Below are 72,089 nucleotides of genomic sequence, written 5' to 3'. Positions count from 1 at the left end.
TAATCTGTGTGGTTTGAGTGGCCATGTGATGAAATAGAGGATAAGAGAGGGTATTCGAACATGACTTGTCTGATTTCTGTTGCCACCTCTCAAGCTAAGGGAGTGGTGATCAGTAGGCAGAGGAGTTGAAGGCCTGAGGCCAGCATTGTCCCTGACTACCTGACATTGCATCCTTTATTTCTTTAAAAATGTCCTTGTTGGGGCAGGCTTTCCAAATGCATATTATTTTTTAAAGCTCTAAAAATATGTAGAATGCAACCCATTTATTTCAAAACCTATAAAATCTACTCATGTGCTACAGGTGTGATAATACTGGCACAAAAGACAGAGTATGAAAAAAGTGCATGTCTTAATTCACCTCAAGGTTTGCACAGTTTGGAAAAGGAAATAAATTTGTTGTTAACATTACCTTTGACTTTAAATGTTGCTTTTAGCAGGCACTCACTAAAGCTTGAAGCTATGCCAGGCTTAGGTAGGCAGAGCAGGCCAAAAGGATCTGCCATTCCAGCATCTCCTGCATCTTCTAGGAGCACAGAGAAGCAAATCACATAGTCACAAAGTAGGAAAGGCAGGAAAACATGGCCAAATTCTTAGTACGGCAACTGTTTGCTGAGCTCTTGAGACTTGAAGTTGCACCTGCAGACAATTTGACAAAAAGAGTCACTTCTCTCCCTGTGGGTGTGGATGTAAGGGTGGCGTGGACATGGCCAAATGACTCACCCAAGCAGGGAGTTAAGGTATGTAACTGGTCTTTGGTTAAATTTGTTCACAATACTTTATATGAGTTTTCCTCTCCATGATTGGTGTGCCATCCTTAAGGATCACACTCATTCTTCCTCCACACTTCCTTTGCTGAAGTCATGCGTGACCTTCTTTTCTGGCAGGAAGGATAGGGCCTCTTCTAGACTTGTTTAGAACTACGTAGATAACTGCTAAAGACAGTTTTCAGCAAGTAATTTGCCTAGCTCCATATAAAACTACTCCCTGGCTTCTAGAGCTGTCACACTCCTCGTTGGCATAAGGTTATTTTAATTCTGTTAGGCAATGTTATGACAATGCCCCATTTAATTTAATTTGTTATCAGTGACAGGAATGTTTCAGGTTGGTTGCTGCCTGTGTTTAGTGGGATAACAGCCAGAACACGGGGAGCTGCTTTCTTCATGCTGCTCTAGCACTATCCCAGGATGTTTAGATAATGCAGAAAACAGGCTGCATATTAGTGTAGCTTTCTCTGAGGTGCAAGGAGTACTTTGAGAGAGTACAGGACATACTCTGGGAGTTGGGATGCCCTGCAGGTTTGTAAAGTGTTTGAAGAGTTTGTAGATCCCAGGCCTGGCTTGCACTGCATACAAAGCTGTGGTAAGACTGCTGTGTTGAACCTGCTTTCACCTTAGGGTTTTTACCTTGGAAGGACAGGAGGCTGTGCTCATTGCAATAGGACTGTGAACGGAATACAAGGTGGGGCAGGTTCATGACAGATCTTAACACAAGGTAGACCTGCCTGTTCTGATTATTTGGATTAGCATAGTCAGCATTTTCAAAATGTGTTCCTCTTGCTTATGCAGATGCAGAGATGTGAAATAGAAAGGGTGCATATTTATGAGTGATGACAAAACTTGCAGAAACAGTTCTTTCCATTTGCTTTAAAATTCAATAAATTAAAAAATAATCTGCCAGTGCTATTCATCTCTAAATTTCATTAGCCTTATTCCTAGAATGACTGTGCTCCTCTAGTAATAATGAGCCCATGTTTCTAATTGCTTGTTGTCACATCTCCACCTCTCTGCTTTACCTATCTCTGGTAAAGTTATAAAAGCTTACCCGGAAATGAAAAAACATTTTAATATTGAGATATGCATGTGATTCTACAAGGAAAATCAAAGTAGGGAGTGCTCTGTATGAGAATGATAATTGCAAATTGTGATTTTTAGCTCTTGATCTGTTTTGTGGCTGGAGCCATTTGTTGGAGCTTACACATGGCACGTTGGACTGCTTGCACTCTGAAATTCAGTCTCATGCCTGTGTTGCTACAAGTGACATCTGTTTTGGTAACCTGCAGCCTGTGTTCCTCATGAGTTTCAGTAATTGCTGTTGGCAACTAGCACAGCCAGCTTATGTCTAGGAGTAGATGGTCCTGCTGATTGCAATTTAGACAAGGCATGAATCAACAAGCAAGAAGCCACAAACAGTTGGAAGGAGTAAGCTAACTGATTCACTGATGTATAGTAAGGGTGTACTCAAAACAAATCACACAAACTTTTTTTTTGCATACAGATGACCCCTTGCTTAACGAAGACCTTCATTGTTCATTCTGGGGATAGGTCAAATGCTCTTTGGCTAAGAATGAGAGACACACCCATATGTTTTTTTTGGGCAATGGATGTACCCAGCAAGCTATGTATGTCCCTTACTTCAGTGGGAGGGACTCTTGCTCAGCCCATTACCTCTGGATCTGGTAATCCTTGCTTGAGTCCCAGCTGCTGCCACCCTGGTAAGACAATCTATTTAGGGCAAGCAGCAACTAAACAGTTACATATTTCGTCATGTTGTCCCCAAGGCAGTTCTGAAAGACACTTGCTTGAAGTGCACATCTTTCCCACATTGAGAGACCCCAGACTTTCAGCTGGAAATTCCTCTGATGATCCTCCAGTGCAGAGGATCACAAAGAAATGTTATACCATGTTTTTTAAGTCTGAAAGTTTAATTTAATGTTGACTGTAACTGTAAAGTAAAATTCTAATTCAGAGGAAGGTGTGTCAAATAATTTGTAATCCACATTTCCAAGACTACGTTTTGTATTTATCCATGTTATTCATATGGATATATGCAGAAAAAATGAAAAGTGTTTTGTGTTTGTTTGGTTTTTTTCCCTGGTTATTTATTTATTTATTTATTTAAATCCCTCTTGGGCTTAATTATTGTTATCTGGGAAAAATGTGCATTTTTCTTTGTAGTGAGTAATTTACAGAAATTGCCTGTTCGTCTCATTTTTCTCTTTTCCTAATTCCGGTGGTTGGTTACCTGAAAGATGTTCAATGAAAGGCCATTTTGTCTCCTGTGACCTCTTACAGTGGTCAGCTGCTGTTTCCTGGCAGTTTCATGGAATGAACTTTTTGAACATTTCTCCTCAAAATCTGCCATTTTGTTTCTCTTCTACTTCCACCCTTTCCTTCTTCTTTTCTGTCTAGCTCATCATCTAGTAAGGTGCTATATAATGCAATATACCATACCAAAGAGATTTTACTTACCATCTGAAGGTGCATGGTATTTTTCACAACAACGGAGATACCTTCATCAAAGCTGTAGGAGTTTGAAGGCTTCACAGAGTACATGGCTTTGCATACATGAGGAAAATGTTATTTGGCATCAGATGTGCAATGTAGAATGGTGTCGAGAACTAGGATTAAAGGCTTTGCCCTGCCATCTGTCAGGTTGTCATTTTCAATAAATAATATGTCACAAAGATGTTATTATGGGGTAGACATCAACATGCATCATCCTATGAAGGTATTGCTGAAGTAAAAAGAAAAAAAAAGGTGAAAGTAAAGAAAGATGCATGGTACTAAAAAAAAATAAATTGGATTTTTAATATTTTTTTTCCACAGTTGTGGAAGAGAAAAATGGCCAGAATCTGAGAACTTCTGAGGAAACCACATACTGGACCGTGAGAAACTAGAAGTCTCTTCTTGACCTAGTTACATATCATGCACGTGATAAGTGACCGTCATTCAAGACTGTCAGTATACTGGTGCAAGCTTTGGCCTTTAGGCTGTGTTTACACACACTCCTAGCTCTGATGGCCACAGTCAGGGGAAAACAGTCACTGCTTTGCAGATGGGAGGACAAAAGTGTTCCAGATACTCTTTCAATAGAGGGTTATTTCTTAGGGGAACTTATTCAGAAAAGTTGAAGCTACAGGCAAATTTATATTGGTGGGCTTTGGCCACTCCTTAAGTTACAGGCAAGTTTATATTTCTGGTTTTTCACAGAATCACAGAATCTTAGGGGTTGGAAGGGACCTCAAAAGATTATCCAGTCCAGGTGGGTTTTGAATGTCTCCAGAGAAGGAGACTTCACAACCTCTCTGGGCAGCCTGTTCCAGTGCTCTGTCACTCTCACAGTAAAGAAGTTTTATTCTGATGTTTATGTGGAACCTCCTATGTTCCAGTTTGTGCCTATTGCCCCAAGTCCTATCACTGGTCATCACTGAAAAAAGCCTGGCTCCATCCTCCAGACACTCACCCTTAACGTATTTGTAAACATTGATGGGGTCACCCCTCAGTCTCCTCCAAGCTAAAGACACCCAGCTCCCTCAGCCTTTCCTCATAAGGGAGTTGTTCCACTCCATCATTGCTGGCTCATGGTCATCCTCCTGTCCACCAGGACCCCCAGGTCCCTTTCTCCTACACTGCTCTCCAGCAGGTCAGCCCCCGACCTGTACTGGTACGTGGGGTTGTTCTTCCCCAAATGCAAGACTCTACTCTTGCCCTTGTTGAATTTCATCAAGTTTCTCCCTGCCCAACTCTCCAGCCTATCCAGGTCTCGCTGAATGGTAGCACAGTCTTCTGGTGTGTCACCCACACCTCCCAGTTTAGTGTCATCAGCAAACTTGCTGAGGGCACACACTGTTCCCTCGTCCAGGTCGTTGATGAATATATTGAATAGTACTGGTCCCAGTACTGACCCCTGAGGCACTCCACTAGTCACTGACCTCCAACTAGATTTTGCCCCATTGACCACAATGTTTTTAGCCGTGTGTTGGAAATTCCAAGATAAGCTCTGACCTGGAATTGATAAAGTCAATTTTTTTTGCTGTGAAAAATAGAAAAAATGCTGCAAAAGAAATGACTGAGACTGCTGTGGGCAATTCTTCTCAAACTGGTAAGCAGTCTGTGCAAGGCTGCTGAGGGTTTTTACCAAGATTTGACCCACTGTCCAAATGCCTCTGTCTCTCAGTAACATACAGGGTCTCGGATGATCTTTCAGTAATATTCTATGCTCCTTTCTACAGCTGGGTAAGATTATACCATTTTTACCGCAGATAATCACTTAGTGATGAGTCTCGTAAATGGTCAGTTGGACTTTTTGTGTCTGTGTTAACTCCAGTCAAGAGTCCGTCAGCAATACAAGGTACACTAATTGTGTGTCTGGCAAACTGGGCACTGAGGAGATTAAGCTTCTGAATACTGACTTTCTGGTTTGCAAACAACTTCAGCTAGAAAATGAACACCAAGACAATAGAAAGCCGGGCTCTGTGGTTCTCAAGAACTGAAGCAAGAATGGCAGAGATTTTCTAGGCTGTTTCTGTGAATGTAGGGGTCTGCATTCTCCTAAAACACTTTGTCTACCTACAGTTTTTTATGTGAAGTTTTTGTGCATACTCAGTCTATGAAAGCTATGCATGTCTCTTTCAGAATATTTTTTTAGTCCACTGTTTTCTGCTGCCAGGGCTAGCTTATATAACTTGCAGTATGATAAGGATCCCTTCAGACAACAGCAACCCAACCATGAAATCAAGATCTTTTTATCATGTTTCAAGGAAGCACTTGTTTTTTCTTTGTCATTGTATTGTGCTGTCCTTTTTCTTTTAGGGTCATTGGAGCTATGCAGTCATGAGTACAGTTGCATAATATAATATAGTCATTAATAAAATGGCTAAATTGTTGACCTTTTTGCTGCTGTCTCTGTCACCTCGTGTTCCATACAAGGAACAACTTTAGACCACCTGGGGCTAAATGAGACATTCTGGAAAACGTGGTGGTAGGTTTTCATGCCAAAAAATGCAGTGGACTCTGTAGCACGCTGCAGGTGAGTTACAAGGGGAAAAGTATTTCTCAGTACCTCCAGGTGCAAACCATAGATCAAGGTTTCCCACTAGTGTTTTTGATCAGGAGGGAAAATTATGATGTATGTTGTTTGGGTATTGTTGTTGGGTGTTTGTTTTTTTTTTGTTTGCTTGTTTGTTTTTGTTTGGTTTGGGGTTTTGTTTGTTTGTTTGTTTGTTTTTTGGTTGGTTGGTTTTGTGTTGGTTGGTTTGTTTGGGGATTTTTAGGGTTTTGGTTTTTTATTTTTTTTTTTGTTGTTGGTTTTGGTTTTGATTGTATGGGGTTTTTTTTAATAGAATAAAGGTTAAATAATTGTGGCTGTTAAGTTTTTCTTCCAGAAAATAATCCAGGGCATGAATAGGCCCCACATAAGTCTATGTGGAATCACAAAGTCATTAAAACGTATTGGACTGAGAGGGATCTTAAGAGACCATTTTGTCCATTACTCAGCTTCAGGCATAACCACATCTTTCCAGACTATTTCTTGTCTAGAGTGGTTTTTAAAACCTTCTGAGGTGAATATTTCCTCCAGTGTTCAATTATCCGTGCTATTGTAATATCTGTTCTGATGGCTAACCTAAAATTCCACTTTGTGTAACTTGATGCAATGACATTTGCTCCTTTCACAAAGGTCATGGCATCAAGGGTTCTTTCTCTCACTGCAGAAGCCTTTCTTCAGTTTGAAGACCACTGTGATGTTTCCTCTCAGTTCTCCTGTCCCTAGACAAAACAGCCCTCAGTTTTTCAGTCTTGATGGTAAGATTTTTTCCCCTGGCTTTTGTGTAAGAGAATAAACAGCTTTCTTTTCTGTTTCTTTTGCTAGCTACATGTTGATAATATTAAGCATGTTTCACCTTTTCTATTCAAAAACCATTTGGCATTACTTTCTAAGTGTGCCCAAGACACATATAACAAAGATGAGTTAGAGGCAGAGACACCTCCAAAGTCATAGGAACAGGAACTAGGACATACAAGAAGGAGTTGTCTGGGAAGGGAAAAGAGGTGTATGGGACATCCCAGAGGAAGGAAGCTTTTGCCTCACAGAAATAGTTCTCTCTCCCATCCCTCTCCTATCTTCAGGGAGAACCATTTTGCGAACCATCTTGCAACATTTCTGTAAGAGAGTTATGGTTAAAGAACAAAAAGTTACAGACACAAAAATTGCTTCCAAATCTGTTATAAAGAGTAAGAGAAGAATACTGCTGTTGACCTCTTCAAACTACTGAAGAGTTAATAAAGATAGATCAGAAAGACAACAAAGCCAGAGCAGGAATGAAGGAAGGAAAATAAACTGTAGCGTCTGTTCCTGCCACAAAGAACTTTTCATGAGTGCCAAATAGTTAGAACACTTGTTTTTCTAACCTTTGTAACTGTAAGCATCAGTGCAAGTGTCTTAAAGTTTGATTTTTCAAAGCATTTCAGTTTCTCAAATTTTGGTGAAAGCACAGAATAGAAGAAAATTATTCAGGATAGCTACAAAGCAAAGGACAGCAATCAGTGATGCTCAGATAAGATGAAATCGCTCATCTTCACTGTCAGAAAGGAAGCAGAACCCATTTCCAGGATTTTCTACTGCACCAGCAGTGGAGATGAAAATTCTCAAGATGAAGTACTGAAAAGATGGGATGAGTATTTTTCTTTCTACAAGGATATGTGAAAGAGTACCTTTTCATCAACTGTGCTGCTCTGAAATTGAGACAGCTGAGGTTTCTGATGGAATTAGTTATTAGTTAAACCCCAAACAAAAACTGACAAACAAAAAACTCACTAAAGCTGATTTATCCTACAAGAAATCTACCAATCACAATATCAGAGAATCATAGAATGTTAGGGGTTTGAAGGGACCTCTGGAGACCATCAAGTCCAATCCCCCTGCCAGAGCAGGACCACCACAGAATCGACGGCAGGTCACAATCCTTTTCAATTAGTTTCTCTATATGAATAAAGAAGTTTAAGAATAAACTTCTGTGCTCTGGAGCTGATGGATGCATGCATGCTGCACTGGATGAAACTTGTGTTCCTTTTGCTGTCTGTGCTTCTGCTGGTACATCTGGAGAGTCCTTTATTTTTAAAATAATAATTCAAAAACCAGTATTTAAAGAGTAAAGAGTAGTGTACTGATTGAACAGTTGACAGTATATCACAGACAATGCCCATACATTAGGCAGGGAAGGGAGTGACCTGTGCTCAATTTAATGAATACTGTTTTGATCTGAGGCCTTTCTGTCCTCCTTCTGCAATTTCCAGCAGTGCAGTACGTGCTGGCAGCTGGCCCTGGGTGCACACCGTGAGTTTTCACCTCACAGACAATGCAAAACAGTCATCTGTGTGCCTTGCTCAGAGGCAATCAGCCTCTGACTCATGTCTCTCTAGCCAAAGCTTTCTTTTCTTTTAGTCTATTCTGCAGTCTATTCAGTCACTTGAGAAGTAGGAAAACACATCTTTGCTGTCTTGCCCTCTTTCATCTTACTATTCAGACCTTTAATTGCCACCGGGTGCTCAGGACAGTGCAGTTGTTGCAGAAATCAATGGTCTGATCAGTCCTAATCCTTGAGACTCAGTGTTCTGTTTTGTGAAGACTAACAAGAGTTTTCAATATTATAAGTAATTTTTATGGATTTTTGCAAACTTATGTCTTGGAGGAAGGGTTCCAAGTGGTTTGAATACATGGCCATACAGCTTACTTTATTTCATGTGAATAGCCAATCTGGGCCGGATCTGTCAGTCTGCACAGTGCTTAGGGCAGGGACACACCAGCATTCAGAGACAATACGTGTTGTAATGATGATGGTCTGCATCATGGCAGAACCTGTGTATTAATTTCCATGGTGGATAATGAAGCCATACCTGGACAGAAATTATGACATTTTTACCAGGCAAGGAGCTGTGCCCTGAAAGAAAGAAAGAAAGAAAGAAAGAAAGAAAGAAAGAAAGAAAGAAAGAAAGAAAGAAAGAAAGAAAGAAAGAAAGAAAGAAAGAAAGAAAGAAAGAAAGAAAGAAAGAAAGAAAGAAAGAAAGAAAGAAAGAAAGAAAGAAAGAAGGAAGGAAGGAGGAAGGAAGGAAGGAAGGAAGGAAGGAAGGAAGGAAAGGAAGGAAGGAAGGAAGGAAAGGAAGGAAGGAAGGAAGGAAGGAAGAAAGGAAGAAGAAGAAGGAAGAAAGAAAGAAAGAAAGAAAGAAAGAAAGAAAGAAAGAAAGAAAGAAAGAAAGAAAGAAAGAAAGAAAGAAAAATAATCCAAAGCTTCTGGTGTTGAAGGAAGATTCAGCACTGGTCATCACCTCTAAATATGGGGTTGCACTGATGTGTTCAACAGAAATTTCTTCAGGCATGCCTTTAGGATTGATCTGCCACTCTGTAGTGGAGATTCAGTGCCAGCCCTGGTTGTGGCTGTAGGAAATCCAATCTGAGTGCACCACTGGTGCACAAAATCACATACCAGTTGGCTGCCAGTGTCAACAAAGTTCTGTCTGAAAACAATTCCACAGCATGGCATATCCATAATGCAGATACCAATGTAATCCAGCATAAACCACTATAGCTGAGGGACTTGTCCTACCCTAAGTCTTGCTAGGTGAATATCTCTGGTGTGTAGGGGCACAGGAATTTACTCTTCTCAGCATTTTAAATGCTATTTTTTGTTTTCAAAAGCTTTAATAACAATGAAACAATGATATGTGCCAGCAGGTTTATTCTTAGTCTCCAATGAAATCCAATTGTGACCTTACAATAGGAACTGAGATCACTGCATTAAATCAACTTCTAGTTCAGTATGCAACCATCCTACCATTATGCTAATTAAGTTCCTGGAATGGTGCAAGAATTAAAAATATATTGCAAAGTGCTACATGAACTGAAGTATTAATTGTTTAGAAACATGCAGGATGAAGACATCCCATTGGGAGAGAGCAAAACTGAAGAATGGAATAATACATGATGTGGAGAGTAATTTGAAAAAAAGCAGGGAAGAGAACAGAAGAACAAGTGGGACTAGGGATGTAGGAAATGTCTGTGAAAGTCTGCCCCCAGTGCAGCACCTACACAACATCAGCATTTTAGCAGGATTGAAAAAGGGTAGCAAGATAAGACCTCAGAAAATTTCAGAGACAGATAATGAAGTGGTCGAGAGATAAATCTGATGTTTCTGGGTTTTATTTTTCATCTATGGGGACTGCATACAAGTGAGATGCTAAGAAAAGTGTTTTACAGCTGCCATTATGCCTTTCCTACCCTGCTTTTCAGTTATACCTATTGCTGAATTATAGTTCAGTTAGCACTGAGAAGCAATGTACACTCTCACACTGCTCTCCCCACAGTCATTCCATTTAAATCTTGACTTCAGACCTTAATAACTAGCTCTTACCTGCTGGAGAGAGCATACTGTAGATCCCAGTGGATATTACTTAGTTTGAGGCTTCAGTACAAAATTATTCATACAATTGCTCAGATTCTTCCTCTGTAGATTTCTTGGACTTCCTGGCACTTGTAGCAAGAGTATTTCTAAGTCAAACACCTGAGTTAGGTCCCAAGTTTCATTAGGCATTCCTACGTTGTTTCATCGCATTCTGATGAAAAGTACTGTGTACAAATACTTTGTGTTATGAAAGATCTTTTGAGAGCAGGTTTCAATTTAATGTGGTCTTTTAGAGTTATTACTATGTGAAGATTATGCTTTTACAATACAAGCTGAGCAGTGCTGTGCCACATCCAGAACTTGGCTTTCTGAGCTCTTTCAGCAGCCAGATTGTGATCTTACTTGGAACTAATGGTTTGTATCTAGATGATCTTTAAGGTCCCTTCCAATCCTAATCATTCTATGATTCTATGAAGTATTAATCACAGGTGAGACACAACGTGCATTTTTGGTGGGTGAAGGAGAGAATTATGATATATGATCAGACAGAATAAGCATTGATAGGTACAGGTGCTAACAGGGTAATGAAGAGATGAAATTTCAAGCCAGTTCCATCTGCCTACATTAAGACAGCTGTATCCTCCCCACTTGGGATGTGCAGAGCAGCAGCTCTGCACCAATTTAAGTTGCTAATGTTGACCTTTAGCAGGAAGTAAGGTTTTTTAATAGGAGTATTCAGATTACACACAGTGCAGTAAATAGAAAATATTCACAGACTTTTGGAAAAAGCCATCATTCTGCCACATGAATACATTAGTTTAAACCTCAAAATAGCAAGTATTCAATTTGTTGTTTGCTTTTGGAACCAGAAAATTCACTTTAGATCTTCCTAGTGTTGAAAGTCTTGAGCTTGCTGCAGTCCTGCACACTTTGAACACAGACAGGATTTCATCACATTGCTGGTCTCTCACCTGTTGTCCCTGGTTCTCTGCTCCATATTCCCTGGCTTAATTGCATTCCCTGCTTAGGAAGATCTGCACTCACCTTCACCACTTCCCAGCATTTTCTCTCATGTTGGTACATCCGGAAGCCCCACTAATACAATAAGGTCTGTAAAGTGGTCCTTTCATTTATTGCTCTTCCCTCCCTTGTGATTGTGCAGTGGCTGTATGGAGCTGTCAGTGATCCATATCCTATGCTCTCTCTGGGAACAAGATCACAGAATAACAGAATGTTAGGGGTTGGAAGGGACCCCATTTCTGAGTTCAGTCAAAGGGTATGAGACAGCAAATGCTCAAGATTACACTGCTGGAAATGAATGTCTTAATTCTGTATTCCTTTTTGGTATTGAATATTGAATTTTCATCTTATTTGCCTAGACTGAATTTTAAAGTCATTCTTCAAGTTAATAACTTTGAAAACACAAGAGTACAGTTTTAAAAGTGCAGTAGCTTAATGTATAGTAGAATATAAAAACTTGAAACATTCAAAAGTCATCTTTCCACTCATGCCACAAAAATGATTTAAAAGCATTCTTTCCTTACCACAATTAAATATATAAGCAAAAAGAAAGTAACCATGTCCTGGGAGAGAGGCTTGTTAAGGGTTTCTTGACACAGTATGGAAGTATACCAGATTTTCCTCCCAAAGTGCTATTTGCAAACTAATTAGAAGGGACTATCAGCCCTGCAGAAGATAAACCATAAAACCCAGACAAAATGCATATTAATTCTGTAGAAGGGGAGATAAAGAGGCTAAAGGCACTGCAATAATTATTCTACCAGGTACTGGAGATGAAAAGAGAATCTGCCTTGAGGAAATGCTATTGGAAAGTTTTTAATCTTTGTAAATTAACTGGGTTGATGGGAAGAAGCCTCAAGGAAAAGTAGGCATAAAGTAGCTGGATTTGCATGTAGTATTCTGTGCTGTTTTGAAACTAGAGCTCTGAAAAATGTTGTCTGAGGCTAGGTTAAAACAGGCAGGACTAGAATAGTTTGAAGTTAGTCTGGAGACCTGTGTATCCCTACAGATTGTATCAAGGAGGTACAATGACACCCAAAACGATAAACATTACTCTGATCTATCAAGTGTTGCAGATCTTGCTTTGTAATCTCCCCTGCAGGCTGTCTCTCACAGGCAAGACTGCTTTCCCACAGTGGTAGAACAGGTTCTTCTTTTATCCTGGACATGAGAGATTTAAAAGCAGAGACATACTTGCTGCTAGTGCAAACCTGATGGAGGTATACACAGATATGTGCTGTATAACATATGGAATACGGATTTATTTTCCTATGCGTGTCTTGGTGTAATGTAATTCACCTCACAAAACAAACTGAAAGAAAGGTGTCCTTTTTTTCCTAAATAAATACACCTCTTTCTTTGCTTTTTCAGTTTCTCATTTGCCACAAGAACTTCAGCATGCTCTCCTGCTTTGCTCAATCTAATGATCAGCTTCCTTCTTGCCACTTTCAGGATGACAAGTTATTCAGTCTTGCTTCTCTCACTCCTTCTGTGAGTGAAACACCGTAAGCCCTTGCAGTAGTAATTTTAGGAAGTAAATTTACATTGTCAGTTTCTTCCATTTTGTGGGGTGGCCTTAGAAAAGAACCACAGATTCAGAAGGGAAATCACAGATACCGTGAATGGGTTTTCTCACATGCTTATGAGGAAAAAATCAGTGCTCACTATTTCACTGAGCAAGGAACAGCCTCCTGTAAAAGCTGCTGCCACAGCTTGAGAAGTATCAGAGAAATGTGTATTAGTCCTTTTCTCCTGGTATGTGTGGCTGGCACAGTAGGTGTGGTGACATCCTGATTTAGGCATGTGATATGTGGACCTCAACCCTATGAGTCCTGCCCTGATGGGGAGCTGGGAGCAATTGCAGCAGGATTATCCTGAAACTGTCCCTTCTACTGTTGAGCACTGAGAAAAGAAAGGCTGACATGGAGCCTCCCTGCCTCGTCTCTTGGGGCTGGCTTGGTTTGGGCAGCAGCTGTTTGCCCATTTTCCTTCCACCTCCTGCCTGCCTGTGGCAGGAGCAGGAAAGTGGACTTGGCAGTGGTTGGAACTGAGGGGTAGCAGCTGCTTACATGGAGGGTGGATACACAAACTGAAGGTGATTCAGGCCTCAGGGCCAGGCGTCTCAGCTGTCAGACTCAGATTATCCTAAAATGTGTAATCACACAGACCCTCATCACCTAAAAGAGAAGCTGCTATTACAGAGCTTATAAAAAAAGAAGAGGCTGTGAAGAAGGCAGTAGGAAGATAAATGAGAGGGATAAAACAGAGAAAACAACAAACGTAGAGAGCAGAAGAGTGCTCTGAACAAATTCATGGTCAGGGACAAATCAGTTTCATTGTTTTCAGAATATCTGCCAAGAAGTCCTATTAGAGGTGACAGATCATAGTGCAATGACTATGTAAAACAAAATGGCAAAACCATTAAATTTGAAGTGCATATATTTTAATCAGAAATTGTTCAAGGAGGAAGGCGTGTCACACAGTTTAATGAATTAATCACACAGGTTTGTCACACAATGTAATAAATGTGTAAAGAAAAATTTTTGCCTTAGGAAAGACCAGCAAAGTAGCTATTGGCTGGTACTTTCACAGTGGTGCTATCTGATTTTATAAATTGAAAACTGCAAAAGCACTTTGGCCCCCAGGAGAATTCTTTTTACCTAAGTTCAAAATTGCTATCAGTCATATGATCCACAGGAACTGGCTAATCCTATATTTGTTAGGCCTTTTCTTTCAGTATAAATGGAAAGTTAAAAATCTTCCATATACTACTTCAGTGAAATCCTAAAAATGGCACTGTTCCATACTAGTCTTTTAATAATCACGTTTATGGCCCTGGTTTCTCTGTCACAAGTATTATGTGACACCTGAGGCTTTACTTATATACGTTATTGGAGATTGTTTCTTTTTTTATTTCTCTAGACTTCTTGAAATAGTGATGCAGATAAAGAATTCCCTCACCTGATGAAGCAGAAGTGGTCTGCTTTCTTCCCATGCAAGCTTAAATTAGTTTATATAATTTTCTTCTGATAGCATCAACATCGAAAAATGTGAGGTATGGCAACAAAAAATATGTGGTCATTTTAAATGCTCTATTAGAAAATAGAAAACTGCTGACTCCTGACCAGTGCACAGTAGGAAAATATCTATTTTTTATGTCAACTGAAGCAGGAGATTCTGATTTGTGCTGTAGCCATTATGGGCTTGTGTATGTCTTGTAGCAGCACTCTGCTGTCTATGAAAGGAGACACCTCCAAGACAGAGCCGGACACTTATATCTGAACTCCAGTTGGGAATATTATGTATTTCACATCCCTCCAGTTCTTTGCAATTCTAGACTGAAAAAAATGCTATGTGCAAGTACAAAAGGAGAGTGAAACATCTAATTTATTAAGCAATTTAATAATTAGTATTGAGAAATTATCAGTGTAAGCTTTCAAGGCCTGACTATGTGTTGAGAAACTGAGGAAGCAATAGTTTTAGGATATTTATATGTATATATTGTTTCTAATTGAATCACCTTTATATTTTGATACAACTACTGATACTGTAGATGGTTTTAATCCTGCTTTTAGCTTTTTCTTTTTTTTTTAGTGACACACTGCATCTTTTAAAACTGAACAGGCATGTTGTTAAGGAGGGTCTGGACCCACAACAGGTTAGCAGGGAAAGAGATCAGGTCACTTACAGACATAATACTGAATCTATGAAGACAGAAACATCTAACTAGTCATATAACATGGGTTAACATCTTGACAAGTGAGTATGAACAGACTCTTTCAAGAACTTGGAGCTGATTTGAACAATGGGAATCTAACCTATGCCACCAAGGCAAGAAAGCTCTAGGAGAAAGCAGAAGCCTGCTATCTTGCACTGTGTCACTTTCAAAATCCCTGGGAGTTAAACATTGCTTTATACTGTTGATTTTGAGCAACAGTCAATGTGCTTTCAGATTAGTTTTAGAATGTAATTGACTGGGCAATCTGTAGGTATATCTGTAGAGTGTTCTTAGTAGTACCAGGTAACTCTGGCTGTCTGGTAACTGCCTGGTCTAATGACTTGCTTGGGCTTTCTCTCACCTTGTTAAGAAAGGGAGTGCACAGCTTGGTATTGATCATCACAATGAAATACTTTAGCAAACTGATACCCTTTAATTATGTCTCATTTTTAAAGCTGCTTTTCTGATTTTGTTGTTGTTGTTGTTTGTTTGTTTGTTTTAAGTTCAGACATGATCTATACCTGTGCACATATCGGTTCTATATAAACAATCCAGAATATGAGTTCAATTGCTTAGAGGTGAAGTTCAGACTAGAAGGTGACGGTATGTCTTTCCTCAATCTTTCAGTGCCAATATTTTCATTGTCATTCGAAGTCCAGCAATGAGTGCTTTCAATTTAGCTGATAAATCTGCTACAGCCTGTGAAATAAGAATTGACTGGGCCCATTAGAAGTTTTGAAAAATGAAGCATTTAATTTGGAGGCAGTTAGGTTTTGATGCTACTGATTCACTTGCTGGATTTGCAGCTTAACAGAGTTGATGTATCGTGGCAGAACTATAAAATACTGTTTTTTTACATTGATGGCCTGAATAAATGCTGTGGCAAGGCATGATTCACCTAGTAATGGCAACAGCTAAGCAAAGTTGGTGTTGTCTCATATACAGTGCTGGAATAGATGTACATAATGCCTCTTTCTGACCATTGGCTAGACAAAAGGAGGCAGTAGTCAGTTGGCAGCATTTAGAAATTCTTTGACAGCTAACAGATTGTAAGGAGTTGGTCTCTGTAGAACAAGAGGGCTTATAGGTTATCCCTGCTATCAAATTGCTGCAGATTTTAAAAAAGCTTGCTACAGCTGATCATTTAGCCTTTCCATACAACAAAAAAGCGGGTGAAGATGGGTGAAGGAGTAGCAGAAGATTTATTCGCACTAAATCTAATCCTATTAAGATGTATTCAGATTGCTTAATTCCCATGATCACTTTAAAGGACAAACCATTGCAAAAGATCTCAGTCTTCCTGTGTTTGGAAGTATTAACTTTTAAATGGGATAGGCTCTACTGCTTTTTCCTAAATTGCACATGAAAACAGTGGACAGCTTGGTGCCCAGTGTTCTTTGCTATATTCCACTTGGGTACACAAATTGAGATTTGCTTGAATGACCTTGTTAATTTTATTTTAAAAAATTAAAAGTAACCAACCAAGCAACAAAGCAACCAACCAAACAAAAAAACCCCAGACTCCAAAGCTCACTTTTTGACATCAATAATTACATGGTTTGGGTTAAATAAAAAGTTGTAGCTTTCTTTGTCCTTTCTCCAGGACTGAAAAGAGGCAGTTTGCCCAAGACCATTAGTGTTAGAAGACCCATACAGGAATTACCATGGGATAACACAGAGATGTACTAGTATTTATCTGTCTTTCTTTCAGCTGTTGCTGGTCTTACATGTGAGACTGGCAGTCCTGGGCTGAAGGGAAAATTTGTGCAAGGTGTAATACCGTGATCTTGGGAAGGCAGTCTGTAGCCTGCTGGGATTCCAGTCCTGACAAGTACCCTCGAGATGAAGTGGGAACATCTGTCTTCCTAGTCTCATTACAATGTTTTATATGCTGAAAAAACAACAGAAAACTTCCTTTGTCTTTGCCTGTTTCTGTGGTGCGCAAAAATTTCTAAACTATTATTGGAGTTGAGCTTGTGAATCTGATGCCTCAGCCTTGCGGGATGTCTGCTGGAGAAATGGAAACATGTCAGTTCAGGGTCATCCTAACCTGATTATACTGCACCTGGGTGTACCCTTAATTGTGCTGTCAAGGGCAGAGCATTCACAAGTCCCTCTCACAGCCATATCCAACAGGGAAATCTATTACGACCTCTCTTGAGTGAGGTAAAGTGAATGACCTGTAGCTCTGCCCTTCAAAAGACAGACTCCAATCTGCTCTCAGAAGATGATCTGGACATACAGAACCTTGGTACTGACTAGCTGACTTTCTGCATCAGAATTGTCTTCTAGGAAACCGGTTAAAAAAAATATAAAGGGAACATAGTGAAAGCACTATGAACTCATGTCTACAGAAAAGGTTAGAGAAAAACTAAACAATCCCAGTTCAGTCAGCTCTGAGAGTACCACAGAAATGGTTCAGATTATGAAAGAGCCAGGTCAGTGTCTGGAAGACAGAGCAGCCTTGCTTGCTTAAGAATTTATAACATCTCAAATCTTTGGAAACTTTTTTTGCAGCCAAGGACAACTCAGCCAAAGACAGCTGATGCATCTTTTTCAGAATTGAGGAATTAACTGCACAATTATACTTGTTCTCGGAGGTGAAAGATGTTCTGGAGGAGTCAAATGGACACTTGATAAAAATGTGGGTTTTCCTGGAAAGGAATGCCAACTTCAGTCTGAAGAGCACCTTTGGTCTTAGTGTTGCCAATGCCAATCAAATGAAACAAAAAGTCTGAAAATGCTAACCTAAAAGTGCTGATAATTTGGAGATCAGCTAGACAGATATTCTGATCCTTGTATGGCAAGAGATTGCAGTATAAAGAACTGCATTGTCAGATGACAAGCTCAAATGTCAACATGCTTCTTTCTTCCTTCAGAAGGCAACTGTTCCAAATAATTAACAAAATGTTCCAGCAAACTGCAGTGTGAAACTACCTGGGTGTGTCCGCTCTTCGAGCTCTGGCACATGATCAATCTGATTACAATGAGAAAAAAAAAAAGGAAAAATGGAGAAAAGAAAAGATTTATGCCATGTCTTCATAGCTTGGATGATGCATGGAGCTCATTGCTGGACTGATTGCTGCCTTTTGAAATATAGGCTATCCATCATCTTCTTTCCATATGCCCTCAGACAGCCATCTGTCAGGGGGGCTGATGTCAGCAAATTCAAGAAATATGGTGTAATCACCACCTTCCAAACACAGCTGCAATTTTAAATTGTGGGTGGCATTGCTTCGTCTGATTCTGCAGTTGTGCCCTAAACACTGAAACTGATTTAGTACCAATGAAGAAGAGGTCAAATATATCTTCTGCAAACTTGCCTTAATATTGTACTCAATACTATACTTTTCACTGGTCCATTAAAAATCCACAAGAAGAAATGTTACAAGGCCTTGTGTAACCTGACTTTGTAAGGCTGCAGAAGGACAATGTGACTGAGGAGTCAAATACATTTTTTAAAAAAATTACATTTTCTAATGCTTCTAACATCATGGCATTTAAAACCCCTTTGCAATGTTAAGAGTTGCACTTCTATTATATTGTCCTCAGTCCAGAATTACTTCTGTACTAGGAGATGTTATAATTAACGCAGCTGAGCAGAAAGCATTTCTCAGCCTTGATGGTTCCTGTGCTGCTAAGGAAGCTGAAAGTCTAGCTGTAAAGGAGCAGTGATGTTTCCAGTGCTTTTTTTTTTCTTTATTTACCCAAACTTTTGGTAAAAGACAAGGATCTCAGCTTTCAGATGCTTCTGCTACTCCCATACATAAGATAAAAGTCACACTTCATGTGACAACCATTATGGCATCCTGTTTACCTGCACAAATGAACTGGAAGGCTCAGTTCAGACATATTGTCTTAAAACATACTAACTCCCTACCATGAATTGGAAGAAGACTTCAGATACAGATATTTGCAGGCAAATCTGTAGGACACCACTGAATGCTGTAAGACAAATCACCTAGAGAAGGGGGAAGCAAACAGGCAAAAAACTTAACACAAAAAAGCTCAGTTAACCTTGTATAACCATTTGAAATGTGAATACTTGTATAACATTTTGTGAGCCAGAACTGGCTGAGGACAACCCGGATGTAAATCTAGCACTGAACTCACTCCCAATCAATGTGCCTTGTCTGCACACTTTAAATAGAGCTCTTTTTGTCCCGGTGGGACTGAGGAACCTCTCTTATCAGGACCTAGGCAGTGACAGCACTCAGCAGAGTTAGTGAGCTACAAAACTACCACCACCTGTACCTGCTGCAGCTGGTCAAGAACCAAAGCCATGGAGGACTGCAGTGTTCAGTGCAGTGGCAGCCTGCTCCTGTCCTTACTGTATGCCAATCTCCTTTTCCAGCTCTGGAGTGAATGATGAACGTTGGAGAAAGGGAGAGGGAGTGAATGGGTAGGGTGGTCTTGCTGATTTGTTGGCCAAGGCAACTGCCCAGCTACCAGAAGCAAGCCCTGCTCATTTTTTGAGGCCGGTCTGTTCTCCCTTGATGCAGCATACAGCCAGCAAAAGTAATTATCTGCATTCTTCTGAAGAAATTACTTTTAAATGAGGTGATGACCATATTTGAGTAGGAAGTGTCTGGATTATTTCCTCCAAACTATCAGACTGCACAATCAGAGAGAGAAAGTAATAACAAGGCAAGTGTTGAGGTCAAATATGTTATAGTCAGATTGTGGCTGTTTAAAAAATGGGATGTTCTAAAACTTCCCTTATACTAAACTTTGAAATACCATTTTTGTAAGTAGATACTATTATTCCCTATATTTGAGTCAATTCAATTAGAAATATGTGAGTAAGAAGTTCATAGAATGATAGAACAGACCAGGTTAGAAGAACCTTGAAAGATCATCTGATCCAAATTTTTGAGGGAAAGGAAGCCTAGATGAGATGATCTAGCAACCTGTCCAGTCATGTTGTGATAACCTTTAGTGATGAGGAGTCCAACTACAGAGGGTGTTCCACTGATTGCTCTCACTGTAAAAAATATATCAAGATGAAACCTCTCCTTAGGCTGGGGGTAGACACATGAACAATAATAAGGAAGGCTGTATATACTCATCCTGTGTAGCAACAGGATACACACAAGATTGTTGAGTTTGTGTGTCTTACTGTTGTTTGTTTGGGTTTTTTATTCCCAGTTAACTTCAGTGCTACACTGCTTCACAGTGAAACATCAGGCTCTTTTGCAAGATCAGACTACTTGTACCTCAAAAGCATCTGTGCAGTTGACATTGCCACTTTCTCTGCACATCTCCATGAGTTCATCTACGCTGCTAATCTGTGGGTATGTTATCAAATTGCCCATCTTTGTTAGGTCTTTCAAAAGTTTATTGCAGTTCTCTGCTGACAGTCTTTTATCACCTCTCTGCTTGGTCCCTTTTTCCAGAGTGTGAACAAAAAGTAATTTAGGTTTATGAGGCTAAATCTGCTCTCTGCAGGCCCATGCTGTTGCTGTTTATTTAGCAGTTGTCTGCCCTGTGCTTCCAAGTTAAATCCCTTATAATTTGGTCAGTTGTTTTTACCAGTACTGATGTCAAAATAAGTGATAATGTTCCAGACTTCGCCCCTCTTTATTACACATTGATACCACATTTGCACTCTCAGCTGTTTCTAATTTATTTTGAATAAGTATGTGCTAATGGTATTATTTTTCTCCTATTGACAGTTCTAAAAAAAATTGCAGAGGTGTGACCTTGCTGATTTTGTGAAAAATAACTGCATAAGCTTGGGTAGAGGAAAGCCATACAGGTCTGAGGGTAAGCAATCCCTTTTGAGAGATTCTGGCTTCTCAGCACACAACAGCTAATGTCCTTGGATGTAGTCAACATAGAATCACAGAATGGCTTGGGTGTGAAGGGACCTTAAAGATCTTCTAGTTACAATCCCCTCGCCATGGATGGGGACACTAGACCAGGTTGCTTAAAGTCCCATCCAAACTGGCCTCAAACACTTTAAGGGAGGGGGCATCAACAGCTTCTCTGGGCAACCTCTTTCAGTGAAGGACATGAAGCTCTTGCAGCAAGTCCAGAGGAGGACCACAAAGATGGTCAGAGGACTGGAGCACCTCTCATATGAAGGCTGAGAAAGTTGTGTTTGCTGAGCCTGGAGAAGAGAAGGCTTTGGGGAGACCTTATAGCAGTCTTCCACTACCTAAAGGGCCTACAGGAAAGCTGTAGAGGGACGTTTTATTAGGGCATGGAGTAATAGGGCTAGGGGTAATAGCTTTAAACCGGAAGAGGGAGATGTAAGCAATCCTTGGTCCATTTTTTTTTACAAGCAGAGATATAAACTCTCCTCAACTCAAAACATAATGGCCACATCCAAACTGAAATTTGGATGCAGGCAAGGAACCCAAGTCTGTTGCCCTTGCTCATGTAGTCCCACATGTGACATACTCCTGAAATGCAATGTTTTCTATATTTCCTTTTCTTAAAATGAAATTTCCCAAATAGGACAATTGCCTGTATTTTACTTATATGAGCTATATTCTGCAACCCAGAGGGTAACTGGGAGCTTAGGCTGGATTTTGTGTTGTATGTGTTCCAACTTGCAGTTAAACTGCTGGAAGACAGCAACTTGTATTCATAACGGCAAAGATATGGAAAAAGCTAACAAACACATTACAGGAAGCAAATTCCTACCAGCTGGCAAAATGATGGAAGGAAATTTCATCTTAAATTGCAGCCTCTTACATTTGCTTTTTTTATGTTAGGAATCATCTGTAAATTTATCCTCAAACACATCAAAGTCAACATAAGATGAAAATCACAGTTATCATCAGTGGCATGTAAAGCAGATTACTTATCTTGAAAACTTTAAACTCCTCATCACATAAAAAAAAAGACTTGGAAACTACTTAACATCTGTGTTTTCCTGCTTAATAATTAGTGCATTGCATCAATATTACGCTTCAAAGTGGTGATTTTCTCTTATTTGAGAACTGAGTTGTCAGATAAAGTGTCCTCTTAATTCCAAACTGACAGCTTTTTCCTTCATTCTAATGCCATAATGAAAAATTACTGTTTTCTTTTTGTCTCACCTTAATTTTATATTTATAGCTTTATCACTTTCCCCCCCTTGCAGTTTTCTTTCTCATTTGGGTTCTGCATTTATTTATGCCTTGGCATTATTCCCCTCTTGTGTCACAATACTCCTCCTGTCCAGCTACTTTTTGTCAAAATTTAGCAATATTTCCCTATAGAAAACTACATTAGTCTTAAGAGTTTGTGCTACTTTACAATAACTCAGCTGAATATCTGAAAGAATTAATAATGAGTGGGTTGGAGACTGTGCTGAAGAAGAAAATGTCAGCTACAAAGTGCATGTCCCCTGTTTCTCTCACAAACATACACCTGGTTTGATCTATTGCTTGCAACATTTTGGGGCTTGAAATTGAGGCACAGGCAGACAGCTAGACATTACCAAATGATTGCTATATGCACTGCATTTCAACCCTACAATATAAAAATTACAGGTTTTACATCTGCTGTTGACCAAGGCTTTAAAATGTGTTCCATTCTCTTTGCCACCTACCAGTTAGACAGGCCATCTGTCTTCCCAGTGAAAGTTAAAGAGTTCTTTTTAAAATAAGTTTATCCACTGCTTTGTATTCATAGAATTTCATAGTGATCAAACTCTGTTTCTCGTTGCTCTTCCTTAGTATGGACAAGTTTTCTTAGCTGTTGAGAGTGTTGCTGTTATAAGTAAATGTTGTTTGGGGTTTTTCCTTCAAGTGCAAATCTTTGAGAAAGCATCAGTTGGAACAATCTGGTGTTCTTCCATGAAGAATTTCCCTTCTGGTTAGGAAGTGACATACGTGTAGGATGAGGATTACATATTTCTTCAAGAGGATGTGCTATTTTTTGCTGTTGCGATCTGCACATTCTGTTCATGTTCCATAAAAGATGAATGTAAAAGACTTTTTTTTTCTTGTTTGAAGTTCTTAGAGAAAGTTTGCACTATTTCCTCTGATATTACAGAAAAAAAATATATGTGTCCCAGAAATGTGTTAAAAAGTAGCATGGAACAGATTCTGTTGTGCAAGAGAAATAATAGAGATATCCCAGCTGGGTTTCTAGATGCTCTTAATTTTCATTGACTTTCATCCGATCAATTCTTTGCAGTTTCATCTGGTAGCTGATATAGTACGTCCGGGAACTTACAGCTGATCTCTAAAATCTATTTCAAGGAAACTGTTGAATGAAAACAAAGACTCAGCACAGAAGGGACAGAAAGATAGCTTTTCTGCTCCCTCCTTTAAGGGTTGTGCTGCAAATCACTGTAAATATTTCCTTTTACAGAATTTTACAGAATTTTCATTGTGGCTATTCCTTATAGCAGTAGGTTTTCATGTAGTACCTAAATAGCACGATTTGACCTATTGAAGGGGATACAGAGAACACATGCATAGTTTATTGCTAACTTAATGCCAGAAAGAATGTTAATAATACTGTCCTTTACATAGGGAAGTACTGAAATTCTTCATTTCCAGCTCAGATTGGTATTCATGCCATGCGGAAAAAATACTCACCTTTGAATGAGATGAAGCAAAGTGGTGGCCAGTGTTTTTCAATATATTCTCATATATTGCAATTCAATATATACCTCTTGTTTTGAACAAGATCATTCTGATTAGTTTCTAAAATGTTGATTTTATCAGCTGAATCCTATCTATGGATGCTGACTGGTCACTGTTTTCAAATTTCCTTTGTTTTTGGCACTGTTATTACAATTTGGGTTAATTTTTATAAGATAGAAGGACACTGTCCAAAATAAAAAGATGAGAGTTTCTCTGTATTATTAACATTATAGAGCATGAAACAGTTTGACAAAATTCAGAGTCTGAGGATAGGCACTTTGATGTATCTAGATATTCTGGTGCAGATTGCAGAAAAATGATGGCTAAGTTGATGAATGTCACTGACTCTTTTTCTCACCTAGTGTATTTTAAGTGAAACTGTGCTTTGAATTAAAGAGTCTTGCAGAGTAGCCTTGGTCAGAAATTTACCTTGCCTTAAAGAAAATTAGTCCACCCTAAATCTCTGCTGCCTGGCAAGGAAGAAATAGGGGAAGAAAGAAGATATTTTGTTGGTCAAGTGGTAAAGAATTTCCAGCTGATGTTATGAAGGTATAAATCACCAGTCACAGACAGATTTGCCTACCTTTGCAGGCTGTACACTTGGCAACTCTTTTAAATTCCCACTCATTTACCCATTCCGAAGCACCACGTGCCTTCTTTGCTCCAGGCCTTCTTGTTTGGTGGAGGGTAATAATTTCTATAGTAATAACACTGAGAGCTGAAGAAAAGTTCTGTCTGCAAGTAAGTATGCAAATGCCTGCTTTGAAATAAGATATATTCTTTCTACTGGCTTATAGGCAAAACTAGTTCAAATTACAGAGATATTGATAGATACCAGGCTTACTGCTTACCTGTGCTATATCCCTTTAAGAACCCCTTAAGTTGTGATGATGACCCTTCTAAAAGCAGAGTTTCCCCAGGTATGTAAAGGTCACTGAACTTCCTTATGCTTGTTGGAACCAGCCATAAAATAATGTTTATGTCTTGTAGGTGCCTTCTGCACAGGACATAACTAGAATTTGTCAAGCTGAATGAGGCTTTTGGAGTACAGAAAATGATTTGACAGTATAGGTGTGACTTAAGAACCTCACATTCTAGCAGAATTACCTTTTATCTGTCTAAATAACCCAGGAACTGATTAACAAGTCACTAGGGAATGCTGATTTCATCCTATCACAGGATGGCATCCTCTGCCAGAGAGACAGTCAAACAAGCAGTATCTGATTCAGCCATCCAATTTTAGTCTGAAGCAAGACCAGTAATTTCATAGTGGACTGAACACACTAATAAGTAAAGATTGAACTATGTTTACAGCAATCCAGAGGTTGTGAGCCAAATATTTTATTCTATTTCTCTCCTCCAACTCTACAGCTACAGCCATAGATGAAGTCCTTGAAATTTCCTATAGCTGAAGAATTTTACTCTAGCTAGGACCAAGTTATGTTATACTAAAGATCTAAGCATTTTAAACAATGCAGGAAAATACAGATTAAAAAAAAAAATAATTACAGTATGCTGATAAAACAATTTTTAAATATTCTGTTAAGACATGTACAATGCAAATCCTGAATATCTGTGAGATGTGCATCTTCATCCAAAGGATAGAAACTGAGGATAGAAAGTATGAAATATCATTTTGCAGTTAGTATTTAGATTGCTAGTATTTCAGCTCTCTTCAGAAGCTGAAATGACATTTTTGGTTATTATTTTAATCATTCTTATGCCTAATGGGTGAAGTGAAAAAAAAATAATATTGCTTTCCATGGAGAGCTATGGGCCTTTCTCAAATCTCAGGGAACAGGAGGCTGTGGTGCTGCTTCTCAACACCATCTGTTCTTTGGGTTTGAAATGATTTATGGGAATTGAAGTGTTCACATTTTCCTGTTGACAGTTCAATGTTAGCAATATGGTCTCAGGCAACAAAGGAAGTCTAAGCAAATACATGCTACCACTAAAGTTTACTCTCCATAAAAATTTGTGCCTTATAGTGAATATAGGGATGTGTATAAATAAAATGTTATACACCTCAGTCTTTAAATATATTTAATAGAAGTACTAGTTCTCCTTGCTTCTACCTCACCAGTCACTTTGGATAGATATTCAAAGTATTCACTTAAAGTGTTTTAAAAACTCTGAAAATGTACATCAGCCTTCATGGGAATAGGGTCAAACCAGCACTAGGCACTTATTGATATAACTTCTCTCTCCTGTCCTTCTTTAATTTTTTTTTTTTCTAGAAAAAGCCTAATGATTGACACACATCAGCCAAATTTATGGTGCTGGTCTTTGCCATGTTATTTAAACATGTTCTTTATCCTGTTTGAAGATGCTTTTGCATTCAGAATTACTACTGCCTTCACACTCAACTGTTGTTTTCTTAGCTCAGGTTTGAAGTTGAGCAATTTCATTTTCATGTATTCTATGCTACTGGCATATAGGCAGGTCTCTCCTGAGAGGTAGTAATAGAGCTCTGTCAACTATAAACTTCCTACCAACAAAAGAATTTTTTAAATTGTGCTTGATCTTTTTTCTTACAGTTCAAATCCTGTATGTTTATTCAGAACATACAGTCTGGTGAGAGCACATCTTATAACAGGTTTTTTACACAGTGACAGATGATGTTCATATTTCCAAAGCATCAAATGTAACAGATTGTTTCTACTTAATCATCTGGCTTTTTTGTTTCATTTCACATCATATTGTAATTGCACATTGAAAAAAAATTCTGAAAATCTGATCTGATGTCCAAGTAAAAAACAAATTTTTTTTTTAAGAAACACAGAACATATTTGATAGGCACAAAACTGTATGGATCATATGCAACATCATTTTTGTTGTTCAGTGGCTGCCCCTTGATCTATATTTCGTTTTCACTAGGATCTGGGCTGGTAGCTTAAAAGCAGAGCAGCAAGATGTCCTTTCTCCCTCCCCAGTGCCTGGAAAAAAATAATTAAATCTTCCTTTTACTGATCCTTTCTGAATGACTGCATTTATCATATTTCTTCTTTTCCTGTGGAAGATTATGGTGTGGGATGGGAAGAAATAAATAGGAAAATATGAAATGTGTCTCAGTGTGCAAAGATTCTAGTGTAAGTAAGTACTGAAATATAACCTGTAGCATTTTCAAATGCCCAGTACCAACCTGATGTGATCTAAAAATACAGAAGGGAATCTAAGTAACAAACAGAGTAAAGCTTGCACATTTTTGGTCTAGTTCTGATTTTGAGCTGAATTTAACGTAGTTTGTCTCCTTAAATGTCTCAGTACACTTCAACATTCAGGAAACACCTGTAGCACTTGTACTTCAACATACTCCAGTCTAATTCAAATAAAAATCACATAATAAGTTCAGAACTCAGAACACCTGCTACTTTAAGAACACATTCCTTTGAGATGCTTTTGCACTAAGCTTTCCTATGTCTTCAACAGACTGCATGAATATAGCCATGGCTTCTTCAAGAGCTTTAATTTTGCATGAGATAGAAGTGAAAAACACACAAATTGCACTTTGTGAAAACAATATTATAAATCTCACAGTTTACCACCTAAATCAGTGCTATTCAGGTGTGGAATTCAATTGTACATCCTACACAAACACATTTTCTACAGATTTTGTTAGGTGATGTTGGACAAAAACAGAACTCCTGGGCTTAAAGCTAATTAATCCTAATTTTATTGCCTTTCTAGTAAGAGTTCTGATCCCAGAACTGTCCCAAAATCAGCAAAATATTTACATCCCTAAATCCTGCCTAGGTTTGCCCTGTAGGCAGAGAAGAAAATGACTGGCTATTGATATTCCAATGGTACCTTCCAATTTTTTTACCTTCTCTCAGTGATAATGTGATAACTTCGTATAGGAAATCTATCAGGGCATCTGTCTCATTAGTTTTCTGTTTCACTGGATGCTGCTGGCTGCCTCTGACTCTAGGAAATAATTTTGCAAGAGAAGAATTGTATCTCTTAGCTCCATTAAGATTTTTGACTAAATAAGATGCAGATGACCTCATTCAGAAATTCAGAAAATGCTAAGCTATAGAAAAATGCTAGAGGAGAGACTCCCTAGAATCAAAGAATAGCACAGCTCCAGGCAAGGATTGGAACAACTGAGATCCAATGCCAGCAGTAGGAAGAAATCGGACGGAGCTTAGAGATAGAAGCAGTGGGACTTTCATGCTTTCTCCCCAGAGGGTATGGCTGGGACATCAGTTCCTGAATGTGAACTGCCTGAATAGGAACAAGATTTGTGCTGAACTGCCCTAAGGCATGCCAGCACTTCCCAGGGGACAGCTGTGCAGTAAGCAGCCCTTTTACCTGATCTTCATTTCAGCCTTTATATCCTCAATTGTTGCTGCACAATCCTACTTTTTAAAAGCAGAAATTAAAGTGCTCTGTCATTTTAAAAAATGACAAGGAATGAAGAGCAATGCTGCTTCTCTTTTGTAAAAACAAAACAAAACACAGCACATAAAGTAAATATTTCATATTATTGGCTAGCACAGTGAATCCACATGGGTAAAAAATGGTCGATAAGGTGACACAGAGTAGGACTTATTTTGCATTCTAACCTTGTTGTCTGTATAGTCAAAGAGTTCAGTACATATGAAACTACTTGGTCAGGTGCATGTATGTCTGAAGATGGAAGCATATATCAAACTTAGATAGCAAACAGAAATAGTGTATAAACAGTTTTTTTTATTCTTGAAAATAAGGTATGAAAACTGGAAGAGAATTTGTTTCTTGCGTGGCTTGACATCTATCCTTTCAATTATGTAAATAACTTTGAAAGTAACTATAATGCTTCTTTTGGTTTCTTTGGACTTTCCTTTTGCCATTAATTAATAATTAATTATAAAATACATAAGCTTTACTGATCCTTTCAGATGTTTTGTGCATCTGGAAAATATTTGTATTGGGACTGTACCCCATGAAAAAGGACCCACGACTATGTGAAGTTGCATACATTACATATTACACTAATAACAGAGGAGAACTTCGGTGGTAGAAAGCCATATATCATCATTTTCTAATCACAGAATAGTCGTTTGAGAAAGAGTCACAGCAGATTAATGCAAACTCACATGACAAGACAGGGCTTCTGTATCTTCTGGCTCTCCACTTACGCATTCAGGGTCCTGTGCCAACTGCCGTAATTCTCACTCTTCCAGCAGCTACTCATTTCATCTCTTGCAGTCTTCTGTCTACCCCTCCCTTCAAATGTTTCTAGAAGCAGACTTATGAGAAATTTTTGGACAAAATACTTTTTGTTAGATACTAGCATACAATCATGACTGTTATTTTCTTTTTGGCATGAAAACACTGAAATCAAGTAACAAAATGTGCCATCAAGATTACTTGTAAATGTCTCTGTTACAGAATACTAGAAATATTCTCCATGGCTAATTCTTTCTAGATATTTCTGGAAGATTACATCCTTTTTTAAGTTATATTTTTATACGGCTTAAGGTCCCAATTGCAGTCTGTTGCATCTGTTTGCCTTAGGAAAGTCATATTGGCTATAATGGATGTGAAAAAGAAAAATAAAGCAGTGTTAATTAACAGAAGAAAGAAAAAAATGGGGAAGCATACCCACTGTCTTCTGTTAGGAGAAAAACACAGTCTGAAGTAATACAGCACAGGTTTGAGGCACTGAACAGAGTAAATCAATATGTTCATTAAGAACGACTAGTAAGGTAGTAAAAATCAGTATTTCAGCATGTCCCCTGGCTTCCCCCACTCCTCAAAGCCCTGTAAGACATCTGCTTGCCTGGAGTCATAACAGAGATAAATAGTAGTGCTGAGGTTAGAAACCCAGAGTGCCAGTTTACAGAATATGTTTCTTTGTTTTTTACTATGTTGCGGAAATCTCTTTTACTCTGTCCAGAAGTCATGAAGGTCATCAGATATGGAAATAAGGTGTAAGACCAGGACTTCAAAGTGGTGCACACCGTGCTGATTTTCTTTGCTTTAGCTATATCTATTTCCTGCAAAGTGGCATCTCTTACTGGAAATCGTGTGGAATATACTACAAGAGAAACCTCAGAGGCTTACTACTACTGTGACAGAGTAGCTGCATAGGGAACCTTAAAAACTGAAACAATAAAAGTTTAAGTTTTAGTGTTGTCCCTTCTAGTATTACTCCTCCTAGGACTGCACTTTCTCTAAATGTAATGCAGTTTTGGAATTCCTGCCTTTTATTTGAAAACACTTTATTCTGCCCTACCTATTCTGCTCTAACACCTGCTAACCTATGTTGAGCTGTTAAACTAAAAATATTTTCTTTATTGCAAGTTGGTACATGGAAGTCTGAAGTTATTCCTTAAAACATTTTTTCCAGGCTCCATGCAATAATGGGGGGCACTAACATTTGACGTGGCCACTACCCTTAAAGAGACTGAATAGGAGTGAGTGACAATCACTATCATGATTAATTTATATAATGACAGATAGAGTGTTAGAATATTATTACATCAACTCGACTAGTGTCATAGACTCAGTACTGCTTTGAGAGCCATTTATCACATACTTGGAATTAGGAATCTAAGAGTATTTATTTATTTGGTTACAGTCCTATCATGGTAGTGATTCAGTGAATGCTGCCTCTTACTCATTTAAAAATCTAACTGCTGTCATAACACATGGCTATTTATTTTTATTTCACATTGCTAAACAAATTCCGCCCACCAAAAAAAAAAAATCAGTTATGTTATTCCTATAGGAAGTTATCCATGGCTTCAGAAAAATTGAAATTGTAAAGCTTTTCATACATCCTTCACAAGCTCATGTTCCTGGTAATTTACATATTTAAAAACATTATTTATAAAGCACATATATGCTATTCTTGTCTGCAGGGAGAATATGGTATAAGTAAATTTTTTTTTTTTTTTTTCTTGACAGCTTAAACCTTGATTGCTCAGTATAAATTCTAATTATTAGAGAAAGATGACAGATTCAGTATGGAGAATAGAAGGAACAGGCTAAAAGCAGAGAGCTATTCCCAGGATAAAGAAGCCATCAAAATGCTAATATACTGTATTCCAAAAGGGTGTTATTGTTTCTTTGTTCAGCTTGATTTATAAACATGCACATCTGAAGCAATGTTTCCATCTGCACAGTCTAAAAAGCTGTGTCCAAAATACATGCTGCTCCAGACCTAGAGAGAATAAAAAGCCCTGTTCAGTTAGACAGCTTTCAGAAAAATCACTGAACTGAAAAATGACAAAAGTCTTCAGAAATCTAAATTTTAGGTGGAAAACCCTCTTTGTACAGGAGTTATTCTGAATCAACTAGAACAGAGAGAACTGAATTCTCTAGCAGATCTCAGTCCCGTGAATGTTCCAGTAAAGGCAAATAACAATGTAACATCAGCTTTTATGAGCTCCCAGAAGAAAAGAAAACCACCTGATTTATCTAACTATTTGATGGACAGATTGGGTCATGTTTTGAGAGAGAAAAGTAGAATTCATGCAAGTTCCTCACATATCATGACAGCATTTCTTAAAAATTGTAAGAAAAACAGGAAAAAAGAACGGACAAGACAGAGTGGGGTGTGGAGGGAAAACAACCACCCCAAAACTATAGAAAAAGAAAATCAGGAAAGGATAACTCCAAAGTGAATACAGGAATGAGTTCAAACACTTCTAATTCTTGCCCCAAGGAAAGTTCCTTAACTTTGGATGCAGAGCAAAAAAGAGAGCAAGCTATGCTCACTCTTTGTCACAGTGGCAAGCTCACAGCAGCAGCAGAACCAGCAGTCTGAGTCTTATTTGTTGATTATATAGGTAAAAAACCACATGTATGTATCAAGACAAATATGTAAAAATCTGAATGAAAAAGAAAAAGGAAAAGAAAAAGGAATAACTCTACAAACATAAATGAGAGATGGCTTAATGAAAAATATTTTTCCATGTTTCTGTGCCAGTGGATCGGTGTCCTTAAAAGCACAGGACAAATTCAACACTGTCTTTGGAAGATATGTTTTCCTCAAACTGCCATCTGAGTTGTTTGGTTTTTTAATTTTTTGTTTTGGAGATATTTAACAGAAAAATTCTACTGACACTTGAGAATAGGGAGGGGTATGCAGGCTTACATGTGTGTCACTTCCATCTTAGATGAGTGGTTTAAAGAGACTTTGTGTCTCCTTGGAAAGGGAAAGAGACATTTCTCTGGCATGAACCAAACATGCACTGGACATGATATGCCCCAAGGAATAATTAACACAGTGAGATCTACAGATAGATTATAAACAACATGCTGATAAACAGTCCCTCTTTGTGTTTGAAAGATTAAACACATCTGATGGGGAGAGATGAGAGATTTCATTGCCTAAAGCAGCTGTCTGGAAGTTCTTCAAGAAGTCTAGAAGATATAAACGACAAAAACAAACAAACAAAAAACAACAAAACAAAACAAAAACAAGCAAACATCAACAAAAAAAAAACAACAAAAAAGGTAAAGAACAAATTAACAACAGAACTTTATTTTATGAAAATAGTGAGGCCTGTTGACAAGGAGAAACAGCTTCTGCAATGCGATTGCTCGCTGAAGTATTAGTTACATTGAGGAGAAAGTAGTTTCCCTTCGTGTTGTTAGCAGTCACAGAATTGACTAAAATAAGAAAACTACCAACCGTGTAATAATGAATGCTTTCAAAATATTTGTTCTGCTATATTAGGTTTTGCATATGCCTTTTAAAGAAATTATTTATTTTTATTTCCTGTAGAGTTTATTGGTAACTTAGCAGAGTAATTATTAGTAATTTCAAAACAAACAAGCAGAAAAACAAGTGAAAGATTATTTGAGGTACTATATATAACTTCCTAGTTAGTCTTTGTTTTTAATATTAAATCTGAAATTTTTTGTATAATCCAATTCATAGATATGTTATCACCATTTTCTTTTTTTTTCTCTTTGTCTGCTTTTTGTATTTATGCTATGTTGTCCTGCCCTGGTTCTTAACTCAGAACTTGCTTCTGTGTTGCTGTGGCTACAAAGCAGCTTAATTCTTAACATTTCCCTCATATGAGAGGGACTGTAAACTGTGGTTAAAATGAAGTTAGAGGACTTCAGTTAACTTCTTGCTGACTTTAGAGAAAGGGAGAAATTTCTTTGTACTGCAAGTTTCACATCTATCCATTAAACTGGGGATAACATTACAAATAGATATTTGTAATTTGTTACTTCTCCAAATTGTGACATTATTTAGTACCTTACACCTTTCTTATTGTATAACTGTAGTAAATAAATTTGCTTTGCAATTTCTCTGCGTCCTTGTTCAATAGTCCAGTTGAGGGCTACTTTGGACTCTTAATATTACCATTTAACCCAATCTTTGCTGTTATGAAATAATTTGGTCTTTTTTCTGTATCTGTCACATACGAGCACTTGAAGTCAAATTTTCTAATCCAATGTATTTGTGAACTCCTTGTGTCGTCAGCAGTGCTCGGTAAGAAAGATGAGGGAATGGCACTTTTTTGGCTTGATTACTATTCCTGTGTTGAAACACTAGTTATTATACAATCTTGCTTGAAATCCAGCTTACAGTTTATCATCTTTTTTTCGAGCACTTCCATTATTATGTGTGAGATTATGTTGCACAACAATGATCTCTGACTGATCGGTTTTCTTGGTAGCTTAGATATTATTCCATTATTTCTTTTTTGATATCTTTATTTTGCTAGACAGCCTTTTAACTTTGTGAGTTGCTCTATAGGAGTGGGCCATCTTTTGGTTAAGGTTCAACATCACGTTTTGTAGGTTTGGACATTGTTATTGTCTCTCACTGTTTTTCCTTGTTATAAAGAGGTTTTCCCTGTGATACAGATGTCTGGTAGTAACTTCCTGTGTTACTACTGTGTTCTCATTTCTTGAAAGCCTTTGCTTTATTCTGTTACTTTGTTACTTTACTTATCTTCAAGAGACCCTCTGGCTGGTGCAAACTTGCCACCTATAATCTAGTTGGCTTCTTTTTACTATCCCCTGTTCTTAATAGGAGCTTCAGCTTTGGAGATGGCCATGCATTTCCTCTTACTATCTTCTTTTATGTCTGGATTTTTTTCAATATAGAAATGCATGTGTATTTAGCTATTTATTCTGCTATTTATGTTTCCACAACCTGCACCATTGCTGTTGCTCTTTGGTGACTGTATGTCATTTCAAACTGGCAAGATACTGAAGCAGAAGGGCTTCGAAAACATGTTTTATTTTGTTCTGCGTGTGTCACTATTTGCTTTCAAAATATCAGCCAGTGATATTTTACCTTTGTTCATTCAAAGGACAGATTGTCAGAGTAGGAACAAGATAAAGGCACTAGCTTAAAGGTTTGGACTTCTTGAATAACGCATCACTAGCCTGCAACAAATAAAACTGCTCTTCTGGAAATCAAAATGCACAGACAGTTACCATTCAGCTGAAGTAGTTCATCTAGAGAAGGCAGCCTTACCTGGGGGGATACCTTATGTCCCTCTGCCTTGGAATAAAAGAAGAAGTATTTTAGATTCTGGATTAGGATGATCTGGACAGACTTCTAGCTTCCCACATATGGAACTCCTATTTTTCAGAATATTTTTTTTTCAAAACATTTTATCTCATGTAGTACAGTAGACAACTTTCTCAGTTTTTAAAATGGATCTGGTTATATTATAATCAGACAATAAATTTATGATATAACCCTTACATTATAACTTGTTGCAGGTATTGTCAAAATCACACCACACTTTAATAATAGCTTCCATCTTTGTGTTTTGTCAGTGAAATAGCACTAATATTTACCAGGATGATATTCTTGATATAATTTACTTTCCTGTGTGTCACCGTTTGACTCAGGTCCGACAACAATGCTCTCGATCCCCTCCCCCCCCCCACCCAGTCAGGGAAGGAGAGAGAGAAAAGGAGAGAGACTTGGCTGGATTGAAAACTAAACTACACAGCTTTAATTAAAACACTAATGAATCACACAAGAAAATATATACAATTATATACAGATATATTCAGATATGGGCAAAAGCCTCTCGCCTCCCCCCACCCCCAGCAACTCCCACAGCACTCCCCTGAACTGGCAAAAGTCCCGAGAAATCCCGGAGCCGCTGCTGGAGAAAGCGGAGAGTTATGAGGGTCAGGAGAGCTCGAGCCTAAGGGTCGGCGGTGATGGATGAGCAGAGTCCTCCCCGGACGCCGGCCATGGACGGAAGAGAGCGGCGAGAAGAAGAAGGAAGCTGTCTTCTAAGATCTCTGTCCTTCCTCTGAGCCTACGTAGATATATGGAATGGAATATCTTTGGCCAATTTTGCTGTCTGTCTAACTCAGCCTCCCACGGGGGGGTCAGAGATCTCCCCATAGTGTCTGAGCCGGTGGAGTGAAGGTGTAACCTTGAAGCCTCAGTAGTTAGAAAAACATTCCACTGTCTTATCAGCCTAGCAGAACACACAGTTGCTAGTTACAAGAAAGCTTACTGAAGGAAAAAAAAATCAGTAAAAAGAAAAATTGGCTTAATCCTGGCTCACACCAGGACATTCCACCCCTTATTCCATACCATATGTTACATACAGGCTCTATACTTTACCAGCTGTCAAATTAAGGATTCTCTCCCAAAGTCAGATTACCTTGAGGTACATATTGTACTTCACCATCCTCCATCATCACACACCAGGTATGTCCAGGCCCCTGAGCAAAAGCAATACCCCTGACAGGTTTACCTTTGCCTGAAGCAGGATAGACCCAAACACTTTTACCCAGCAGGTTTCTTTCACATACCACAGGGACTTTATCCCCATCTGTAGTATGCAAAAGGTCTGACTGGGCAGGACCAGCTCGATTGATGGATCCCCTGGTATTAACTAACCAGGTGGCCTTTGCCAAATTTTTATCCCAGTTTTTGAAAGTTCCACCACCCATTGCCTTTAGGGTAGCCTTCAACAGACCATTGTACCTTTCAACTTTCCCTGAGGCCTGTGCATAGTATGGGATATGGTAGATCCATTCAATACCATGCTCTTTAGCCCAATCAGTAACAAGACTGTTTTTGAAATGAGTCCCATTGTCTGACTCAATTCTCTCTGGAGTACCATGTCTCCACAAAATTTTCTTTCAAGACCCAGAATAGTATTCCTGGCTGTGGCATGAGGCACAGGATATGTCTCCAACCATCCTGTACTTGTTTCCACCATTGTAAGCACATAGCGCTTACCCTGGCGGCTCTGAGGAAGTGTGATGTAGTCAATTTGCCAGGCCTCTCCAAATTTGTACTTTGACCACCTCCCCTCATACCACAAAGGTTTCAACCGTTTTGCCTGCTTAATTGCAGCACATGTCTCACAGTCATGGATCACCTGTGCAATAGTGTCCATGGTTAAGTCCACCCCTCGGTCACGAGCCCATTTGTATGTTGCATCTCTGCCCTGATGACCTGAAGCACCATGGGCCCACCGAGCCAGAAAAAGCTCACCCTTGTGTTCCCAGTCTAAGTCTACTTGGAACACTTGAGCAGCCTCATCTGCTCGTTGGTTGTGTCGATGTTCCTCAGTGGCTCGACTCAGAGGTATGTGTGCATCCACATGACGCACTTTTACCTCCAGTTTCTCTATCCGAGCTGCAATGTCTTTCCACAGGTCAGCAACCCAAATAGGTTTACCCTTTCGCTGCCAGTTATTCTGCTGCCACTGTTTTAGCCAACCCCACAAGGCATTTGCTGCCATCCACGAGTCAGTGTAGAGGTAGAGTCTCGGCCACCCCTCTCGCTCAGCAATGTCCAAAGCCAGCTGGATGGCTTTTACCTCTGCAAACTGACTTGATTCACCTTCTCCTTCAGCTGCTTGTGCAACCAGTCGTGTAGGACTCCACACGGCAGCTTTCCACTTCCGGTGGTTCCCTACAAGACGACAGGAGCCATCGGTGAAAAGAGCAAATTGTTTCTCAGTCTCTGGTAGATGATCATATGGTGGAGCTTCTTGAGCTCGTCTCACCACTTCTTGTGGTGGCATTCCAAAGTGGGTGCCTTCTGGCCAGTTTGTAATTGCTTCCACAATACCTGGACGATTAGGTTTCCCTATTCGGGCTCTTTGGGTGATCAAAGCAGTCCATTTACTCCAAGTCACATCGGTGGCATGATGGACAGGAGAAAGGTTATTCTCAAACATGAATCTCAGCACCGGTAGCCTGGGCGCCAGAAAGAGCTGTGCTTCAGTGCCAATCACTTCTGAAGCGGCTCTAACTCCTTCATATGCTGCAAGTATCTCCTTCTCAGTTGTTGTGTAGTTGGCCTCAGAACCTCTGTAGCTCCGGCTCCAGAATCCCAGGGGTCGACCTCGAGTTTCCCCTGGTGCTTTTTGCCAGAGGCTCCAGTTGGGACCATTGTGTCCGGCTGCAGTGTAGAGCACGTTCTTGATGTCTGGCCCTGTTCGAACCGGTCCAAGGGCCATTGCCTGCGCAATCTCCTTCTTGATCTGCTCAAAAGCTTTCTGTTGGTCAGGACCCCATTTGAAATCATTCTTCTTTCTGGTCACCTCATAGAGAGGTTTCACAATTTCACTGTAACATGGAATATGCATTCTCCAGAAACCAACAGTCCCTAAAAAGGTTTGAGTGTCCTTTTTAGTTGATGGTGGGGCCATAGCTGTTACTTTGTTGATCACATCCATTGGGATCTGGCGACGACCATCTTGCCACTTGATTCCCAGGAACTGGATCTCTCGCGAAGGTCCCTTGACCTTGCTTCTTTTTACAGCAAAACCAGCATCCAGAAGAATTTGGATGATCTTTTTACCTTTCTCAAAAACTTCTTCTGATGTGTCACCCCACACAATGATGTCATCAATATACTGCAGGTGTTCTGGAGCTCCACCCTTCTCCAGTGCAGCATGGATCAGTCCATGGCAAATGGTTGAGCTGTGTTTCCACCCCTGGGGCAGTCGATTCCAGGTGTACTGGACTCCCCTCCAGGTGAAAGCAAACTGTGGCCTGCACTCTGGTGCTATGGGAATAGAAAAGAATGCATGAGCAATGTCAATAGTGGCATACCACCTAGCTGCTTTTGACTCCAACTCATACTGAAGCTCTAGCATGTCCGGTACAGCAGCACTAAGTGGTGGTGTCACCTCATTCAGGCCACGATAGTCCACTGTCAGCCTCCACTCACCATCAGGCTTTCGCACTGGCCAGATAGGACTGTTGAAGGGTGAATGAGTCCTGCTAATCACACCTTGGCTTTCCAATTGCCGAATCAGCTTATGAATGGGGATCACAGAGTCTCTGTTGGTGCGATACTGTCGTCTATGCACTGTTGAAGTGGCAATTGGCACCTGTTGGTCTTCAACCTCCAGCAACCCTACTACAGAAGGGTCATCAGAAAGGCCAGACAAAGTACGCAGCTGTTCAGTGTCCTCAGTCTCTACAGCTGCTATACCAAAGGCCCACCGGTACCCTTTCGGGTCACGGAAGTATCCTTTCCTGAGATAGTCTATGCCAAGGATGCACGGAGCACCTGGGCCAGTCACTATAGGGTGCGTTTGCCACTCCTTACCAGTGAGGCTCACACCGGCCTCCACAACAGTCAGTTGTTGAGAACCTCCTGTCACTCCAGAGATAGTGACAGGGTTTGTCCCTTTATGATTCGATGGCATTAGAGTGCACTGTGCACCAGTATCCACCAAAGCTTTATATCTTTGTGGTTCTAATGTGCCAGGCCACCGAATCCACACAGTCCAATAAACTCGGTTGTCCCTCTCCTCCTCCTGGCTGGAGGCAGGGCATCCCTAGGGTTGAGCACTAGAGCTCGATGAACCATCCTGGTTGTTGACTGGTGCAACCTTCCTCTTGGAAGAACCATCTCCTGGCTTTGTTCTGTTTAGAAGCTCTTGCACACGTAACTGGAGCATATCAGTGGGTTTCTTGTCCCAGACTCTCATGTCCTCTCTAAAATGATTTTTCAAGAGAGACCACAGGTGGCGTCGCAGTGAGTCCTGTCTTCCTTGCTGCTGTCTCGTAGCAGGACGTCTCTTCTTAATGGCTGCAACACGTGACCAGTTGTCTCTAGGAAGAGTCTGGAGTTTACTTCCATTTGGCATCTTATACTTCCTGTCAACCATTTTCTTAACGGCTGAGGTTTGGAAGTAAAGGGAATCAGAGAGGATGTCTCCATACTGTCGTGCTTTCACAGTTACCTCACGTACAGTTGGTCTTTCGTAACCTTCAAAACATCCCATGAAGGAGAATATATGGGCATGCGCTGCTGGTACAGCCTGAACAAACTTCCGGAACATTTGCGTGTCACACTCAATATCATCAGGATCTGTGATTCCATCGTTATTATAGATCACTTCTCGCACAGCAATCTCTCTCAAGTAGGTGATGGCTTTCTCGAGAGTGGGCGTTCTGCTTCGGCGCCATCCGATGTCACCCTTGTGGGGATGTCTCTCTCTCACAGCTGAAAGAAGTCGGTCCCACAGGGTAGTAGTTCCTGTCTTACTACTAAGTGCTCTGTCAATACCAGCATCTCTGGCCAGGGATCCCAACTGCTTGGCTTCTCTCTCATCCACATTGTAGGTCTCAGCACCACTATCAAAGCATCGGAGCAGCCAAGGAAGGATTCCCTCACCATCAATGCGGGTGAAGTCCTTTCTCATGAGGCGCAGTTCTTTCATGAGAAAGGGTGGGAAGGTCATCGTCGTCATCTGATTGAGGAGGACCTGCTGTTCTTTTATTTGCTTGAGAGTGGCTTGATTTTTTATTTGTCTGAGAGTGGTCTGGTTTTTTATCTGTCTGAGAGGGACCTGCTCCATCATCTGATTTAGAATCCTTCCCTTCCTCACCATCAGCCTCTGTCTGAGAGGCACCTGCTCCATCAACTGTATTAGGATCCTCTTCTTCCTCACCCTCACTTTCTGCTGCTTTTGTCTTTGCCTTGCTCCTAGTCACAGGGTTAACTAGCTTGGTTCGCGATGGATCAGGCTTTTTCTTTGTAGAAGCAGTTGTTTTTGTAGCAGCAGGAGTGGTGGTATTGGCAGCAGTGGTGTTGGCAGCAGCAGTGGCAGCAACATTGCCTGTGGGGGAGTGGCAGTGAGCAGAACAACATCTGGTCCTACGCATCCACAATATATTATAAACATTCAGCAAAAACATCCCCACTGCAACCATGCTATTCACATCAAGAGCTGGGAGATTCAGCTTGAGAGAATATGGAGAGGTAAAATTGAACCAGCTATTGCTGTTACCAACATGGACCGTTTCATTCACTTTAGGAGTTGTACCAGTAGGACTAGCAGTGTAACCGTACACATACAGTGACCCCATAGAGAACAGTATCATCATCCCTAGGATCACTAGGCTGGTAATGATACGGTTGATTATGGCTACAGTTCTGTCAATAAACCACAAAAGAATCACAAGAGCAGCTACAAAGAGCAGAATGCCCTCAGCTACATACCACATGTACAATTGCAGGTTTGGAAAAAGATCCAATAGATTCATTGCAGCAAGTGTCTGTTCAGTTTTCAATCCGTCAGGACACTCAGCAGAATTATTGCTCATTGCTCTCTGAGGGATTCCTCCCTTCAGAGATGGAATTTTGGACACTCCCAATTGATGAAAATGTGTAATCTGGGCTTAAAATCAAGCCCCACGTTGGGCGCCAATTAAATTGTTGTCACCGTTTGACTCAGGTCCGACAACAATGCTCTCGATCCCCTCCCCCCCCCACCCAGTCAGGGAAGGAGAGAGAGAAAAGGAGAGAGACTTGGCTGGATTGAAAACTAAACTACACAGCTTTAATTAAAACACTAATGAATCACACAAGAAAATATATACAATTATATACAGATATATATTCAGATATGGGCAAAAGCCTCTCGCCTCCCCCCACCCCCAGCAACTCCCACAGCACTCCCCTGAACTGGCAAAAGTCCCGAGAAATCCCGGAGCCGCTGCTGGAGAAAGCGGAGAGTTATGAGGGTCAGGAGAGCTCGAGCCTAAGGGTCGGCGGTGATGGATGAGCAGAGTCCTCCCCGGACGCCGGCCATGGACGGAAGAGAGCGGCGAGAAGAAGAGGAAGCTGTCTTCTAAGATCTCTGTCCTTCCTCTGAGCTTACGTAGATATATGGAATGGAATATCTTTGGCCAATTTTGCTGTCTGTCTAACTCAGCCTCCCACGGGGGGGTCAGAGATCTCCCCATAGTGTCTGAGCCGGCGGAGTGAAGGTGTAACCTTGAAGCCTCAGTAGTTAGAAAAACATTCCACTGTCTTATCAGCCTAGCAGAACACACAGTTGCTAGTTACAAGAAAGCTTACTGAAGGAAAAAAAAATCAGTAAAAAGAAAAATTGGCTTAATCCTGGCTCACACCAGGACACTGTGCAAAACTTTTAGATGGAATTTCTGAGTAAACAAAGTAGTATGATCGTATTTGTCATGATACAAGATAAATATTCTTATCCTGTGGTCCCAGTTTAGTTCCTTGGCCACAGGGCAGTAATGTCATTTGAATGTGGAACTGGCAACTGGGAATGGTTGTATCTGGCAGCCAGTCATCCTAAATATAGTTTCTTTTCAGAAGTGAAGCAGCACTGTAACAGACCAAAAGGAAAGAGAAATGCATAGGAGCATTGGTGTAAAATGTCTCACTCTGTGCATTGATGAAGATTCAGTGATATTATTGGCATAATTTTTTCTCCTGTTCTTTTATGCCTTTTATGATTTCTACTCCTTATCTCCCCACCTCTGCAATTTGAGAAACGTGTAGCTTGTCAAACAGGGATCATGAGATAAAACTAAGGTGTAGAGGCTATTTCAGATTGATTTTTATATTCAGGCTTTGGTGTCTTTCAGTTGGAGGCATAGTTGAATGTATATAGGTCAAGGTTTTCTGCAATTATAGATGTGCTATTGCAAGCATCAATGGCATGTGGAATTTTAAAACACTGAAGTAAGATCAGTGCTTGCGCCAAGTGCCTCCTATGAGATTCTGAAAAATCTGTCTGTGTGAATATGTTCATTATTCAGTAGTATAAGTATTGTGACAACAGCCAATAGACTAGATCTAAAAACCTGTAAATAAGCCATCAACCTGTTTTTGACCATGATTAGATTAATAGGATCCTGGGAATCAAGTTGGAAGAGACCACAGGTAGTTTCTAGCCCAGCCTCCTGTTTACTTAACAGTATATGAAAAGCTCCTAGAGGAAGAAAAAAGGTTAGGCAATATGTCAATCCTTGTTTTTAGAATAAAAGAACACTTTGATGTGTGAACATTTAGCCACATTGACTATCGGGAGACAAAGATACTCAAGAGAACTCCAGTGAAGCATTCAGGACCATGATGGAACTGCACACAGACATCTGTTCCTGTAGCTCTTCCAATTCTGTTTCTGTGAGTGAAGACTCAACATCTTGTTCACTTGTACCTGCAGAAAGTTCTGTGCAGAGCCTGCATTTTTTAACTGCCACATAGTCCTCAAGCTATTGAAATAAATACAAACTGCTCAGAAAGGTATACTCAGGATGGCTTGGATTCACCACTCTACCAGCTGACCTAGAGGCTGCAGTGTCAAAAGAGGCTGCCTGTGTTCCATGGGCTGATGTGCTAACAGGCCAAAACAAAAGACAGTGTTTCATGGCCCCAGAGCCCTCTGATTTGAAAGCACGTAAGATCTATAATTTGTCCTTGCATAGGGCCGTTGCAGAAATTCAACAACGCCCTTTAAATAAACTGAAAAATAAAGTACATGTTATCTAATCAAAATTAAAAAAGAAAAAAAAAAAGGAAGGGGAAACACCTTTCTACAGATGTTAAGCTCTCGGGAGAGTTGTCAGCATTTCTTCTGAAGGAATGCCTTAATACTTGGATGAATTCTTTTCAGATGAAAATGCCTGTGCTCTCTATTCACTTTAGAAACTCCCAAGGCAAAGTATGTTTTAGTCAGTCTGTCCACAAAAACGTGGCATTGTGAACGGACTGCGTGACTGTCAGATGGCATTCTGATGAAGTGTGTATCCTTTGAAACAAAATGGTTATTTTCTGCTTTGTTTTACTCATCCCTGTTTAACCAAGCATGACTGGAAGAGCTAACAATCAAACAAACTTCAAACCCCTCTTTTAAAATCAAAACTGTTGCATGCAGCCTACTTAGATTTTACATGGAGATTTCAGAAGCAGAAAAATTTGAGTTTTAAAAAAGTATTACAGAAAGAATTTTACATCCTATTAGGACTACAGAAGCATAATGGAGCCGTCACTAGGAGTCCTACACCATGCTTTGAGAGATCATTAGATCTCATAACATTTTTTCAGTATACATCTATATTTTTGCCATGTGTCTACATATTCAAGTCCAGTCTATCCCATTCTGATCCTGTTTTTGGCAGTGAAATGTTCTTTGGATTGACCCTTCTGTCCCATGACTGAATTTAATGCAGTTAGAGCAACATGGTCTTCAGGTACTCCATTTCCAGCCTCTGCACACATCTTGGAAAAGAGAGAGTAGACCTCTTCCAGTTAACTGTCTTCCATCTGAAGGTAGTTCTGTGATCTGAATATACCACAGTCACTAAGTTTGTTTAAACAGTGGTTTTGCTGCAAGAGCCCCAAGGTGCAAGGCACAAAAAATAGCACTTTTTGGCTCTCCTCTACAGAGGAGAAAGACCCTTAGAGCCAGACAGCAGCTTGAGCGTGGAAGGTTGCAGTGTCCATGTAAGTATAATTTTAAATTCCTAGATGAAGTTCCATTTTGGATCTGGCCCTTAGGGTCTAATTCTTTCTTACCTTTTAAAAGACCTAGATTAATTCAGGAGAAGTTTAAGAAGTGGTTTTGTACTGTACGCTGTTGCCTGTTGTATTTTTCAGAATTAAGTGGAATTTTTAACAATAGAAGTGCTGGTACCAGTGACATCTTTGCTGAGATAAATCCGTGTGCTTTTATTTTTCTAGCTTTATATTAAAACTTTTATGTAGTAGCTGAAAAACATTTACAAACTCTCGTTTGGCTTACTTAGTCTTTTTTCTTTTTTTTTTTTTTTTTTTTTTTTTATCTGTGCAGTGCCCTGCAGCCTTAGTAGCATACTTTATTACCAAAACTGAATACATATGAGCAAAACTATTAGATTAGTATATTGAGCTATCTGTAATTTGAACCTTAACTCAATCTCCCCATCTCTCTTTACTGACTAACAGGAATGATTTTTTATGTGTGTATTTTTGAATGATTTCTTAGTTATTTAAGTAATATTTTTCATTCAGAGTGTTTTTTGTGATTACTGTACCATTTGGAAAGTACTGTTAGCAGAGAAATCAGCACATTCAACAGGATGAGTAGTGACAGAAAAATAGGCTTTTGGGCAGTTATTTCTTACTTTCATCATTATCTGTAAGATCTGAAGGATACTATTTCCCTACTTTGCAGTTGTTTATCCAAACAATTTAATGACTAGGGACTACTCAGATGCTACTGTGATTATCAATAAAGCTATACAAACAAATTGTATGACATCTCAAAATCAAAGATCTTAACGCAGAAAACGGTTGCATAGACCTATTGCCTGCATGTTGAACAACTGATTAATAATAAACACAATTTTTTAAGGCAATAACAAATATAGATGATGGAAATAAAATTAAGGGATGGAGGTTAGGCCAAGCTTTATGGAGAGAGTTTTTCTTTAATTTGTTTTTATTATATAGATTGCTTTTGATTGATATGTGTGTGTGTATGTAAATATATATATACAAACAGAAAACTTTTCAACAAAGAGTTACAATGCTTAAAAAATCTTTTAGAAGATCATTTTGTGCCTGCACATTCCTTGCTTTGTATGAAACTGACAAACTACTAGGAGGAAATGATCTGTTGCAGTGCCACATAAATTCAGCTAACCTGCTGAAACCTTTTATTCTCTGAAGATGTCAGAAGATTCTGGCATGATGAATAGTATAAAGGAGTGTTAAAAATATAATCAAGTTCTAATACCTAAAGTATATAAAATAATATATATCTTACAAAGAAGAAATAAAAATTCTTCTAGGTTTGACATTTGAATTTCTGTACAAACAAGATTACAAAACTATCTTTTATTGAGTGTGATCCCTAAGAACTGTCAGATTTTTATATGCTGCAGAAATTCACCTTAGCTAGTGGTATGCAAAGAAAGTTTTGTTGTATCTTCATTTGATAATCACTTATTTATACATTGGTTTTCACAAGTACATCAGAGTTTTTCACATTATATTTCTGGCAATTCAGCCTAATCAAAATAATATCAGTCACACGGTCAGATGGTTCTTTATTAGAAATCATTCTAAAGAACTCTTGACTAGGAGCTATGGAAGGGCCAGAAGGTCATCAAGATGGAATGCCTTTTTTCAGAACATAACTGAAAAAAACCATTCACTCTTCTGCGGGAACTCTGTGCTAAATCACTGTTCTCCTAAATGGCAGACATTGGGATTGTTGCTCCTACACAACATGACAGAGGAAGTGCCTTGGCAGCCAGATGGTGCCATTGCAGAATTAACATGAAAAATAACTGGAAATGAAAGAACAGGAAAATGTAGGAACCAGAGAGCATATTAGCACTTAGTACAGGGGAGAAGAAAAAGGAGGACCTATAGCCAGCTGGCAGCAAAATGAAAGAGTAAAGAAAAATAAGCAAATTTCTACCCATGACTGTGTAGGACACATTTCCTACATCCCACCAGAGCAAGATTCTTGTGCATCTGTTACAATGCCAATAAATAATGAAAAAAAATTTCCTGTTATGTTGTATTATTACTCTGAATCCAGACTAGTCATACTCAGATAGGAGATCCTCTCCTATCAACTTTATTATTTCATCCAATCTTGTAGCAAATTGTGACTTTTCTTGTCAATGTTCCAGATGAGTTTTGTTTTCTGTCACTACCTGAATGTCTTCTCACCAGTGAATCCCAGTTAAATTAACTCTGATGGCTTCCAGGCAAGGTTGGGTATATGAACAGAACAGAACAGCCATTACTGTGTATATTTTATGCAGTTCTGGTTGTGTTTTTCATCCTCTACAACCGCCATTTCGAATGACTCATTCCAGTGTGTTGTCTAAGATAATCAAGATTTGGCCCAGTTTTCTGGCCTGAAGGTGTCAGAGATCTCTTTGCTTCTGTTTCTTGCTTTATAGAAATCACAGCCTTTTTTACTTCTCTTATGGTAAAAAAATACCTGTCTGTTTCTCTAGTGTTTTCTTGCCTTTTTCTTTTATTTTGTTTTTGTTTTTTTTTTTTCATGTTGGATCTGTGGTGACAGAAGCTGCCCATGAATGAACCTTCAACTCATTATTTACAGGAGCATCAGCTGTTTTTCTCCATCAAAATTATTTTGTCCAAACTAAGACTCTCCACTCCATGTGTATAAATTTTTTTCTGTCTCTCAGGAAGAACACTTGTACCTGTTCCTCCACTGACCATTACTTTCTTTGAAACACATATTTCCAGACATATGTAAAGAGAGAAGTGGTCTGTGTCCTCATTTGGCAGGGAGAAACCATTACCCACTTTTGATAGTCCTACGAGTCAAAGCAGCAAAGTAGTGAAATTGAACTAAAAAAAAATGGGCAACTGTGACAATTGACCACCCTTCTTTCTCTTGCAGCAACAATCATGTATATAAATATGGCAGAGTACAGCAGATTTCTTTTCCACAAGTGCAGGCTGAAGAAAAGCAGCCTTTTGCTGTCTTCTGTTATCAGTGTCCTAAGCCCTGGCGTCCTGTGGCAGTGATACTCCTCCTAATGCCTTGATTTAACTCAAGACATAATTTTGAACTGTTCCTCCTATAAAAATGAGGTAGAAGCTTTTCTATCTGAAGTTGGACAGCTGCTAAAAGATGTCATGGTTTTAGCAGCTTAAAAATAGAATTAATAATTTTGCCTTATGGATAGTCTGCTCTTCCCTGACATTTGTGTACTACTGAGTGCCAGGCATGTCCTTGTGCAGATGTGCCATAAAGGTCTGCTGTTTTGGCTTGTCTCTCAGGGTGGGATTGAACTCTCTGTGTGACCTTATCTAAATGTCAGGTGCCTAGAGGATTGCCCTGTAGGCAATGGAGAGAGTGAGATGCAGCCAAATGCTGATTTATCCCATTTATTTTAGACATCCCTCTTTATGACGGAAGAACTTGGCTTTGCAGCTGCCTCAGTTTGTCCTATGTTTTGTTAAAAGTTGTACTTAAAAAAATTGCTGACTGTTAATTTACTGTCAGTATTCCTTGCCTGAAAACACAGTGCTTCACCTAAGATTGGCTGTTTCGTCTGTCTCTTGCTAAAGGTCACGACTTTTCAGGTTCTTTAGCTCACGCTCCTAAACCTGTTCAATATTAACAGTCTTTTGAATTACATGGCCACCGGATGGCAGCAGAGGATAAGGATAAATAGTAGGAATGGTTCAGTACATTTCTGAAGTGATTTTTTTTTTTTTTTTGAGAACTATTTTCCTATTAAAGAGTTAGCTGTATTTTTTTCATTTCATAATGTTCTCATAGTCTTTATTTATGTTTACCAATTATTTTCAATTTATGCTATCAAATTGATCTCTAATGTGGGCACAAATAACTTCTAAGCCATTTTATCTATCCTGAAACCTTGATGTAGATTTATATGTTTATTTTAAAACACCTGATATGCAGTTTTGTTTTTCTCCTGTTCTGTGTTTGCTAGTATACAGTGAGAGACACAAAACAGTCCTAGAGACATGCATAAATACCTGAAATGAGACAACATGATCATGGTTGCACTGAAGACTTTTAAACTTCTGGTTCTTAAACTATTGCATGCCATATTTACCTTGTCTCCTCTCGTCTGTCCAAGAGGGACCAAGGTTTCACATATTTTTTATTCAAGATGTCAGTGTAAGATATTCAGCCTATCCTGTGCTTTGAGGACTGGTGCTTCAAACCCACTATGTGTAGAGCAGCTTTCATGAAGAGAAGCAGGGAGGGGAGTTTTCAAGGCTGGGGAGGGTTTCTGAGCATGGAGCCCTCTCCGGTGTGCTGCACTCTGCACACTGTCAAAAGGCAGCATTTCTTGGCTACTACCAAAACCAGTGAATACCGAAACCAAGCCTATAATTATAATCAAGTCCTTCTTTCTAGGAATCATCTGCTGGTGGTATTTTATCATAGAATGTTTTGGGTTGGAAAGGACTTTAAAGGTCCCTTTGCAGCATAGAGTATGCAGAAAACCTCCTAGTGAGTTTGGAGACTTTGAGGAGTCACAGAGTACTCCTGTCTGCTCCTTTCATGTAAGGTACTGGTATGTTCTGCAACTCACTGCAAACTGTGGCTGCTTTGACTGCATTTCACCCCCAAAAGGGATGATGTGCTTACTGCTAAGTTAAAACGCATTAAGTACGCCACTAGTATTTTTCCATGTTGGCAGTTATGCTAGTTGCCATGGGAATGTCACATCATGTGAATGGGCAAAGACGCAGCTCACAAAACAGAATGGATTAGAGATGCAGCCCACAGTATTAAAAACATGTACAAACCATCTTCTGTACATAACCACACCAACTTCTGTTGCTAAGAGGCTTCAGGGAAATAAATTGATACTTCTCTAGGCCTGTTTTATAAATGAGCATCCCGAATAAATAAAGCATTTAACTGTGATGAGTAATCCCAGTTCTTTAATAAAGGATGGAGTTATGCTAATTGAACAGCAAAGTTGTTTGTCAGGGCTGACAGATATCTGCATACTTCATTTATTCCATTAATTCATTTTCTGCAGCATATAATTATGATCCCTTGCACAAGTGATAGAAACACAGATAGACTTTCAATACAGGGCTATATATCTATCTTCCTATGATCAGTGGAGTATAGCAGTTATATAATTTTTATCAGGAGCATGCTGAGAACAATCAAAGGAGAGTTCTAATGATGATGGACTTGTAAATCTCACATTTATTAATTAAACAGCTCATGGACAGACATTAATTTCTTTTAAATGAATGTGCATTTTTTTATTTTCTTGGTTCTCAGGAATTAAAAGTTAGAGAGAGACTGGCACTAGGAACAGTTAAAGGCATGAAACTGAATAATCCTTAAGCAATAAGAGGGAGAGAGAGAATAACTTCATTGTGAATAATACAATTATGGATAAGGGAATAACTAATATTTCAGCTTATACCAAGACAAAAATAAATTGCATCCGTGTTGATGAGCCTTTTTAGTTGTTTTTGGTTGTTTGTTTGGGGTTTTTTGTGTTGTTTTTTTTGTGTTTTTTGTGTGTGTGTGTGTTTTTTTGTCATTGTTGTTGTTTTTATTCTCTGTAAGAAGTTGATTATTTTGTACTGAAACTGTTCCCTTATGTATGAATCATCTAAATTAGAGCAGCTGGATAGACAGCCCACCTCTCTGGTGAAATGCCCTAATCACTGAATGTTCTATTTCTCCCATTCTGTAAATAAGTTCTGTCTTTCAATAGTTTTCAAACTGTAGCGTAAAATGGGACATTGTTCCAGATAAGACTGAATTCATTGCATAGCATAGTATCTGAACATGATCTCTAGGTTTGGTTTTTTTTTAGTAGTCTGAGTGCAAGGCCACTCTGAAAGATGAAGGAATTAAACAAAGGACCCTCCTTTTTCTATCATTAATTGATTAGTAAAAGGAACATATAATCTCATTTACCTATGTATTTTGCTTTCAGTTAAAACATTCTGTGAATTTAGGTTGAATTTTCCATGTGGTGGTGGTATGATCAGAACCGTATAGGTATATTAAATGAAAAATTCATCAGCCTCAGAGAGAAACCCTTCTAATAATTATAATTAGTTATTTTGTCCTGGTGAAAATCTAATTTTTACCACATAAGTATTTTCTAGAATTGTTCAGCTGAACAACTTTTTTCAGACCAAAAAAATACATTGAGTTCTGAATGTAGTCATAAGTGGCACAAATTTATAAATAAATGTATAAATAAACAGATATGTTTTCTCACAATACAGTTCACACATTATGTCACAACTGCCTCATCCTTTCCTGCGTATGAACCACTTAGAAAATATAGTAAACATTTATCACTGATATTTATATGTATCTTATATGATAAAGTTATCTTGTTCATGTATTTGCCCAAGAATGACACGGTTAGTGTGCATAGAAAATACCCTCCGTGTCGTGACTTAGATTATTTTATTTTAGAACCAGTGCAGGAATTTCCAAGACCAGGTTACAAAAGTGCCTGCATTTTTGGTGACTTCTCACAAAGAATGTCAAAGTGCTTGTGATCTCACATACTGTATGAACTGGCCTCTTTGTCAGGTTGTAAGATAGGAAAGATGTTCCTTGCTGGTTGTTCTCAGAGTATCAGTAAAACGACTTTCAGATTCTTCATGTAGAGGTCAAAGGCTGAACTATAGATGTTCTTTTCAATAAAAACTGGTCAAATGTCCATTATTTCTATAACAATTCTTCTCCTTTTTGTGTTTTGGAGGTACTTTTTGTACCAAACCTTCATTTGTGAGCAACTTTTAAATTGTGAGTAAGGCTTTAAGTGGTGTCAACATCTCCATGACAGTCTTAAAGGTAAAAGACAAAAAAAGCGTACAGGAGGTGGAAGTTAGGGCAGGTATCCTGGGAGGATTACAGAGAGGTTGTCTGAGGAGCTAGGGTTCAGATGAGGAGAGCCAAATCCCAGATGGAATTAAGTCTTGCCAGGGATGTAAAGAGCAAGAAGAAAAGTTTCTATAGGTATGTTAGGGATAAAAGGACAACCAAAGAAAATGTAGGCTCTCTCCTGAAGGAAACAGGAGACCTAGCTATGCAGGATATTGAGAAGGCTGAGGTTCTCAATGACTTCTTCACATCAGTCTTCTCTGGCAACTGCTCCAGCCTCAACACAAAGGCCACAGTAGATGAAAGCGGGGAGAATGAAGCATCCTCCAGTGTAGGAGAACAGGTTAATGACCATCTAAAGAACCTGAAGGTGCACAACTGTGGGACCTGGTGGGATCTAATGGCTTTCTGCCCTGCATGGTACACAAGTGTGAAATAAATTCTCAGCCATCTCCTTTGTGTTTTGTCTTAAAAGGGGAAAGAACAGCTTCTGAGAAAACCTTCACAGATTAATAACTCCACGGAATTTCCTACATTCTTAAAAAAAATGCAATTACAGTTAGGCAATCCTCTTTGATAAATTTTCAAAGGAACAAATATATGATTTGGAGATTACCTTTGCAGACTTAGTTTTGTGTATTATAATTGGACTTTATTTGATGTAACAATGAAATGCTTGAATTTCCACTATTTCCAGTGCTGTGAATAGAACACAGAAAACCTTGCCAAGCACATTATATTTAGGAAGACATTATGTACAGAATAAAAATGCAATAAATGGAATCACCAAACATTTTGCACTATGCACAGATGTTCTAGTAATTATAAAAGTTGTGTTGCTAATTACATTTACACTTGGGTACCAATTCAATGAACTTTGTTTTAGAATAGGAGTTCTCAATTATACAGGCAAAATAACATTCATGCTTCACTGGAACTGAAAGTCTGGGGAGAGATCTAAAATATACAGAAGATCAGCAGCAAAATTATTTTACATAGTTAAATTAAATTGATTTTACTACGACATATTAGACTGTGTTATAGTGGCTAATGTCAAAGAGAACAGATAACCACAATGACAAGCAATGGGACCTTAGTTACTGCTTTTTTTCCCTACTAGCATGTGGCACAGATGCCTTGAGGAGCATTTTTTTAAAATTACTAAAGAAAAAGGAAGCTTCTGAAATTTACAGATAATGAGCAAGCTACATTATTTTTAGTGAGACTCTCTGGATATGTTTTGGGTGAGACTAAAAAGTAAAGTTCTTTTGAAATTTTAAACTTGTGTTCATCTTCCTCTGTTGTGATATGATAATTTGTAAAATTAGACGTGTGCTTAAATTCTCTAGTGACTTTGGCCTGCATGTTGTGATCTTCTCTCGTGAACAGCTTAAGGCAACAGAAAATCGTCAAAGAAATTACAAAATGAGCAGAATTTTTATTACTTTGATCAGGGAATATCAGGAGAAACCAGAAAAGAGCTGTAACATTTATTTGAAATAGTGGGAAGACAACTGTAGATAATGTGTATTACAGGTTTATCAATAATGTTTTTCTCAGCTATATCTATTTGCGTCTTCATTTTACATGAATTTTAGTTATTCACAGGAAATGCTGGAAAAAAGTCTTGTGTGATAGAATATCTCCTCAGATTTAAATATCATCTATTCTTTAAAAAAGTTACTATTTCAACTGCATTTCTTAATTAACTCTCTGTATGTAACTTCCATAGAAAACACATTTTTAATGTGTTTGAAACATAAAAATAGACGAATTCTTTGCTTGCATTTATCATGTTTGTGATAAATACGGTGAATGATAATTTGTGGTGATAGCTGAATTGATAATTTTAAATATTGTTTGAATATTTAATAAGAACATTTAAAAACTGATTAGAAAAAATGAGACCAGATAAGAGGGTGGGAAGGGGAGTGGATGGATGTGGGACAGGGAAGAAAGAAAATTGAAAAATTAGGAGCAAGAAAACTCATGTGAAACTTCACACCTTCACTCCAGACTCCTCTTCTCCCCCCTCTCACCGTAGGTCACGCTCAGTTTTCCCAGTGAGGCCACGACTGACAGAGTCATGGTGGTCTTGTAGGGGTTGCCACCAGGACATGGCAGTTCCTTTCTGCTGCTTCTTTGTTCTCATGGTTTTCCCCTGCTCCAGCATGGCCTCGCCACCAGCTGCAGCAAGGACTTGCTATGGAGCACCTCTTCCTCCCAGACATGCCACCAGCTTGGCTGCTGGGCTCAGCTGTACCTTGTGGAGGATCCCTTGGAGCCAGCTGTGTTGGGGTATGTCTGACATGAAGCAGCCCTGGCCTGTCCTCACAGAGACCACCCCTGCAGCCCATGTTCTGCTGCTCATCTCTTGAAATAAACCTCAGACCATATAGGTGCAAGCAGAGCAGTTAGGATCTCAATAGCTTTGAATCTACAAAAAGGCTCAAATGCTTCACAGAAGTAAATTCTTGACTAATTTGCTGACTCGAAGCCTGTGGGACTGATCATGATATCCATTTCTCAAAACAGATGTTGTGTTTGGTGTGTTGCAGATTATGCTTTGTATGTGGATAAGGTTTTCATGGTTTCTTAACAGTGACTCATACCAGGAGGCATTTTTTTTCCCCTATTCTTCATGCAGCTGCATAACCCAGTGTGTCTGACTGGTAAGGCTAGTGTCCCTTGTCCTCTGCCTGACTTCAGCTGTTGTGGAGCAGTAAGGAATCTGAGAGGCACACCTGGGGGAGGTGTTGGAAAGACTGATTTATAGCCAGCACTGATACGGTTCTTGCAAGGCACCCAAATATATTCCAGGACATTACATAAATATAATTTTTTAACATTAGAAGCATCAATAAATATGGAATAATTTAGATGCATTAATAACTGGGCATGCTACTAAATCTACCATTGCTTATTAATCTTCCATATAGTTGCTATACAATATGGAGTCTGTGAATGTAATCCGATAGAAATTGTGAATAGAAGATCTGGGAGAAATTGTGACATTTCACAGATGTGTTTGATGACGATGAGTACTGTGCAATTTTGTGACATCCGGAAGTGATTCCCACAAGCATAAATATATACCTATGAAAAGAGTTATGTTGAAAAATGGAGGTTCACTTGAGTGCAATTGTAAATTGCTCACAGTAAATTGGTAGCAAGTTGCTCACAAAGTCTTCAGGCAGAATTATTTGATCCACAGGTTATCTATCCTGTCTGATTTCGGGCTGTTTGACCACTGACCCTGCAAACATCTTGCCTGGGCTGGGATACCTGCTTATCCCACTGGAGCTGCAAAGGAGCACCAAAGTCTCCTTTGATAAAGAAATTTGGAAGATTTTAGTTTGGGAATTAAGGAACAGCTGTTTAGTGCTCCTGTAGGGAAAAGCTGACTTGTCTTAATAAAAATCGGAATGCAAGTAATAAACCAACATATAGATTAATAGATGTCACAGACATTAGATGAGTAGCTAATTTCATGCACTATGTCTTAGCATAATTAGTTATGATTTATTACAGCAGTCAAGCCCTAAGCTTCTTCACTTTACAGTAAAATTACATTTGGAGTCTTCAAGAGAGTTTGCCTGGGGTGCAGATGTTAAATACCCACAGTAGCAGTTGGTGCACCCTTCATTGGCTGTGTAGGGGAATTGATTAGACTTTGGCCTCAGTATTTAAGATAACTAAAGAGAAGTAGAAAGAGCTGAAAGTGATACAGGCTTTTAAGAATATAAGAAGAGAGTAACTGCTGGCTTTTATCTTGAAAGTGTTTAGGCTAAGGGAACAGAATGAAATTGCTAATAAATGGAAAAACAAGAAGACACACAAGTGAAAAACACCAAAAAGGAAAGATGAACTGGGACTTCCAAGGGACACAGTTGGGAAAGTAACCTTGACTGCAGGTAACACAATAAGCTTATCTATTTTCTCTTTCAGAATTACAGATTTGTACCAACCAGCATAATACTGAAGGACTAGTTCTGCTCTGAGGTGGAATCCTTTTTATTTTCTAAACTGGAGTGTATTTGGAGATTCCAGTTTGCAGATGCTCTGAAATCTGGACTGTTTGCCTCTGGAAAAGGTAACTAAGGTTGAATTTCTTCCCTAATGGGCTGTCCATCTGTTACTGATTTCTAAAGTAGAATTATCTGGAAATTAATTAACTTCAGGTATGAAAAAATATGTATGTCTTTCATATATAAATTCCTTATGCCTTATTTTCAGCACATTATTCTTTAGTACTTCCTTGTGTCATGCATTTACAATTTTACATTAAGTGCTTTTTGAACCACTACTGTAAAGCTTGTTTTCTCTGAAGCTCTCTCTTGGTTCTGAGCTCATGTCTGGGTATGCACAATGAACAGTCAGTTTTTGGCAGTCATAGATGATGTCTTGTCTTAACCACTCAACCACCACCTACATAGATGACCTAGTAGTCATGCTGACTAAATAGAGCATCAAGCTGTGGGTGTTGTCAGAATGGCTCAGAATAACTGTTGATATCTGAATGTAGTTCAACGAGCCTATTGTGTTTTAATCTTAAATTATTTGTACACTTGATCTGTAGCAAGACTCAGAAATGTCTACATCTCACAAAGCAGAAACAACAATCTTAAACTCCCCAACACAAAGACTTGTGGCTTTTTTAATTTCTAGGTTTTTGGGGGACTGCTGGTATGAAATCAGAACTTGCCTCACAGAAGTTCTTTCTTTAGGGTTGCACATGTCATTTTTCATAAATTTCTAAGGGCAATAATTCCATGAAACATACTCAAAACCTTGTCACAAACTAAATAGCAAATTCAGAAACAACTTTTTCTGAAAGTCCAAGGGAAAGATGGTAAGTATGTCATCAGCTGTTTACTATTGGGAAATGTATACAAAAGGATATCTTTCCTAATGGAATTAAAGCAACAAGGCTAAGAGTGAAGGAAAAGATCATATGATATATGTGTAGTAGTATTTTTCAGTAGGGAGGATTTACCTGCTTTATTGTTCAAAAAGTCATTTGGTTTCTCTTAGGAAGATTGTTTCCTACTGCAGGGGAACCCAGTCTTCACATCCCAGAAAGCCTCTTGGATTGACTCTAAGCCATATGCTGATGTTCTTCAGGTTTTTGACCAAATCCTCAGATACTCACACTGCACATGGGGTGTCCACTGCTCTGAAACATCATAAGGCACTACTTAGCAAATGTATTGAAGACAATACAGAGGTAGCCATTGCCTGTCTTCCTGAATTCAACCTTATGCACGTGTGGAGTATTGCCAGTCTGTACAGATGCAGTTAATCCACTGCCAAGTGTCTAAAATGGGCATGAAAACTACTTCTTACCAAAGACTCTATAAGAAGCTAGAACCTGGCAGACTGGATAACAGCTGGTTCAAATCATGCAAGCTGCCTTCAACTTAATTGCTGTGATTGTTGTGATGCCTAACTTACCTATAATAGACTGCCCATTGAAAGAGTGTTGTCTGCCTCTGTAAGCAGTGAGAAGGTTTTAGCCAAAACACAGCTCAGTATAAAAGCATTTATTCCCTCGGCAGCAGCTTGCATTGAAAATTTGAAAGTGTGTAAGTACTTGTAGCTGCTCACCCATCACCATACATCTTTTGTGGTTGGCTCTTGCTTTAGCTCTGAGTTATTTTATGAGCACTACCCTACTTCCACCAGTGCAGTTTTTGTGTTCAAATTCATGCTGTCTTACTTGGTGGTATATTGCATGTTAAACCAGATAAGCATAACTAGTAGAATTTGGTTTTGCATACAAATATTCTAAGTTATACTGATCTGGAAGCATTCCTGACAACAAGCTCGTTCCCTAGAACAAGCATAGAGAACAAATACAATGAGAAAAAGTTGTTAAAATGTTGTGGGTTTTTTTCATGTAAATGTTAAGCCTTAGTAGAAAATGTTTTTCAAAAGACAACTTCCAATCCACTGCTCCCCCACTTTGTTTTTCTTGTTTTAATTTTTTTTTCCAGCCCCTCTCCTAACTTTTGTCTCTTTCTAAACCCTAACACTAAAACTAACCGTAAGTATAAATTGAACATTACCTGTGGCCCAACAGCAAGGATGAGCTGCTTCTCAGGGGAGAAATATTTTTTCAGATAACCCTTTTTTGTTGGCAGTGCCTTATGAAGTCTGCTGAAGTTTAAGCTCTAGGCTTTGCTTCTCTCAGCCCTTACGCTCTGAAATTTCAGCTGAGATTTAACCTGCAACATTGTGCCACTAATCCACATGAAAAAATTCTCAAGACAGAAAATATTTTGCAGTTCACTCCTTCCTTTGACAGTTCCTCTCCAACCACACTTCTGCTGCAGCTCTAGGCTTTGGCTCCCTCCTAACTTTATCATTAATCCTAACCCTTGGCCCTTGGCCCCAGCCCCAGCCTTCATCCAGGTGACCTAGTTGTCAGGGGAGAGAAGTCTATCCAGCCCAAAATTTTATTTGCAGCCCCTGTCCAGTGCACCCTAGGTTTGGTGTTTCTCTGAACCCTAACCCTAGAATTAGACCCTCCACTGAGTCCCCACTGAGATGACAAACTTGTCAGGGCAGAAAAGTATTTACAGCTCACCCCTCCCTTTGGCATTTCCTTCCTACCCCCTCTTCAGCTGCAGCTTTCACATTCATGTCTCTCCTAACCCTAGGTCTAATCTTTAGTTTTTATCCCTAATGTTAATCTTCAGCTCAGTTTTTACCCAATCCTTCCAATGCTAGCCCACTTAAAACATTTCTCATGGTAGTCATGTCCCAGCATTCACAAGGGCTCCCCTAGGTGATTTGTTTGTGCAGTGGTAGGTCCAGCTGTATCTGCTGGACAATCACCACTGTGACACTGGCCATCTACTAGAGACATTGTGCAGTGACATCTGGTAAGTCACAGCCCATTTGAAGCACAGACGCAACTTTCAATTAGTCTGATCAAAACTTTGATAACAGGAAAGCCTGAGAAGACCAAGAAAGGCTGGAAGAGTTGAAAAAGTTGAGCCTTCAGGATGTAGAAACACCTTGGTTTGACCATGAACTATCTGATCAGTCATGAAGAAAAACAAAGGGCTAAAATGTAAGAATCTAAACTAAAATAAGGAAAACTTGAGCAGATAATATTATCTTTAACTATAATCTCTGTAAATCTTTCTTGTACTAATTGGACTTAAACTACAGTGACATAACAAATGCACCAACATTTGATAAAGCTCTGGAATAGATTTTATGTTATTTTATTCAAGTTTTGTTTTCTTCCCAAGATTGACTGAAGCAGAAAGGAGAACTTGTTTACTAGGGACATGACAGTGCTTGAGGGAGAGCTCCTGTGTCTCCTGAATGATCAGGGGAAGATTTCAATCACTGATGCTCTTTTTAGGCATACAAAGGATATCTGTTACTGACAGATCACTCTTAACTCAGAGAATTCCCTTTTTTATTTTTTAGCTCAGAAACAAGATGTGAAATTTTACTTTGGAAATTAGCTATAGCTATTAATATTCAAGGACAAGCTGTGTTTCCTTTGCTGGTGCCCATCTACTAGTCTACTAATGCATTTTACAGAAACATGGAGTCCCACAGTGAGTTTATAAAGCTCTTAGATATATCTAGTCACATGCAAGACAGAGATAAAATCGATTGAATTTCCTAAATGTGAGTAGCATTTCTCTAAGAATAGTTCAAGCATTTATTAACTACTGTATTGTTGATACCCATAATGGGTGAGGAGTATTCTGTGTTATCTCACTGCTTGAATCTTTTCATGCTGAAAGCTGAGAGCCTGAATGGAAGATTTTGACCGTCCTTTATGAAATGAATCATCTGGCATCTGCTAATGACATACATTTCTAATCACCAGACCAGTTCCTCAGACTTCCAGATTTATTTTTGTTGCCACAGTAGCTATGTATCTACTCACTTTTGAAAAAAGATTTTAAAAATATAGGTGAGGATGTTAAATAGCTATTTATAACAAATACATATTAATATGAAATTATCAGAATTTAGGGGGAAACAAAGAAAACTAATTACCCTAATTTGAATTTTGCATTATCTGTATTAATTGCCTGCAGCAGAAGTTTTGTCTCAGGAATAACTCCATTGCCAATATTTTCATGGTAACACTTTGGGTTTTTTAATTACTGTGATTTTTTTTCAAGAAAGGTTTGTGATGTTTGTACCTTCACTGACTTATGCAATCATTTTGCTATTTATGATGAGAGATACTCATTGTATCTATCTCAAGATACTTCTCAACATATTTTTTGCCTACAAAAATATAGTTACAAAAATATTGAATTTATATTTCCTGCTATAACTTGATTAACTTGTGTAATTTTTATATATCCAGAAATTAATATAAGCACTGAGAAAGCACCTATAGAATTTTAAGTTTAAGACTGCATCGAAACCTGCTTGAAAAAATGTTGCTATGTCACTGAATATAAATGTGTAACATAAATGCATATCTTCATATCTATGGTTCTTATCATTAAAATATTTACTTCAGTGAGACAGTTAAAGACCCTAAAGTATTTTTTTTTCTTATTTTCTACTACAAACTTTTGCTGAAACTTTTTTTTTAAAGATTTTGACAGTAATGTCAAAAATCAACATCATATGACCAATGTCAAGTGATTAGTTAGGTGACTGAATTTCAGGCTTGTGGCTTTACAAGCAAGACGATCCTGCCTCTAATTCCATGATGCTCCATTTAAGGCATCCAAATGTCTCTATTATTCTCATTTACTGTAGAACTGCCAAAACACAAGATTTAGAAACTACAGCAAATGTCTTGAAATATTTCTAAGGCTCTAAGGAAGGCTTCTTCCTGGATCTTACCTTGCCCGTGTATTAGCAACTGACAGTATTGTATAGTCATTACCGCATGCTGGTGCCACTCAGTTTTGCTAACCCTGCAGTTCCTTGCATGAACTGTAAAGATACAATCTTCTCTTTCTAGCCTGAAGGTCCCCTGGTATCTATTAGCCTCAGAGAACATAATTTGCTGGTATCCATCCAAAGCTGGTGCTGTTCATTTCCTATTTACTGTTCTGAGAATGGTTCCTTATATTCTGCATTCTAATTTTCACTGCTTCCGCCTATTTCTCATAGGAAATTGGGGTGTATGTTTAAGATATGAGTTGTGTGAATGACAAATGAGCATACAATTTTGGCAGACATAATATTGATAAATATACTGTAATATTAAAAACCTGCCCAAACTCTGTTGAAGTAGACCAACTATGGCATAATGATGCTTTCTGCACAATGTGCTGAATTCCACAGAAGAAAAAAAAAACAATGGGGAAAAAAAAGTGGTTTTTAACATCCAAAAAAGTTATGTTCCTTAGTTGGAATCTTAGCCTGTTTCCTTCAGTAACACATTATTTAATAAAAATGATAATTTTTTAGTTAAGAACAGAAGCAATTATTAGCACATTCTGGTTACTGCCTAGAAAGGCATTATATTGTGCTTTAAAATGCCCACAGGACTTCAGTGTTTGTCAAATCAGTCACAGGTGAAGAGTTCCTTAGGACAATGGTTACAAATGATAACAGATCAAGTTTATGAGCTATGGAAAATCCTTAAGGAAAAGTTTGATACTGAACAAAATACTGAAGAGAGTTTAGGAATGTAAATACACACATATATTCCAATCACAGATATTTTTAATGCAAAAAAGTACCAACAACTGAAGTTTTGTCTGAAGACTGGCTGCCAGTTTCTGAGCAGTGTGTAAGTGTTCTAGTGCCTTTGGACTACCAGAAACAGAGACAACCACATAGAACAAATAGATCTGAAGCTTAGGTAGATATCAGTGTTGTTTTATTTCCAAATACCTTCCTCAAAACATAAAAAACAGGTGTTACCAGTAAATTATACTTAATTTCCTTTACTTTTTCCTTAACAGCAGTTTAGTATTAAGGATGATGCGGAGTAGCTAGCAGACCAAATACATCCCTGTTAGTATAATAATTCTTAAAAGAGGGTGACCAGGCCATTCTTGTAATGGCTCAGACCTCAGAGATTCAAAGATGCCAAGATACAGATGTATTGTTCATCTACAAATAGTAGGGGAAAAAATGGTCACATAGGATGCCACATGTTCCAGTACCTTCTGTTAGCCAGAACCAGTAATTGAAAAATAACTTCAGTAGTCTTGGGAGCATACCTAAATCACAATTATTTTGAGTATGCTGGATAGAGATATTGTTTTAACAAGATTTTCCTGATTTTTAAAAAAATTTAATCAGTGAACTGAATAAATAATTATGTTTGAATGACAGTAGGCAGTTTTAATTAAGTGCAAAGATAATAAGTCTGGTTTCACCTATAGAAATGTGCTTTACTTGGTACTTTGAAGATCCTTTACATGTGTCTGGAATTGGATTTAAATAATTCTCATTGTAAATGCAAATATCATCCATATTTGCATTATATTTTTTTTTAGTTCAGTTTATAAATTTCCAAAAACACCTTCTTGAAAACTGCTATTGCTCCCTTCTGGGGTTTCACAGTTATTTAAATATTCTCTCTCTCTAGCTTCCCACTAATATGCTAATAGTAAATCTGAACCATCTGCCATCTAAACAGAGAAGTGGGTAATATGAAAAACCTTGACAGCATAGATTCCCATTTAACCAATTTACATAAATTATTATGCAAATGAATAAAAGCGTCCTTGAGTTTCTTACAAATTTTGTGGTGATTATATTTTTTTTTTCCCTAATCATCTACTGATTGCAATAAGGACACCAAACTCCAGTACAACAAAGTGTGTTTGTTATGAATAGCACAATTATTTTTCTAATTTTAGCAAAATGAGTAAATAGCTTAGTTTCATGAATGCTAATTTATTATACTAATTTCTTAGGATATGGAATGTACATATATCTAGCCTCTAAATTCTGTTGGTTTATTTGCACTTCTGTGTATCTTCTGTATTAATCACTGGCCAATTGATGGGCATATATAAAGTGACAGACCTGAACTCATACAAAATCTGTGCACCTTTAAGATAAAAGCCTCACTGTTACCTTTAGATTAGTAAAGAAAATATTTCTAAAATGCAATGAGACAAAATTAATGATTCTATTATTCTATTATTCTAATGGCAAACAACATTTATTTTCAGCCTTTAAATGAATTGCAACAAAAATAAAAACGTAATTTCTATGCAGATTCAGTACATGCTCATTTTTCTCAGGTAATACTGAGATTGTTCTCTTTCAGATGTACTCTGTAGATACAAGACCAAACCTTTGAAACTTCACAACCTATGATCTATAATAGTGGGTCAAATTAAAGTGGGTCAAAATCTCTCTAAAATGAAGGAAAAATAATGAAGATTATTGATTTTTAAAATCCCTGTGCAAATATGGGAGAAACAATACAGTGTAAACTACTTTTTAGAACTGATCAATGTTGTCTTGCTGTCTACAGCGTTCTCTGGCTTTCAGTTTTTATAGTGACAGCTAAAATCACATTACGTTTGACTGTATTATGTGCTGTTAGTCCCTTTTCAGTCACAAGAGTGAAAAGGAGTGTACTACAATATTTTCAACAGAAGTAAGAATTATATAGTCCTTACAAAGAAAAAAAAAACACTTTTAAAAAATACGCTGAACTATAATATTTCACAGCAATATTGGACTCGAGGAAATGAAAAAATGCTATTATACATGAGACAAATTACATTGTAAATATGCTCTATTAGAACCCAACTGATTTACATAATGCTCTTTCTTAAAATGAAAAAGAAGTTATATGTCAGGGAGTCCAGAGAATAGCTTTCCCAGTCACATGTTAGTGTTTTTACTAATTTAGCATTTTACTGGCACCCCTGCCAACTTCTTCAGTTTATATATGTCTGTCTCTCAGAGTTTTTTATTTTTGTGCACCAGCTCCATAGCACACTGGTAATTATATTTCTAGCCTTCTTTTGCTACTCAATCATCTTTTAAATCCATCCTTTGGAGGATCAGGTAAACTGAGGCAAGTGCTGCAAAACTAAGGTCTGCAATTTTAATACAATTGATTGTTAATTACTCTTAACTGGACAAAGTATTTGGGTTATATTCTCTTGCTAAGGGAGCGCAGATTAATTCATTAGTTATTACAGAATTTCCATGTGTGCTAGGTATGTACACAGATATGTGTTGTGAAGGCTGCAGGGGGAGGATGTTTGATGAGGATGTTGAAGTGTGCAGAGGTGATCCACCACAGTCCTGTAATCACAAAGAGTGATGTGGAGCAGCTTCAATGTCAGCTATTATCAGTGCAAAAGAATGGATAAAACACAATCTCTTCTCTAATAGCTAAGAGTTTACTTATCCTCTCAAATAGTCCCATCCACTGCCCTGAATAATTTTGATTTTAAAAATCAGAAATGTCCACTTTGATGAAACACTTGTTTTGTACTTTTACTGTAATGGAGGAATGTGATTTGCAATCAATAATTTTATAGAGCTTAGAACAGAATGCTGTGAAATAGCTTAATTTCTTCAGGTTCAGAAAATATTCTGAATGGATCTTCAACATTGCATTCTGACAAACATGCAGTGATCAGACTATTTTCAAATATCTATATATTTTTGCAGGATCTTTAGAAGTGGATGATGATGTTATAAGTTTGATTCCCCTATTTTGCTAATTCTACATTAGTCACCTCTGTTTTCAGTGGGATAAATAAAGATTTCTTCACTCTGTTCTTTGAACTTTAGAACAATATTTTGGAACTTCCAATACAGTTATTTTTCATGTATATAGCTTTGTAAACAGTAAAACATGATTGTTGACAATCAGAGATGAAAGGATGTGGAAACTGTGAAAAAGCACAGTGAAAATACTAAGTACAGGAGCAGTGGAGGCACTGTGATTTCCTTACTCTCCTCCTCCCTTTAATTTTCTGTTCCTAATTGTTTTGTAAATTGTCTGTTAACTGCCCAAATAAGTTAAAGTATGTGTTCTGCTACTGGTGAGCCCAGAAACAATTCACTTTTCCACAGATGATCTCATTTACTTGCATAAAAATCTATTTAATCTGTCCATTAAAAATCACACAGGCTTTTTGGTCCTCCTCTGCCAGATGTAAATACACTTCATAGAGGATTGGGGTCCAGAAACATGTTGCTCAGCTCAAAATGCAAAGTGCTAACTAAGCTCAGTGTTGGAGCTGAAACTCTAACAGATGCCCTCATTATTCAGCTGAAGTACATTGCTATGTTTGATTATTTTTTTTTTCTCTATTCAATACCAGAAGAAAACATTCCCCAGGGTCTGCACCTGAGATTTAAATAAGACTCCAACACAGTTAGGATGCCTTTCCTAATATTGAATACTTCTGGTTGCAATCACTAGCTGCATAGTTGGCTACCACCCATTGGTATATCTGACAGAGAAAGTCAGCACTCTGGCTACCCCCTGGTCTTTGCCTGCCTACCATCCCAATCATAAAATGGCCAAAGAACAAAAGATTTTCTTGAAACAAAGAAAACTAAGACTTTTAGGACTATGCACAGCTGGGCTGGGCTAGGGGGCTGACTTTGTAATTCTTTCTGTTATTTTCTAGCAGTCATGGAGTAGCTGCTAGAGGTTACTCTGAGATTATGTTGTCACTGAAAGTATTAACAGAACATAGCCTTTTTTTTCTTTGTAATGCAATAAACACATGTACTCTGTGAGTTAATGATTTCCAGTTACTTCATACACATTCATCCAGCAGTACCTTTCCTGCCCATTTGTCTACACATTCACATCATCTGTCCAGTAAGTGCAAACACTCCTACCATATTTTTAAAAGAATCTTGTCAACAGCACATTCCACCCTGCTCTCTTGTCAGATCAGCTATTAAAGAGAATTCAGGAGAACTGATTTCAGTTCGATTCTGTGCTGATAAGATTCAATTTAACTGAATGAGTAGCACCATCAAAACCAGTCTGGGCAGTGTGAGGAGGACAAGGGGTGAGCTCCTGCCCACTTTATCAGCAGGATCCTCAAGGCAAGGTAGCCTTAAGAAAAAAGGAGTGTTGTCAGCACTGCACTCACTCGTCAGTCAATAAAATTATATTCTAGGACCTCTAGAAGAGAAGGACATTGATTAACACATATTAAAGTATGCAGGTGTGCTTTTCGTTTGATGTGTCATTAAACTAAATTAGAAGGAAGGAAGTTAAAGACAAACAAAAGGAAGTTGCTTTTTCTATAGCTTATAAATAAGTTGTGGAGCTTCTTGCTGAGGGATGTGTAAATTAAAAGTGATTCTAAAAATTCATAGAAGAAAATCCATTAAAAAATTATGCAGTTATAAAATCTTGAGAGTCCCTGAGTCACTTATTGGTGAAAACAGGAATAGTCTTTAAGGAAGTTGCAGCCTGTCCTTCTACTCTTGTGCTATTTCCTAAGAACAGGCTACTTGATGTGTTTTGGAGGCATACACTGGATGACAGATCTTTGGTCTGACCTAGTACAGCTGGCTTTTCAAACTTAAGAACTTAGAAGACCTGAAAGAATAGTTGCTTAAATCAAGACAATACATGAATTACTTTAGCTGAAAATAATTAAATAATTGTGTATATAACATATATTATACATACAATCTAATATATGTTTATATATATGTATATACACATATGTGATATAGTGTATATGTGATATAGTTTCTAAGAATATAAAGTCATAAAAGTTTTTTGAAAAGAAATCTTATTCAAGGATTTGAAAATTAATTGAAGTATGTGCAATTACTAGAAATAGTATCTCCAAGTCAGACTGAATTGCCCTTAATTTCCAACTATATTTTATGGAGAGTTTTGCATGCAATTCAGGTACTGAATAAAAATCCAATTATATGCTATTTCAATGGAACATATCTGGGAGAATCACAACAAGCCCTTGTAAAATCTCCCTCCCCAGCTTTCCTCTAGGCCCCCTTCGGGCACTGGAAGGCCGTTAAAAGGTCTCCCCGGAGCCTGCTCTTCTCCAGACTGAACAGCCCCAACTCTCTCAGCCTGTCCTCACAGGAGAGGTGCTCCAGCTTTTGGAGCACCTTCATGGCCCTTCTCTGATCTTTCTTCATGAGCTCCATGTCCTTCTTATGTTGGGGGCTCCAGACAGACACAGCACTCCAGGTGGGGTCTCACGAGAGCTGAGTAAAGCGGGAGAATCAACTCCCTCAACATACTGGCTACACTTCTTTTGATGCAGCCAAGGACATGGCTGGCTTTCTGGGCTGCAAATGCACATTGCTGGCTCACGTTGAGCTTCTCATCCGCCATCACTCCAAAGTCCTTCTCCTTCAGACTGTTTTCTATCTGTTCTCCACCCAGACTATATTTGTGCTTGGGATTGTCCAACCCAGGTGCAGGACCTTGCTCATCAACTGAGGAGAGAAAAAGTGAACATGGAAACTGCAAAGTGTAGTAAGCCAACAGTACTGTGCTCTTCCTATACCCTAAAAGTGTGTCCATCAAGCTGCTTTAAGACATCTTTTATATCATCTCATTGACAACCTTATATTCCTATTTTGTGTGGACCTAAAGAGTTTTTCCATAATCGCTCAGTATCCTGGAGGCTCATACCTGAAAAGTCTGTGCACTTTCCATGTTGGTAGACTGTGTGCCTCTGACAGGATGAAAAAATCGGTTTGGGGATTCTTAAACTGAGCAGGCAGACTGGGCAGCAGTTTCAAGTATGATAGCGTATATTGAAGGTTATGTCTCATGCAGGTGGAGAAAATGAGCTTGTGAAACCTTGGTTTCCCAATGGATTTGTTAGAAAGCTAAAGGATGTGGAAGCAACTCATCTTCCTCACTCTTCGGCTTTGAATACACCATGGCTATTCAAAGCTGTTGGAGACCACAGTAAGATAGCAGATACTGTCACCAGGGCTGTAATTGTGAATTGCATACGGGGACTCTGTGTGCAGCCATATTCCAGAATCTTTTGTGTCTTTATTCACCTGAGTCATACTTTTCTTTTCTCGGAGAAAGTTTTTTTCAGTTTTGCACCAAAATGGCATGAAACTCGAGTGAAGCTGTTTTCAGTTAACAGGGTTGAAAAACACTAGGACTTTAAAATAAGGTAGTATTTGAAAGCCAAATCCTAATATGAACTCCTTATCAGTCTATTAAATTTTTATGTTACACAAGCACAGTCATAACCCAGAGTAGGTGTGAGTATTAGTGACCCTTGTATGCTACTTAATCCCTTAATTATTACATAATAATGTATTATTACACAATGATGTATTATTACACATATTTATTAATGTGAAATTAACGTGTTGGAACTATTCTGTCACACACGTGGGTGTTCAACACAGTGTTACTAAGGGGTAGTTTCCTGCATAGGGTGAAGTAAAGCTTCCCTCACTAACTGAAGGGGAGTGTTTGATTTTTGCCTTGTGGATATTGAAGTGTGTTTCAGAAGTACAATCAAGGCAATTACTCGTTAAAATGTTGTCAGATACAATAATTAAAACTGTTGTTTTAAACCAGCTGAGGACAGGTTTCGTTTTAGTATGAGTATAGACTAAGATTAATCTCATCTGTCTATGTCTATATAGTATATGACACTGGAAAAAGGAGCTAATCGTAATCTTTCTTTCCCTTAATTCAAAATAGTTTCTGGCTTGCTTAATTCTTTGGGGGTTATTTTGACAGCAGGGTGTATGAACCTTCTACTGTGTTGTGGGGTTTTTTTTGTATTGTGTTGCTTCCCCACTAATCTAAACACTCACCTCACGTCTGTCAGTGGCATCAAATGCCTGTTGCAAATGAAACAATTGCCCGGGAGCCACTGGGTTTTCAGACCTGTGAAGAAACAGCAGGAGCTTGATATGACATCCGATGGGAATGTGATAGGAAAGGAAAATTACTCCTTCAGAGAGGGCTCTGCAGTTCGCAGAATAGAACAAAAGCACTATTAGCTGCTACCCAGTCAGACATCACAGCTTCACAGAGAGCAGAGTCTCTAGGAGACTTTTTCTGTAGGCTCAGTAAGGAACCCCTAAACCAAACACAAACTTTATGGAGATGTCAAGAGGTACATATGCATACCCCAAACTGATCTATTCCTTCTTTTCTGCCTGCTAAGTCTTAAGGACTGCATTTTCAACTGTGAAGCTGTTTCCTTATGTTTCTGAAATAACTGCTATCTGAGACACCACAAAATGTAAAAGTTAAAAACAGTTACTTTCTTCAAACAGGATGACAAATACAGATGTATTCTACATTGGCATCCTTTCTAGAGGAAAAACAAAGTTCTAAAGCATCCTCCCATCTTTTGTCAAGCAGGACTCACTGTAATTTAATCTTGCTTGGGGCACTGACTAAGCTGTGGCCTTCCCCAGATGTTAGCTATCAATAAAAATACTTTATCCAGAACTACTACGCTACCATTCAGCCATGCCAATGTATTTGCTATGTCTTCTCAAGCTCTGTTGATTTCTAGTGGTGGCTTTCTTTGACAGTCTTTTATGGCAAGATCATGAGGAATGCACCTGAGGCTTCTGGCAGGCCCAAGTGTTCTACCTTAGGAGCTGAGAGGCAGTGCTGAGGGTATCAGGGCTGTGCACAAATGGGTGACCTTTTGCTCTCACACCTTGATGAAGAAATTGAAGCAACACCACCTAGTAATAACATAACAACAGGAAAACAAACAACTGGATGGAGAAAGATACTCATGTCACATCTTGTGGTCACTATTGCTCATGGGCTACAGAAAGGAATAGAACTGTGAAAAAAAGGCTGTAGACAGTATCCCAGCTATTTAATTCTATCTCCATATGCCACAAGTTGTTAAATTCCTTTCGTTAAATAACAGCAGCAAAAGGCACAGTGGTAAGTGTACTTAACTACAGAACAGAACAGAACAGAACAGAACAGAACAGAACAGAACAGAATAGAATAGAATAGAATAGAATAGAATAGAATAGAATAGAATAGAATAGAATCCAGCCAATTATTTGTCCACTGAACAGTCCACCCATCAAACCCATATCTCTTCAACTTAGAGAGAAAGATGTGCAGGACCGTGTCAAAGGCCTTGCAGAAGTCCAGATAGATGACACTATGGTTCACTGATACAGGCACTCAGTTGTAGAAAGCCACTAGGTAGGTCAGGCAGAATTTTCCCCTAGTAAAGCCATGCTGGATGTCCTGAATCATCTCCCTGTCCTCCATGTGCCTTAGCATGTCTTCTAGGAGGATCTGTTCCATGATCTTCCCAGGCACAGAGGTGAGACTGACAGGTCGGTAATTCCCAGGACTCCTTTCTATCCTTTTTAAAAATGAGTGTGATGTTTCCTTTCTTCCAGTCACCAGGGACTTCACCTGACTGCCATGACTTTTCAAATATTATGGAGAGTGGCTTGGCAACTTCATAAGCCAATTCCTTCAGGACTCTGGGATGCATCTCATCAGGTCCCATGGACTTGTGCATGTTCAGGTTCCTCAGATAGTCACAAACCATCTGCACGCAGATATCTTCACACATGAGAAAGCCACATCTAGCAATCAAATATAAAACCTTAGGTGGAGAAATATTTTTTTTCTTGGACTTAGGTCAGGTGAAGCAAGTTCATATTATTAAAGCAGCTTCATCCAAATTACTCTCAGAACAAAACATAAATAATAGAGAATGTAGCTTCAGAGCAGGCCAGGGCCCACAGATTCAGGCTAGGTATCGCATACAACAATCACTCTCTGATATGTGTTCCTGTTGCTGAAGAGGCTCTTGCAGTCCCCCTCCAATGCAACCCCTCATTTAGTCATCCTGTGGTGGTGAGACCTTGCTGTGTGTCACAGAGGTCTATCAGTGGATTTGAAGAGAAGATAAACACTTCTCACTTTCTGTCAACAGGATCTGAGGATTTAATTCCCTGAGAGTCATATAAGCTATGTTCTCCCCCATCCTTTTTCTCTTTGTTAATACTGACAAATACTACAGGTTGCTGTAGCTTTTCAAGGCCCCAGAGATCACTGATTCTGCCAGATGAGTAAATACAGGACTTGTTAATGCTGACCTAAAGCAGCATGTTATTAGCTTGCAACTGGGGGGAAAAAAAGAGTTTAGTTTGAAGTAAATGCTAACTTTAGCCTCCTACTCCTGCTTCCAGGATGGCAGGTCAAGGTTTTCTTCAGATCACACCTATAGCCATGTATCAACTTGTGCATAGTTTCATTATGCTCAGAATACCAGTAAAATCCTTCCAATTAAATAGCAGCTATGTAGGAACTGACTCCATAAATGTAGGAGTATAATTATGACATAAACATAATGATTGCATGGAAAAGATTCAGTAGAAGTTCACTATAAGACTGGTGGTGTCATGTCTGTTTATCATGCTGTCAGAGACATCAATCTGGCAGAGTACAGCTAAAATATTCCCCAAAATATCAAAACAATATATGATCAAAATGGCATCTGAAGAGGTGAGGAGGACCATAAATAGACTTTCTCATTGACAGAACTGGTCTCTACTGGGTGGTTGTTTGTGGTGGATGAATCACAAGCTCTCCTTCCCTGAAGGATAATAAAACTGTCACAGCATGTGAAACTTCTTTTCTAGTAGGAACAGAACAGATACCTCTCTTAATTCCTCAACCTGATCTCAGAATGAGATAAAACTAGATGTTTTTCTATTGCTAGAAGCAGTTTTATCAAAATAATTTTGTCCTAATTCTGAACACCAAAAATATTTTCTGCATGTTTCCTCTAACTTAACGTATGTTATATTTTCAAAGATTATTAACTTTTGTGTTCTAAATGGTAGGATTCATGCATATGTCCCATATTAATGTAGGGATTTGGTCTTCTGTTTCGAGCAGTCTGAAAGTATACTTTTGTAAATATTTGGTTCAATCTATGGTGTTCTAAAATAGAGCCTGCTCTCTTAGTGAAGTAACTCAGTGATGCATTTGAATGCAAGCTATCCACAAGATGCCATGTATTAATAATTATTGTAAATGATGAAAATATTTAAATTATGTGCAACTTTCAACATACCTCACTTGGAGTGTATTCAGATTTTCAAATAGAGACTTTGATGGATCAAAACACCACATATCCAGAGGGCAGTTCACAAGTCCCATGTATAAAACCATTGTTTATATTCCTATAGGTACAGGTCTTGTTTGCAGTTAGTAAATTGTTTATGTTTCAATGTATCTGGCTATTTTGTGGAGGAAACCTATTCTTTCCTGAGGGTCTTGCAATAGATGTCAATTAAACTTAGAAAACTACACCAAGTTAAAAAATAAATGTAAGCTGAGTATAGAAATGTACAATAATAACAGCTTAAACATGTTGCCACATGTAAGATTTCCTACATGTTGCAGCATGACAAATGTGCACATTGGGGGAGGATAAAAAATAATTGAGTGTTAAATATTCTAGCTTATTTTCCTATGAAAAAACCTGAGTGTGTAGTATTTCTCCCCTGTGTGCATCTGTGTATGTATAGTTTATGTAGCTACATTTTCCATTAAATAAGATGTTCGGTCTTCAGACATTTAGACTGAATTGCATATGTAATCACTCATATCTCAGACAGAATCAGAAAAAACCCAGAGATTTAACACTGAATTTATTGATATTGAACACTTGCGAGTACCGTGAGATTCAGTTAAGTAGAAATCCGGATGACTATGAATTGGGTCATCTCTGTGATCATAATGAAATATTGCTGTTAAAGAAAAGAGGTATCAGATTATTCTTGCAACTATTTTTTATGGCTTTTTAAAGCACTCTTTTGAGATATGGTTAACTTGAAATGTCTTTTTTAAAAAAAGAATAATTAGCATAGAAAATGTTTACAGAGGCTTATGCTTCAACTGTTGAGACTGATAAAACTTGGTCATTTTGTAAGTTCACTCAACAGAATATGAAGTATTGGGTTGGAAATTTGGAGTAGATTTGAAAGATAATCAGCAGTGTTAGGGTTACTCAATAATTCTCTAAAAGAAATAATGGCAATAGAAACAATAATTTGTATATGTTAATTCCCTTGAATGGCCCTTGTACTATTTTCAGGTCCTTACTTTCTTTTTAGAGTTGTGATACATGATGTTCACATTTATTTTTGGTTTCCCCCAAGAATTTTCTGATGCTTAGAGCATTGGCAAAACATCATGATTCTGACCAGTTTGGCTGCACTCTGTAGTCTCAGCTCAGAGCAGATGGTGAGCCTCAGCTGCTGTGTGAAACAGGTAAAAGAAAAAAAAACACGCAAAATTATGAGCACTTGAAATATGTGGTGTTGTTTTTTTGGTTTTGTGAGTTGTGGGTTTTTTGTTTGGTTGGTTGGTTGTTGTTGTTTGTTTGGGGTTTTTAAAAAGTTTGTTTTGGTTTGGTTTGGTTGTTTGTTTTTTTAATATTTATGAAACTACAAATCATTTAGAGCTAGAGGAATTTAATTGCTGGATGATCAATGTCGATATCTTTTTGGTCTTCTATGGATTTTTCTTAAAAGTATTTCTTCTATGGGTTGTTTCTAATACAGCTACTGCAGCATTATTCCAACAGGCATACTGTGCCTTACATACACTCTTACAACTTGGAGGGTTACAAGAGAGGTTGCAGGGAGGGCTGGTGTTTGATTTTATAATAAATAAATTAACAGATTAAATTTACATGTCCTACTGTGCTTTGTTGCTCTGTGGTACATGCAGGACTGGAACGAATGCAAGGCACAAGGTAGAGTTGCTAAGAGCAGCAGAAGGAACTTTAAGGGGTTTCTAGGTGGAACAGGGGTGTTGGTTGAGTGACATATCTACCCTTGATGTAATAGAAGTTCTTGACTGTGTTGTTTGAAGGAAAGCAGATTTATTTTTTTCCGGTCAGTGTTAATGAGATTAAGTTGATATATTTTTTGTTCCTTAGTGAAGTGGGAAAGAAATTCAAACCTTAATTGCTGTGATACTAGTAGGATGGCTGAAAGAGGTTTGACCAATCATAAAGTAGTAGGATACGTGGAGTGGCTGTGCAGAGAGCTGCAGTTTGGTGTTTCACCCCTCCATGTTACAC

The sequence above is a fragment of the Apus apus genome, chromosome 4 (assembly GCF_020740795.1).
Source record: "Apus apus isolate bApuApu2 chromosome 4, bApuApu2.pri.cur, whole genome shotgun sequence".
Lineage (NCBI taxonomy): Eukaryota > Metazoa > Chordata > Aves > Apodiformes > Apodidae > Apus > Apus apus.
The sequence above is the reverse complement of the archived record's forward strand: the minus strand, read 5'-3'. Positions refer to the sequence as shown.